This window comes from Varroa jacobsoni, unplaced genomic scaffold (assembly GCF_002532875.2).
Source record: "Varroa jacobsoni isolate VJ856 unplaced genomic scaffold, vjacob_1.0 contig01400, whole genome shotgun sequence".
Taxonomy (NCBI): Eukaryota; Metazoa; Arthropoda; class Arachnida; order Mesostigmata; family Varroidae; genus Varroa; species Varroa jacobsoni.
The window spans coordinates 21,499-85,706 of NW_019214634.1; the positions used below are offsets into that span (position 1 = coordinate 21,499).

The following is a 64,208-nucleotide window of genomic DNA, read 5'->3' on the forward strand; positions in this document are numbered from 1 at the left end:
TGTAGGTACGGTTGGGACGGTTCGGAGCCGGGGACGCACATGCACACTTACATATACATCTGCACACATCATGCACTACCAGTGCTATAGACAAAAAACATATGTGCGTGTATGGAATGCGAAACCGCAACCATCGTAATAGTATCAACAAGGCACACTGGTGTTTGTTAAAATGTGCGGCACACCTAAATACACAGCAATGTGCCTTGTTTTATCTATTTATCGTTAACCTTCTAGCACTGTTGCCTCGTACGCAAATTCATAGGTTTGTGACACTCAGCTACAGTGTCTACTAATAGCCAGTGAGTCTAGTATTTGCGCCATCATATTTGGGGGGTGCCGTCTGTAAACATTTATGAACAAAGTGTCTCTGAAAGGTGTACCATCTTAGTGTCTTTTTTTTGGTAATTTTCATATATGCGATTTTTTTCTTGATACAGTCTATATATAAACATGCCGAGCCTATGTTGAATCCGAAATGTAAAAACACTGTTTCCTTGGTTGTCTGCTTCTTACCAATCTGACTCTTATCGCTACTGCTATTCCGAATCACTCCTTTATCACAGAAAAAGTAATGCGAATCCGAAAACTGGTGTTCGGCCGAAATTTTTTTTGTTATTTTAATCTCTATGCTAGAAGACTATGGTGGTCAAATCTAATTTACCTGTTTTTTTTTTTTATCGAGTTCCGATCATGTCCTATCGATTCATTAGTCTGAAAAAAAGAGCCTCGCAGTCAAAACAAAGTTATTTTTTTCGTATCCAAAAAACTGCATTTCTAGAATAGCTTTATGATGTCAACGAAGTCGAGTTACTTATTTCCTATTCACATTTGTCATATTCTGTTTTGTTGCCCCATATTTACAATTTCTTTGTGATCATATCAAACACCCACATCTCTGCATTATCTGTTCAAGCAAATCACATGTAGACGATCTAAAAGGCGGCAGCGAGGGCGAAGACAACACGAACTGAGCTTCTCTGAGGGGTCCGACGCTATTTTGACATCATTATCGGCTGTTACAGTCTGCTCTCCCTTCACAAAACCACACTTGTTCTCGCCGAATGTCACTTCAGATGCAGTATAATAGCGGGACCCATGGAAAGATTTTTTTCTCTAGAAAGATCGTTCTTTTCTCTGCCTTCAACGGATATTTTTTACCTAGACCCGTTGAATGGTTGTATAGCCCGTGATGTGTTTTGTGCAAGATCGTCCCCATTATCGAGGTCCAAAGTAATCGCTTATTGTGGGACTTACAGAGGTTGAGGCCTAAAAAAACTTACCGGGTCTATGAACGTTTTCATGTTGTTCTTCGGACACCTTATAGAGCTAGATCATGCGCATCAATTCTGTTTGTTACCCAAGTTGATCGTATATTTATGTATGCATATGAGCAGCTTGTTACACATATGTGTGTATGTATTTTGCACGTACTATTGAACCGTACGAGGTGAATTTGCGTGGGAGGCGTTTCAAATTCGTCGTATTTTTTCATTATCTTACTCGGTCAGTGGATGCTCCTTTGATATGGACAAACAACAACAACAACAATAATGGTAACAAAGCAACAACGACCGTTGAGAGCGTCCGTATTTTGTCGGATATGCCCGGACATGCAAGTGAAAATCCATCGCTGCCTTTGATGCTAGTTCAGTAATAACAGTGGCCTCATATTACTTGCCTATGCACACTTTGTGTTTCTCTGTCAGTGATCTTTGGTATCGTTATTTGTTTTGTGAACGTCTCGGTTCAACAGCCGTCGCCTTGACTCATTATATCGTTGTTTGCTGGCAACATGTTTACTAAAGGAAGACGGCAGCTTCGGGCGTTAGCATAGCACCAAGTGGTGCCGGCGGCAGTATATCCATACCACCCACATGTCCTTGTTGGCTTTTGTATGATAGTAGTAACAAGCAACAAGACTATATAGGCGGTATAACTATCGTTCTACTAACAGCAGCTGAGAAAGTTATAATAGCGCGAACACTGAAAATTGCCAAAAATCGGTTACTGTCAACTGCGTTACTGATTGCTGTCCGATACTACTATACTACGAAAATATTTTTTTTAAGAAAGTGGTTTTTTCATTGAAAAAAATGCGGGAGGCGAAAAACTAGCCTTAATATTTTTGACAAACGCAGATCCACCTGATTGTGAGGGACTGGTAATGGATCAAGCAGTTCTATTTGAGTAATTTTTCCCATCATCATTTGTGATTACTAGTCATATCCGCGCGCTGAATAGTAAATCTACATTTCCAGTGAGTTAGGTAGGTATCTGCTTTTTGTGTCGATGCCACCACTGGTCGATTATTAACCTGCATCTATGCCAGCTTACGCATATTTGATTTACAAGCGTTGGTGCATTTCAACGAGTTACGGAACGTGTACAGGCATAGGAGATCTATCGACGTTTATTTAGTGGCGGTGTATCCTCGGCGTAAATTTGTGACCAACTTACAACAACACTGCACATTGCGCGTTGCTGAAGATAACACTACTCCCCGGGGTAACCGATAGGAGTGTGCTGTTTATCAATTTTGAAAATGCATTTCAATAAGTCTACTATGTGGTGGTGATATATTTCAGGCCATCTCGACGAATGGAGCGCAATTTACAACAGTATACCGGATCGTCAGAAGTCTAGATAGAGATGTTTACGAGTATTTCATTTGTTTGCTTTCATTGAATCAGTATCATTAATCCGCTTCGCTAAACTTTATTATCACAACGATAAATGACGGCCGTCGTCCGCCTGTCAGCAACCAGTGGTAAACAAACTAGCTAAATCATCAGAAAGAGCTGTTTAAGATTTTTACTCAGACTCGATGGGTTCTCATATTAGGGCTTGTTATAACAAGTAGGTAAGGTCTGAAAATCATATATTCATACCTATCTACTTATATATTCTTTTTTGGGTGTCATTCTTATGGCCGTGGTGGCCGGGTACTTAGTGTTATTACGTATTCTCTTCGCAAGCGTGACCTACTTATTCGGAATATGATCACAATTCCGCATGAGAGATGTTCGAGAGATGCTCTGGTTACAATACTCATCAGACATCCTTTTGCTACATGATCATTTCGTGGTTGGCGATGTCTATCTTCAATAGATATCACGCAATAATAGATATGCATCTATGGGCTCATTTACCAATCGATGTGGTAGACGTCTGACACCGTTTCCGCTTTCATCTTTTTTTTTATGGAATTAAGAGATACAATGCGAAATTGTGAAAAATCTAAACCAAACGCAATTTTCTACATTTACAGTAGATCTTCGATATAATAACGAGACCCTTTATATTTATAAAGTGAACTTAAATTGATTCGTGTTTGCGTATAGGTAACGCAAGGGGCAGAAATTATTACAAATAATTCAATAGCCCGCATTCACTACATGGAAGTGATGTATGTTCTGTCCTTTGATTTTTAATTGGTCTGTTTTCAAACTAAATTTTACTTCACGATCATTTTTATATAAAAGTGGCCTATGTGCGGAAAGAAGCCTTATTTTTGCGCTCTAGATGATTTCCTGATTATTGGCAACTGACGGCTTTCAGAGGAGCTTGCCTTATGATACTCTCGGTGGTGTAAGAGTAGCACGGCTACTTTTTGTTAAAAAAAAAGTGCAGATCCAGGTTCGAATCCTGGCCGAGAACTACAAGGAGATACCCTTATCGAAAGCAGCTTTTGCCAAGAAGGAAATAATCAAATGCAGAATTATCAGGTGGATTTTGTAAACCGCACCGTAGGGCTTCGCAATGGCTGAATAGAATAATTTGCGATAATTTTTTTTAAAGACGCAATATATAGCTATACGAAAATGCCATAACAGCTTTCCCTTAAATTACCTTTCGGTTGGTAATTTGATCAAATTCTGAGGTATACATTTTTCGATTCCTTATATATTACTGAACTATTATAAAAACTTGTTCGAGCGATTCGTTGTAAGTTTGATTGGGCCGTTTATTTTTATGAAATTTTTATGGCAAGCATCATTGAAGTCCTGTTTTCGGATAATTGAAGTAGGTTTAGAGACTTTTAGAGGTTTCATCCTCAACACGAAAAAGGATCCCATGATTATTCTACACTCGAACGTGGTGTGTCTTGATTTCCACATCATTTGAACAGCAACATTCAGAAATAGGATTTTTGTTCTGATAAGCATACACGTTATATCTTTAAAGGTCAAATATGCGCCCTATAAAAAGACCTGTGATTTTTGGGTGGGATTCAAACGTTTTTTTTACGAGTCTCAAACGAGTTTTATTTAAATGTTTCTGTAATAGCTGAATACTTCTTCAATGGAAAAAAACTTTCGCTGCTGTTAAAACGAATATGTTTGTCGATATTAATAAAATTATCAAGTATACTATGAATATGCAACGCTGCTTTCTATTTTCTAGTTTAGGTGGCTTTATAAAATATAGCATCTACATAGAGTATTACGGTAAGTAGAATAAGTCATAATAATAATAATAATAACAGGAAAGAATAGCAGGAAGAGTTTCCACACTTCCAGTCAATATATAACCAAGTTTTGACCATCCTGAAGCTATCTTTGATGCGATATGGCTTAATAGCTAGCTAATTAGATTATAGTAAAACCGTTATTAAGTAATTATCATCCAACTTATGATCATGGATAGTGTAAGTTTGTAAATATGACAAAATAGGTGACCAATAAATGCGAACTATGTGAGTACAATATAACACAAATAGTACAAAATGAGCAAAATACGCTCCATTACAAGGGCTCAGTAGTTTTAAGCCTACTTCGATCCAAAAATTTCCATAATGCATGTTCATCTCTCGGAAGCTTGTTGCTGCACAATAAAAAGCTGTTATGTTGAAAGACACCTGATTCTAAACAACTCACCTTCGTTTTTCTCAGCTGACGCTATGTAACAATTCTTCAAAATCGGCCTCAACCAAGGCTTGAACAAGCATCAGGAGGTTCTTGCTAAGGTCACAGAAATGACTCAATAAGCCATTCTTCATACTCCGAGGTATTTCATATAGAAATCATATAGAGCAAAATATGAATTATCAGTTAAGACATCTTGATAACCTCTAACGACTAGTCATCTTAAGGCTTTCTGCGCCCCTGAGCATTTTTTTGTTTACTTTGAATCCTCGAATTTTTAAAAAAATTTAGCCGGTATATAAGTCTATTTAAGTGACACTTTAACGAGTTTATACCTGTTAAAATCGCTTGACGCATCAAAAAATAAATAATTTAGAAATTATTAGTGAGCGACGTAGATCGGAACAGAATCTATAATAGCGATGGATGATGGTTAGGTCAGATAAATACAACTACCAGGAATGACACTTCAAAGGTTCATTGAAATATATTTTTGCTTGGGTAGAAGCATAGTACCAACTCGAAAGAAAAGGTACACTTTTAGATGCCTCGTCCTGTGCATGATCCCTATTAGCTAGCAAACGTTGTTCGACGATAATTTACGATTTAAAAAAATACGGCTCATTTTTATATATACAGGCATGTACGTTATCTAATTTAGCTAAATGGCGTAACGAATGCAGAATACGTCGCTGTTAATTGAAGTGATCAAAACTATTGACGTCGGAGAGCTATAGCGATTTCGTGCGTTTGTTATTTGTGTTTTAAAAATGAATTGTGCCATTGACAGGTCGAACGAATCTTCAAAGCGAGCTTAACTACAGGGATACGATAAGAGTGCTTGGGTAGCTGTAGCAGAGCACTAATGAACATATAACGACCTTTTATAGATTTCAAGGAAATCTATATAATATAACTCTTTTCTCGTGTATGTTACAAAAGATTTCGCGTCGTACACTAATGGTGGTATTTTGTTTATGTCTCATATTTACTTATTTACGTCGTCACTTTGGTAGAATAAATTTTGGAGTCCACTAGCTGTTATAAATTCTTCGGTTTGCTTTGAAGATGCGTAATATCTATTCAGTTCACAAGCGCTAAAATCAGTATTTTAGTGCGGTTTTTTTTTGTTTCTGCAGGTAAAATTTTGTAAAGGTGAAAAAGACATTAGTTTGTAAAGTCTTACATGTAATATTAATGGCGAATACATAAAGGGGTAGATCATTTTCTATGACATGTGTTTCTCTTTTGATTTGCAATATAGCTTTATCTATAATAATATGACAATATGCACACAGAATGTGTATACCTACATTCGTGTGCTACCTGTTGCTTTCGGTTGCCATTAACATTAATATCGTTCCTTTACTTCTCTGTAAAGGATACGCATCACTTCTATCAAGCTCGCCACTGTGCACCTATATATATATATATATATATATATATATATATAGAACTGTTTTCGTATCTCTCCTGCGTCGGTTGTACTAGCTGCTGCCGTGCAGATCTGACGGGCCAGTTTCAACAAGCTTTTTTATACTCCTGGACGGACTAATCATTATGAGATAGAAGTTCAGAAGCGAGCCAACGACGACAGCGACAAAACAATAACGAAGTAATGAAACGCCATTATAGCACTACCGCCGCCATCGCCACCGAACGCAACAGCAGCCCCGCGTTCAAGCGAGGGAAAGAATTGCGCGATGCTGCTGCATTTTTTCTACTGTTGTTATTCCCACTTTGCGTAACTCTGTCCGTGGTCTATTAGTAATAGTTTTGGCTTCGCTATCGCACCCGTCAGCAGCCAGGGAAACCACAGGCCGTCTAACAAACTAGCTCGGTTGTCTTCCCATCTTCAATTTACGCAAAGCAAAGTGGCAGCAGCAGCCCAATGGTAATAACGACGTGACCACGTTCCCAAACCACGAAGACAGTCCCTTCAGTATCAGGAGAAACGTCGCACAACATGAGCAAAACCGACCGGCATTCGGTGCAGCAACGATTACGACGCCATCGTCTCAAATTCTGAATATCTGCTGTTGCTGCTGCACGTCGACCGACCAACCGGCTAACAAGAGACTGGAACTAGCGAACGCGCATTTGGGAGGGCCTGCAAGGTGACCTTGAAACCATAGAGCAAAATACTGCCAGTTGTCTCTGTGTGTGTGCGTTTATATGCAAATATAACAGGTACCCAGTACTAAAGGCCGATCCAACTGACGGACGGACTAGCAACAATCAAAGGGCCGTAGCAGTCGAGGAACATTATATAAATACGCTTACACACACATGCATTTATAGATACGTATACACATAGAAAAGAACCTGGGATATATACACACAAAATGTGAAGACAAGAAAAAACTGTGAAGAAAAGAGTAGCTGTCCTGTAAACCCGCATACGGCTGAGACACCGACAAACAGATAGAGAGGTTTTTCACAGAGTAAAAGCGAAGCAACGGCAGCAGAGAGGCAGCTACCGCACGAAAGTTGAAAACACAGATATTACTGCAGGTGGATCACCCTGAACCGACGAAGGTACAGGAGGGCGGATATATTGTACGAATGATACACATACATTCTGTAGCCAGTAGTAACAAAAGACTGTTAACTGCAGCAGGAGCCATACTATTCACCAAATGGATAGGCAACACAGTTGTCATTAAATCATTGAGTTTGGCTTAATACTGGTCGCTTCTTCTAATTTCTTTAGCCCGAGTCTTTGCTTCTCCTGAATTCTTGTAATAATGCGCGCTTGTTATTACTGAGGTAATGATAACAAGCTGCGCGTTAATTACATTGTTGGCATTATGACTGGAAACGTTCGAGGTAAAAATATGTCGAATCAAGAACAATGCCAGGAGCACATGTTATTGCTGACACTTCACATGAGTGCACTTTCTTCATTGATTAATTTGATTTTACTTCACATTCGGTCAGCGCAATTAGTTGGCCAACCAGAAAGATGAACTAAAACTTAGGTGATCTTAAGCAAGTTATAATAACCTATTTATTATGCAGAATTTCGACACCTACACACTTCCATAGATTGCCATTTTATAGCTAACTAGACGTAGTATTATTTTAGCATTTTTATATTAGTAGACCTACAAGAAGGCCTTATATATGTAAATACGAATATATATTATATACGCCTTATATATGGAAATAACGATAATAATAGTAACGTTTTTGGTGTGGGGTTCCTATGTTTTCAATGGAACCTGGATAGCAAAAAAGTATCCGGCTATTTGTGATACTGCCACAATAAATTATGGTCATAGTTGATTCCTTGCTACAGGAAGTCGTTTATTCAGAAGCACAGTTTTCATGTATGTTTAGGCGCATCAAAAATATGATTTCCAGAATGATATACAGCTTTTTAGTTTAGAAAGCAAATAATATTTTTTTTTTGACTTCTGAAGCTCACTTTAAAATCTCATTTTATCTGACCAGGATATTTACAATGACCCAACAAATTGTACAAATGACCTAACATGCCTGATAACAAATGAGATGACCTTCTTCTGGTGGGATAACATATATAGTGGCATATTTTACACCAGGTGTATGAAAGTATTAAGCGAAACCACACAATTCATTAAATGTTAAATGCAAATGTGGCATTAATTGTACCTGTTGTATTCACAAATGAATTCAAAATAATATAATTGGCAAATATTTTTTCGCAATTTTAATCTTACATAATTTGAATAAAATAATGTAAAGACTTAATACGAAAAAGACCCCCGCTACCAGTGTCTCGTATAAACGTATCATTGCGATGGTTTTAGTCAAATAAAAATGTGGACGAGGAACATAGCCAATAGAAAGAGAATAGGCAGATCCCTGTCAATTATATATACATATATACTTTGTCAGAAAATACTTAATTTGTATACAGTAGTACCTAATTAACATTTACCAATTTTCAATCAATAATTATCTATGAAGAGCCAAGTTGTAAAATGCGCAGAAGTAGCGCGCTGGATTCACAATCATTAGGCCTGGAACGTAGTTTTCAACTCTGACTCAGTATTTTTTTCAAGTTACTTGAGTTATTTATGTTAATTTTTTGTGCATTCGATTTAGACTAATGCTGGCATCATAATTTCCCTTACTCGTAGCATCTTCAAAAATGGGTCCGATTGTGCCACCCGTATTCCTGAACATCCCAGAAGAATTGTTGCTGAGAGGTTTCAGCCTTCACAAAGGAAACTAGACGAATAGGTGTTGCCGAGTATTGAAGTACGTCTCAAAATCCTGAATCGCTTCTAAACCAAGTAATGCGAACAAAAAACCTTAACAGAAGCTTTAGCGCACAGATCTTCGGCAACGGAAGCCGTTTTGGGTATTTTTTTCTAATCCTTTAACCAATGGGTAAAGGACATTTTACTAGTAGTATGTTGGTATTACAGTTTAATGAAGTAAAGAATATTACCAAGACGAATATATTTACTATTTAGAAAACGATAATACTATGTTGGTTCACATATTTACTCGCTGTCATATGTAACGAAGTTTTATGCAAACTTCATACTCCACTTCCGCTTAGTTCTATCAGTTCCTGTTAGAGTTCTTGCATCTTGTCTAAAACTTTCTCCTGTAACGCCTCGTCATTCTCTTCTGTTAGTGCCGGACTTGCACGCGCTAGGTATGAGTAGAAGCCGAATTTCCTGAACAGTTTAATAATAAGAAAAAAGCATATTCTCACACTGTCTCCAACACAGCCACATATTGCGTTTTCGTCTTTCTTTCCGAGAACTAGTGAAAGAGGGCATATTTATACGTATATACCCATGTTCCCCAAAAGACTTTTTGTGTGCCCTTTTATTTTAAGTGTTAAGACTTATATACATTTCAAGACACAGACGTATTATTCTTAATATACTTTCGTATGTATGAAGAAAAGATGTTCTCATCTAAAAACACTTTTGAATGATGAATAGGTCTGAATAGAAAATGGTCTGTTAATTTGTGCTAACGCTATGAACAATTTTTCTATAGGAGTAAGGAAAAATAACCTTATGCCTATTTGCTACACAGAAATTTCCATAACGACATTCAAGCAGAAAACACAATTCAAGTACGAAGCATTCAGCTACCCGTAAGAAGGATGAATGAACGAGCATCTATTTGCACTAAGACTACATCGCTTTTGGTCGCATATGTATGGATTACAAAAATACAATTCGTGGTATCTACTAAGACTAATGTCTGTAACCATCGCGGAATTATTCATACATTTAAGTGTGAAATCTTCAATTCTTATTTGTAGTTGAGTTGTCACCTGCCCATTGATGTACGCAGGTGTTGTAGATTAAGAAATACTTGACAGGTGAAGCAAACAGATTCCGATAATACTGCTCGTATAAAAACATTGAGAATGAAAAAGCTTACAGTTGATAAACTTCAGATAACTAAGAACTGTATTGGGCTTTACCATATGTGCTAAGGTAATCACACACTATGTCAATGCGTCAGTCTGCGTTGTCTCTGTACGTCTCGGAAGAACATCTACCACATTTACTTTTTGTACGCTATTTTCATTTTGGTAATGTTATCCGTATATATTTACATTACATATATTTGGCAAAATGGTGCACCAGTTTATATCAGGTGATTAACGTAAGACCGGTTGCTTGAGAAAACGAGCCTGTTTCGGAAGGAGCACTTATGGGCGTCATACAGTTCAGTTTTGAACCCGTTAGGTTACCATGGAGCGAGAACTTAACGAGTCTCCACCTGACAACACGACTCGCTCACTTGTAGTATCAAGAAGGCGCATGCAAAAATGAAATGCGAACATTTGAAATCAGATTTTGAATGGCTCAAGACGAAATTTAATCTGTAATCGAAGTAAAAGGAAATTCATCAAATAAACGCAACCGGAAAAAATGATACCTTTAGGATGTGTCTTTTTTAAATACCTGGATTTTGTCAAACGTAGAACTCTTCGTAGCCTTAGAAACCATTCATAACGGAAAGTCCCAATTAGGACGGCTTATTCAGTAAACATGAACAAAGGTTTTATTTGAACATATTGAACTTTTGTGGTGGTACCTCAACTATAAAACGCACAGACGCCACAAAATACTGTTTGAAAAACAATTGTATGTATGCCTCCCGTCGAGTCACGAGAATGAAAGCATACTCTTAGCCTTTACGCCCTATTCGTTTTCATTATTTTTCAGAGTTCCATAAAGATCTCGCCCCTTGCATTTACGCACAAATATGGTGCACGTCTTTTGTATTAAAAAAACGTATTTAATAATTCGTTTCAATATGTTGGAAATGAAACTCCTTCTAACATAGCCCATGCCGCCAGGCCACCTTTAACGTCTTTCGTAGAGATTCCTTGTCGTCTAAGTACTTGAACGCAGCGCTGTGAATCGTTTCCTCGTCGGCAAATAATTACAGTGCCATCGCTAAATTCACTGTTAATTTTGTCTTTATCAAAGTTATCGAAGGGCACGTTTATTGAGTCCGGTATATGGCAGAGGTCAAATTCGGTTTTGGGCCTTATGTCCACAACCCTAGTGGCTGCGTCACTTAGTAGTCTGTTTCGAAATTCCTGAAAATGGAATTTTGCATTCATCAGTAAACTTATAATTATATTCTGTGTCTCTAATTACAATATACTTTGTGAATCAGACATAATCGTTGCTAATAAAAATAAATTCATAAGTTCGCCATGCCCCAGCGGATAACACTTGTTTGATTCTAAGTCAAACAATAAAATGTATGTAGAAGTTGGTTTTCAAATCTAGTTCGAGGAGATAGTATCGCGTTATAATTGTCACACTTACTTCGGGCGTATAGCGATCGTCGTTTGGTAACAATTTAAGTGAGGAAGTTTTATCAGAGGCTGTCACACCACAGAAAGTTTCGTAGTTGACAAGTTCTTTGATCGTAGGGTGATCACCACATACTGCGCAGTTTAGGTCCCTCGACCGAAGCCGAATATTGCGAAAAGACCCAGCCAAACCGTCCAACAGAAGAAGCTTTCCGGAGGCTACTCCTAATAGAACAAAAATTGTGATTAAAACATCCAATAAAAAAATATTTATTGAAATCATTATTCCGCTGTCAACAATCAGAAAAGGACTTCACAGGCCTCCGAAGATGATTGTACATTAATAAGGAGCTGATATATTAAAAAAATATATGCAACAAGTGAAAAGTTATATTAATTTTGTCATTATTGAGAAACCCAGTTTGGCAGAATTTCTTATAGATCCATACTTCGCGTTTTTTGACAATTTTTGGCAGAATATACTTGAAGTGGTTGGCGCCTTATGCTAAAGAGTGGATTTACTTAGAAAAAAAATGCACCGCTGGAATATACAAACTTGTTGAATCTGTATTACAACTGTATAATCTTAATCTAATCGGCCGAGGTAATTCAATTGGACGTTGAATCACTTATCAAATTTAAAAGCAAGCTCCCTACACTTTGTGTTTGGTCTTTTCAGTGCTAGCATAATTAAAGGGGCAATTCAGAATATTTTTTAATGCAAACAACTACCCTAATCTATTTACAATTACTTGTACAGCGCAAACATCCACTATGAAAGCAAACCTTCACGCTCGTTGAGAATTATCTTGATCACTTCCAATGCTTGCGCTGAGCCAATAATTCCAGTAATGGGACCTAGCACGCCTCCGTCGGCACAGTTAGTAACTGTTTCTGGTGGGGGTGGCCGTGGAAACACACAACGGTAGCATGGGCCCCCGTTATAGTGGTACACAGTTAGCTGGCCATCCCATCGCAAAGCCGACCCTGATACTAAAGGCTTGTTCTGAAGGACGCAGAGGTCGTTGAGTAGATATCGTGTGGAAACATTGTCAGTTGCATCGACGATAATGTCGAAACTATTGAAAAATAAATTAGAATTTATAATGAATATTTAAACGTTGCTAGTTTTATTTATACACTGTGGATTATAATATATCACAATGATACCTTTATTGAAAGCCAAGTAAAGCAAAAGAGTAAACGACCACAATCTTTAATATGACTAGTCGTAATGTCGATATTACTAGGCTCATGTAGGGTACGAATACAGAACGTAGTAAAACACTATATTATATATAATATGCGCCTCAGGCGCCAGGCATGAATAGACATATGCAGAGATGTGCTCAAAATTGTCCTTTTGACTTTTAGATTTACGGACATTATCAGGCATCGAATGATCGCCGCCTTTCAATTTTTTGCATTTATATACTTTTTTTTTGTTTTGAAATTAGAGCGATACCTCTGGTACAATTCGAGGTCTCATGAAAGCTTTTTGCGGGCGTTACTTTATTTCAGCAGAAGGTTAATCCTAAGTCATAAGCTGTTTCAAGTTTTCAATATTATTTTTGAGCTTCGTATATTTAGTACTGTGCAGCCGTCTACATATCGAAAGCGAGAACAAACTATATAGCACATATCGGTTATAAACGTTTTTGTAATTACATCAGTAACCGAAAGATATGAGGCACGTCATTATTATGTTGGCTTTTACAGTCTCGTACTCTCCATTTGAGAAATTACATAGTCATTTACATTAGTCTAAAATTGTATTATATTTAATGGCCCCGCTGATAAAGCTGTTGGTTTAATGATTCAACTCTACCCCCCAACAATTGTAACAACCCGTTGATTAAACGAGTGTTAGCAGACGAAGCTATGTCCAGCATTTATCCTCAATAATTACTCTTGCGCTGCGATCTGAAATAGAGAGAGAGTCGCCTACTTGTATTGATAGGGTTACTCTATATAATGAACCCAAGGCAGTACTTGAACTAGGCAGTTCATCATTACTGACTTCTCCATTAACATTACTAACATGTAATACAGGAAATACATAGGACCTGATTCTACAATAGATAAACGTGTGCAGGCTATGTAGGAAGTTATACGAAACGAAAAATGAATTATAGTTGTTTTTGTATTGTAACTGGTCCTAGGTTTCGATGCAGTCAAAATTAGTGATCTTTATTTGTTTATGTATATACTACCAGACAGACGACGTCATTCATATCTATAGGGGAAAGAGCATTTCAATAAATTACACAAACATTAATCAAATATAATCTATACATATACATTATCGTATTGTTTTTTCGTTGATGAATGATGAATACAGTGTAACACTTTTGCTTGTTTTCATAACGTAACGTACTTTTTAGCGATATCCATAGCATTGCATCTGTTAAGGGCAGTTTCGAATGCGAGGTACTTGACACTCGAGTTGAGAGATTTTAGTGACTCAATCAGAGAGTTCGTCTTACTTTTTCCTACCGAAGTTTCTTTGTGTCCAATCTGTCGATGAAGGTTCGATAAATCCACGGTATCATATTCAACGATGCCTGCAAGCAATAAATAACAATACACTTGCGTTGGTGAACCGATATATGAATACGAGTCAGATACGACTGTATGGATTATCAGATTAAGGTTTTTTGAAAATCGAAACAGTTAATTGCTTAAAATTACATGCCTGCAGAAAATAAATCGCATCTAAACATATGCTTTAGACTTTACTTTTTTCAACCTTTTGTTTTGTAATTCACATTTCACACAATATATTTATAAAATTGAGATAAGTTGACAGCGTGTACATTTACAGAGGTTTAAATATCAAAGCGTTAAAGAAAAGCAAACATGGGTTTTTAGAGAGACTTCTTGTCAGAACACTAACCGATGCATCCAATACCCGATGAGGCCAGATACATCGCTGCGGGGCAACCTAAACCTCCCGCGCCAACAAGCAGCACTCGGGTGTCAGCTAGGCGACGCATGCCTTTTGGACCTATTTGTGGTAGTAGAAGCTGACGACTATATCGCGATATTGACTCATCGGAGAGCGCCTGGGAAGCTCGCAACCGTTCCTATTTTGGATAATATTAAAAACAATAAATTATAGTCAAAATCACACCGTACTATAGTTTTTTTTTATACAACAGGTTTAATATTGATTTTGACTTGTGCATGATATTAATGGTGATGTTAGACACTTCCGACTTCCACAAAGCTGTACCTAACGCTGAATTAATAACATTATGCATTTTTTCTTCACACAGTCTGAGTCACCAATTTCAAGTATATCAAACAACCAATAAAAGTAGCAATTGGGTATGGTACGAGATGATCCACCTGGTCGTTTATGCCTGAGGCAACAGCTTATTTATTTTAGAGTGATCTTGGAAAATTCCAATCGGTTAGAAAAAATTGGCACAATTATTAGATACTGGTTTATAGAAGTATTTACTGCGTTGGATACATAGATACACCTAAATGCTTACCATCTAAGGACCGCCCTACATTGGAATGTGAACCCATAAAATTCGATATACACACACGCACACGCAGTCGACTCGTCATACACGCCCTGTAGGTGTATGTACACAAGCCATAGACACACACCAAAATAAAAAGGATAACTAAGAACTAAATTCGATACCTTTCGGATTCACTCGTTTTATTGCCTAAAAAAATTAAGTTATTTACACGACAAATTTCACATAATAGTCATACGCGTCTATATGACATACAATGGCAACCTAGAAGAGATTTTTCTTTACGCTCTATTTTGACATACCATGATTCTGACATACGGTTGTTTTTTGAGCACCTTTTTGTGAGTAATCTGAACTTTGTTCAACCAGATTCGCTACGGATGCGCGCATACGTGGAACTCATACCAGCATGCCTTCATTTCACTTGTGGCCCATGCGAATGACCCATATGGGCTATGCTCCGCTAGAGTTCGTTGGTGTCCTGCACGTGTTGCTACGACTGATGACGCTGATTTTTGCCTACAGTCACTTGGCGCTGATCACTGGCCAGGCAGTGAAACGGCTTTCGGTCAATCCATCAGAGTTTCGTGGACGACAATTGCATCCGTAGTGAGTTACAATTTTTCTCAAGTTTATCGACTTATGTAATAACTATTATACGTGTGCATCTTGTGGTTATGTTTTTATCAGAACTGCTTTAAGTTTTCGCTAAAATTAATGCTAAATAAACAATAGATTCGAACCCGTGGCAATATTTATCAATAATGTTAATTACAAATTCGTTTGCCACGCCAATTGTTGACTGAAATTTTATCGCTGCTGCTGTAACTAAGGATAAGTAATTAAAGCATTAATATTGTTCGGTGCATGGAAAAGATATAGCCGAAAGAATCGGTGCGTTTTTTAATTTTATTGAACCTAACAGGATTCGTACACTGTGTACGTCCCCCATTTATTCGCATATTCCAGTTATTTTGAAATAAGAAAAAAGAAGCAATAATTATTCTGCGTTCAAGCGCGCATAACTCTATGTTACGATATTATTGAAGCTCAAGCAGGAGAGATACTAACGCTCATTCTGGAAAAGTTCCGTTGTCTGGTGTTAAAATAGTTAGCAGAAATGATCGACCGCAATACTGGCAACAAACGAATTGCCAGAAAGTTAAATGAATGTTCTATTTGTAAGTGAATTTGGACAGTGCTTGCATAGTGAATATCTTCTTAAAGCTCATGACATCTTGTGCGGTTTACTAAATATCCATTTTATACTATTTCGCCTTATCTTGGCCTTACACTCATACAGATCAGAAAAAATCACAGGTCTTTGTTGATTAAAAAACAGTAGGATCGGCAAACTTTCGCACAAAATTGGCGCATGATAGGTAAGACGCTACGTAGTTTTTCAAGCAAGTAACGATTTGGTTTTGGAAGGGTTCCCTGAAAAGCCATTGACGTTTTTCATACGTGTTTGCGAACCTGTCACTCATTTAAAAATAGTTACCTCTGTCCTGTTTTACTGACATACATGTTGGATATAAAGGCGCGTGGACATCTTCGAACGACAGACACGGCCAAGAGCACAAGTTAGTCTCGCGCACGTTTCGTAATGTATCCGTAGAGGGCGCCATGTATCGCTAAGATTCTGTTTTATTTGGTGACCGCGCCGGACGGGTGAGAGCTTAAATCGTATTCGTCTGTTTATGGAGGGGGTTGATCCGACCTCTCCACTACGCTCTCTCAAGTCTGGCTAAAATTGTCAGAAACGCTGGTGAGGGCCTGACCGAAGAGAAATGACGGAAAGGTAAACACGAGCAACCTTCGTTATGTATTGATAGTCGCTACCTGCAGGACTGCCATTGAACTCTGGCTGATCGGGACCGGGTATAGAGGTCCCGTTAAGTGGTGCGGCTACAGAAGAAATAGCTGCGATGATATCAATGACGATATAATAAAAGAAAATAATTTGTTTACTGTTAACTGCAGCGTGCATTAACTTATGTGGACATCGTTTGGTTATGTTAGTGAACCGAAAAGTGATTCCGAACGGTGAGGAGTTCAGAAGCGACAACTGACGTGCAGTTCCTACAATAAAGGATTGTTTACAGCAAGCGATCTTTGGTGTGCGCTATGTCTTTGAGCACAGTACATCCAATGCGACGAATCCAATGCCATGGGAATCGCCGAACTAACCTGGAAGCTTCGTATTGAAGGCAAGGCGGCTTTTGCCGTTCTGAGGAGCCGGGACGGACTTGAACTTTCGTACGAATCGCACGGTCAGTCACACTCCATATTGAAAGTTCGAATCGTTTTTGCTTATCTGTACACCTACAATAGGCAATAATCGCATACGGTCGCTGTAAACAAACTAGCTGTAGTATATAGGTATAGTTACTTTGCATGCCATAAGTTACCTAGGGCTGGCATACGATGGTGGGACCAAAAATTATTGTCAAGATCTTTCCCACCCTCGCCAAATCGAACACTTACGACACGTTAAAAAAATCTGAAAAGAACAGCTGTGTTTCAATTCCAGCGAAACCATACAAACAGCTTTCCAGTCCGATAGTGTTAGCGATTGCAAGGGGAACAAGTTAGAGAACACAGCTGCTAGATACTATTCCATGGATGCATGACTATACAACGACGGCGTGGCTTCCATTGGCTATACTAAATTCAGTCACTGAAAAAGTGGTAAGTACCAATTGATCAAGCGAGTGCCGTAGCCTTTACTGCGCGTCGCTATAACGATGACGACCACACGATTACTACTAGAATGATACGATTCGAGTACTTCTCCAGTTAGCAAAAGTAAGTTTCTGCATACATATGTAGCTTGCTACAACGGTCCGTTCAACGGTCGCATATTGGGATTGCTGCGGATACGCTGTCCTCACTTAGCACACTTTTACTACGGATGAATAAGGCAAACCGATGACAATAATCATCCGTAGGAAATTAGTGAACTTCGAAATACCCGTAGCGATACTCAAATATATAAAAAAAAAAAAAAAAAAGATGCTATGAACCAAGGCTGTCGGTTCTTCTTTACTCTGCCAATGCGGTTCCGTGAATTTTTTCTGTTGTGGACATGGTGCGGTATATGTTAGAACAATACAGCGCAGTGTAATGAATGTTTTCTTATTCAGTGAACGAGTTTTTAATGCTAAATTTGCATAGATACAGTCCTGCCTTCCTATGATTGCTCGTAGCTTTTAAAGCGAAGGCTCTTTGTAAGTAGAGCGAATGTTCAATGTTCAATGACTTGCTGCTTTCTGCAGTTACATACGTGAGGTCTACAAACTGCAGAGATTGAACTCAAGTGTTCTTCAAATAAATAGCCAGCAAGTACACGAATGATGTTCATATTTTATTTTCGTATGGTGCAATCAGCAAAGTTCGGTCCATATTCGCCGAGGTTCAATTAACACGTACAATTTTCTATTTAAACCGCGTAGCGTCCTGAGGATCAGTCCGTGAAAGGATAGCAGACGAAATGTGGCGCGATGTCCTCTTTTGTCATAACTGCAAATAAATCGTGGGATCGTGCTTTTGTTCGCAGTGCCTGATCGAGGCGCTTCTGCACAACGGACGGTGGCAGGTAGCTAGCACTTGAAGTAGATCCCATGAAAAGCCGTTACGCATCATAGGTCGAGACCCAGTATTGACCTACTATAGGTTAATTAGACCTATTATTAAAGTCAAGGGTGAGCATACCAGATACCCTACGTCACGCCTTGTGCGGACGTGTATCAGACAATGGGCTACAAATTTGTATGTCCTTTTTTACAAATTGTCAGCGAAGAAAGCGACTATTACATGACGATGTTTCTAACAGGTCTGACTGAGGAATAGGACAATTGAACGCTTTTTTAAAAATCATTCAAAAGTAATGTTAACGAATATTCAAATTCTGAACGGCATCACGTGATTCCTACTAGGTTAGCAGCGCAATACACTCATATCAAGTATATGCTCGCCGTGTATCTGTCTAAAACGTATGTAAGTAGAAATATGAACGTGGCTTCTCGCGGAAAACCACCCTGTTGTCGTATATCCGTTATAAAAGTTCCCAGAAACTCTGTTCTGAATATTACTTAATAATCGGCTGATATCGGTTGAATGACGTAACGAAACACTATTATGATATAGTTAGCTAGAACTGCAAGTCAGTCTATCCGGTGGCTTTCCGGCACATCTCTATAGCGTTGCGTCAACCGGAAGCTTCGTCGTGGCAAGACAGGGGTAATGTGTACAGAATTCGATGATACGAGTCGAAAAGCGATGGCATTGCATTGGACGAGATGTCGGCAATAATTTAAATCAGTATCAAGACAAGCTTTCGCAATGCGCAGTTCCGGTTACTTTCGCAGGTTTCATGGGAAATGACCTCTGTGCCGTGTATAGGGGTTGTGGCTAGTATTACTATGCAAATTATATTGAAGTCAACGATACGCGTCAATATATACGAAACAGTAATTTTGTCCGTACCATATCGAAGTTCACCTTGGATATAAAGTTACGAAGCTACTAAAATCATCGATGTGGTTTTAGTTTATTTGTGGCTTTTCGTTGCGCAGATGCTGACGATCCAATTCGACTGGCCATTAATAACCATTCGATTATGGTATCTTATTATATTCAATTATTATGGTTCAATTATCGGTAGGCATTTTTCAGCTGTCGAGAATAATTACGTTAAGCCCTTCTTTTAGTACGACCGATTTGCGGTATACTACCCTAGTTAACGATGGCAATAAACCAGGAAGCCCAAAATCCGTCATTCAGAAAACTTATCTTGTGTCGACTAAGTGACCATTGATTTGTTTCTGTAACTCGCTCATCTTAAAGCAACGGTAACTTCCCGAGTTCCTTTAGCCAGCAACATCGAGTTGTTTATATTTTGAATATATACAATTTCTATCCGTTTTATGTGGCATTCGGATCTTCCTTTTCTATAAGTTGCTTCAACGACGTTCGTTAAAACAGGAAATAAGTGCTTAAAGTTGTTATTAGTTAAAAAATATTTCAGCTAAAATCATTTTTATTCAGATCTAGTAACCGTGTTGAGATACACTAACTGACAGCTAAGCTCGTTGGGATAAAGAACGTGTACTGTATGGGAAAAACGACCTCATCTATTAATCGCGCAAAAATTTGCCGTAAGGCACCCTTGGGCTCACAAGTGCTCATGCATATTATGGTTTACTTCGTCGTTCTTTTACATGGCCAAAACGAGAATGTCGTCTAGAGTGCGCTTGTGTACTATATCTCCTTCATTTCTATGTTGATGATCGTAAATATCGCCTCAAATAACATAGGAAACAGCATATGGATGCGATGGAAACAACTCGATGATTTCGGTTGATTCAAGGGTTTGTTGTTGGCATGTACATCCTCTCTTACGTCGGCCTAAATCAGTAACGTTAAGTGGTGCCATTGGTGTGGTGTCAATAATAAATAAAAAAGTAGTAACAACTGTCTATCTTAAGAAGGCTGGCAGTTATCTTTTCAAGAAGGATCATCATCAACGTCATTATTTTTTGAGGTGACTGAGCCAATTTTGCTGTTAGCTTTAAAGATTTGCGCTTTGGTTTTTTATTTTGACATCTTGTATTACTATAGCTAACGCAAGTGCTTCACTCAGTACGGGGTTCTGCCAGTGGCTGTTCAGGAAGAAATGAGGTGTCGCATTCGAGATAGAGGACAGTTTTATGAATAGTTGTCTAAGTTATTTTCAAATTAATACCTCTGAGCCACGTGCTCAGCGATAATAACATTTCTGAAATCGCAAAGCACCTAAATTTTTTGCAAGGATTACATTTTTCGATATGTAATCGTTGCTATTATTCGTATATGTGATTTTTTTATAACACAAATGTCATTTCGTTGCGCAAGCCGCAAAACTGTATCCAGAATAGATTTTGGCCACAAACGTATCGTATTGGGGTCATCGCAATAAAGTCAAAGGAGCAGCTCAATAGCATAAGAGAAGAAATACAGAAGCTAATAATCGACGGGGAAGTCATGGGGGGGGGGGGGGGAAGCGTATACAAAATAAACAACGGGCGCCCGAAGAAATTAGAAGAACGAAAGCAAGAGAGAGATCTGCCTGCTCCACCGCGGCTGTCGCCTTCACACAGATTTCTTTGATAATAACAATAACCATTCTATCTTGAATTTAGCACGATATCAGTACGCACCGACGCAGAACGACGTCTGCAACTGACGTCGTCGATTTTTCTATTAGACAACGTATTCTTTATAATAAACTGTAAAGCTGTATCTAAAAATAGAATCCTCTTGTTCAGTATACAGTCGTCCATGTTCTCTGTCGTATGAAAATTCATCGTAAACCTAATTCGAAACAAAGCTGTTAAGTTAGGTGTTTGTCTTGTTCGTAAAATTAAATTAGTATATTGCGAAAGGGCTAAAGGAACGGTCCTTTTTTGCCTTACATTATCCTCTCTAGTTCTATGCTACAATTGAAGGGATTTGTTTTTCGTTGTTTCAGTCACAATTCCGCCCCATTACTCACACGCGTGTATTTTGCTCGAACGTAAATTATAGATCTAGATTTCTATTTATATTAAATTTATAATAAAACACAGAAAATAAAAACAAGAAGCCAGAAATAGGATAAGTGAACCAGGACGAATGGCGTATCCGTCGTATCTGTCAGGTTTCGTGTGCAATCGGTAACATTTGTACATCGTCAGACGAAAAGCCTTGTTTGGATGTAGCGAAATAAATCATCTACGCACTATTTCCATGCCATGATTCATTCTATTTGAAACTTCCTGCTCCAAACACTGATGTAATCATTTGTTGTCATAATAAACTATTCATTATGAGGAGAATATTTAATCTGTGCTTTACGTGCCTCGGTAAAACAAGTCACTAACTGAGTTTCAAACTGATAGTTTTTTTTTTATTATTTAAACCATTGGATGTGATCATAAAATGTGTAAAATATTAGAAATCTACCTTTAATCCTTGCGCATTGCTAGTTGAATGAGATCTGCGTGTTTTTTAATACGTCTTTTTGATTTTATAGAAAGTGAAACGATATAAGCACTCTTCAAATTTGCTAACACGAAATTCTCTGCAAGGCTCTATGCAAACGAACTTTAGCAAGGACAAAGAAAACAATGGGTTTATGGGTCTGTTCTTTGAATTTATATGGTTCTGTTCGGATCGATTCGAATCCTTGCCGATTCTGAAATGTAGCAGTCAGTACCCAGCTCCCTTCGAGGTAATCTGCGCCATTTCCGGAAAAACAATATTCTCTTTTATTTTTTACCTCGTCTTGAGCATCTGACTGATCTATCTGATATCTGAACTTGTAAGGTTAAATCAACAAAAAAATATAGTGCACTGTGGGTTACCATTTGTTCCCACTTAAATGTACATGCACTTTCATGATATGCAACTTTTGATAGTATTTTTTTACAGGAGGGAGTTATTTGAGGTAACATTTGTTTGTCCTCGGTTGTGCTACGAGTCACGTTAGCTATGCACAAGGATTCATCTGCAATCAAAGTTCTGTGAAATAGGTAACCTTTGGTCAAACAAAACGCACTGACAATCATTTCTTCATCGCGTAACAATGCGCAAAACATCAGTGTTATGGTATTGTTGCTGAAAGAAATTGACACTAGCCAGCTGTAAGCTTTTTCATGATTTTCTGTTAAAATAAAAAACGGTAACTTGAATGGGAGAGATTTGCCTCGTGCACACGCGGTCAGCTGCTTCGTTTAGGATTATTGTTAGGGCTTGTTTGCTTGTGAACAATAATGGCCTATTTTTTTCAACAGATGGACTGCAGTAGCCTGTATTGTCGTAACACCTGCATAGGTTCGGTACGGTAGACCGGGAACATCATTGTCGTCGACGATTAGTGTAAATAATAGAAGCCGTGCGATTTCTATTGTGATTAATGAATGACCACAGTGGTTAGTGACCGCTTGACGATCGTGTCGTTGATCGTTGTAATCTTCTGTCTTTTGAACACAATCGAAACTCCCGATCACTATATTAAAGTATCTTTGTTTTATCTACTGGATATTTTCTACTATCATCAATGCTTCGCGACGAGGAGACTTCTATATATTATAGCACGCATACCAGGTGATTAAATTTATTACTTAATAAATGTTTTTGGCATAGTCGTATTGCGACTATCTTGAATACTTGCGCCAACTTAGACTGGAGTATTAAGTGGAAAACTGCTCAAGTTTTTGACGTTGCTTCGCTCCGTTATTTAACTGACGAGCTACTTTTGGCTCTTTTCACATTTCTACTCTGATTTGTCGGTCGCCATTACTGGGTTATTGGGTCGTCGTTATTTGATGCGCATTTACGTAAAGGGCATTTGATATCAGCGGAACATTAGATTGGACGTTAATGTGTAAAGATTAGCTGACTTGGCGACCTTGTATTTTGGTTTACAAATTATCGATTCGTCGTCGGCAACGTTACAATGGGTGGCTGACGTATTATGTTGAAATTGAAGCTCTCCTTGATTTGCTGGTGCCTTTGAGTTATTATTATTATTATTGTGATTTTCGCCATCTTTGCTTGCAGGAATGCAGTAATCTTCTAGTTTTTACTAAAAATAATGCGAGTTCGAGGAATGGCATACCATGGACTTAACACTTCACGCTTATTACCTGCTTTAGAAAAAATATTCGAATGGTACGTTTTTCACGCAGGATTTTAGTTTTATCAAATATCTATAACTTTGCTCCATTGACACATGTTTTGAATACATGCATAGCCAAATCGAAACAAAGTTAGTGGCCTACGCTTTTATGCGGCTTCTGAAAACCCGAAGAAGAATCCATGAGATAAACCAGAATATTTCAAATAGATTTTAGCTTTAAAGGGCTCGAAAATATCATCAAAATTGTTTAAAAGCTACGCTTGGTATATAGATTTACGCCCACTTTATATCAACTATTAACTAGGTCGTCCATGTTAAACTCCAAGGCTCGGCCTATTCTTGCACCGTTTGGACTTGTCGGTTGTTTCGCGCCCCTGCATTTTTGAAACTTCCGGCAAGGCTGTCAGCTCAGCAGTTAAGTTCATAAAAACATTTTGAAGATGACTAGTTTAGGTAGCAAATTGAAGCTATAATCGCGGTGAATGCTAATTATACTAAGTAGACATAACCGTAAAAAATTACACTTCTAGCACACATAAAAAATCTTGATGAAGTATTTGCAACTCCCAGTTCGGGTACGGTGCAAATATATCGTAGCTGTTCAGACTTCCCAAGTAAGCCGATCATTGCGTAAGACGGATGACTCCAGTATTTTGATTGCATGTAACATTGGGTACTAGACCTATCTGAGCTCGGAAAGCGTCTGGATGTACTCTATTATAATAATCACTTCCACTAGGGACGCCACACGGCGGCGGCGGCGACGACGACGAAAAAATATAAATATTTTGGTTTGTGGTTCTATAATTTAACGTAATTGCTAAACTAACAATTATATGGCGATTAAAAGGAATATACCCTCTCCCCTCCCCTCCCCTCTCCCCCGAGTATACAAACAAATGTATGAACAGAGAGTCGTTGGCAAATTAAAAAGATTTCATATATTGCCGAAGGTAGCTCTGCACTCGAACTAAATATCTGCTTCCTTTACTTTCTAATGGTGGCGCATGTAGCGACACCGCCGCCAAGGCAGCCTATTTAAACTGCTGTTCATCGTAACATGCATGAGCACCTAGGCCATGATATTTAATTCCAGCATCTAGCTTCGTCTTGTTCCGTTCGTGGATAGACAGTGCAGCGATGATTGTTGATGCATCCAGTGATGATTTTCAATTACCTTTGTAATCAGACGTGTATTCGTGATGGAATCACAAAAAGATAGTATGGAAGGACTCTAATAGCCAGACTCTCGATACAAGCAAAGCGATCGCGGAGAAAAATTGATGGATGTCTCGAAATATTGAGGTGTGTAAATGAGACACAGCACATAGCACAGAAGATGAAGGACGAAGTGCTCCTGTCATTGAATAAAAGAGCGGACAAGAACGGAAAACAATATGCAACGCAGCAAGGAGATCGAAGCCTTGTAAGCGAAGCGCAAAAATTTTGTTTGCAACGGTTTCTCAACCTCGTCGGTGGGTGGCAAAGTGCTCCAACGTCGTATCGAAACACATTGTCGTAAATGAACCACAAAGCCTTGGTTAAATTGGGCACAGAAATAGGCACGTTTCAAATGGGCTAACCAGCTCCAAAGTTGAACAGTTGAAGACTGGCAAAGGGTCTGCTTTTCGGATGAATCGCATTTTGAAATTGTTAGTGGTTACATTCAACAACTTCAAGCAGGCGTCCCGACAAGTCCTGTGTAACTGAGCAGGTCAAGTATCCAAGTGGAGTAATGGCGTCGGCCGTCATTTTCCATCCATGGTGTAGAAGCCCACTGTTCTGTCAATAGGATTATGAAAAAGCGACAATATAGTTATATGACTGAGAAGCTCCATTCACAGCAGTGGCTCCCGGATAACGCTTACGTATTTTATGTATGGCAAGTCACTATGTCATACGGCAAAAACGTGTCGAAATTCTGCCACGATTTAGAGCTTGGCTTGACTTGAATTTGATTGAAAACGTGTGGCCTTATGGGACGAATCAGGCTGGGAGGTTACATCAAAGAAAATATTGCTCAACATACGCACCCAGGAGCCAGCTGATAGTGCGAAAGTGTATTCGGACCATGCCGAACTGAGTTACAACAGCAACTGCAATCAGGGAATGGGGTCCAGGTAGTAGCCTCAGTAGATTCCTCGCCTTCCGCAACAGTTTGGCGAACAAACATTCAACTTGAGTGCCGAGCCACCTCCGACTAAATTGGAGTGAAACTTGCAGGTAACCTTCATTGAGTATGTGTTCTGAAACACAACAAACAGCTTAGGCTTAACAACCACGAAAAATACAATAATAGAACAACACTCCAAAGTTTACATCATGTAGTATCCGTTCAGCAGTACATTCAATGATACGCTAAATGCGAGTACACTGACGAAGTCTCTAAAAAAAAAATTTGCAACTTGACAAGCTTTGTTTTGCACGTGTGCTAATAATTACCAGAGATTGTCGCTATAAGGCCACTGCATTAGAACATCCACACTTGTGCCCGTATTGAAAATTTTTTAAAATTCCGCGGCAGGTTTTTGTTCTTGGGGAATTACTTAGACAATGTAATAATCCAAGGAAAACTATATGAACTGGAAAATCTCTAGCTGTTTCATTCCTGTTATATACAAGCGTAAAGGTATTAGGAATTCTAATTTAAAAAATTCAAGAGTTACTTTGATTTTTTCTAATGTAGTCTTGATGATAGTGATGATTCTAAACGTGGTCGATTTGCTCTGATTGCTACTCTTTGCGTGGGAATGCGTAGTCATCGAAACATTTTATTTAAAACGGCTAAGGCAATTCCTACTGTTATTATTTCATCTGCTTCTCTCAGTGCAACGACAACAACTATCATTATTGCACACTGCCACAAATTAAAATTCTTTACATATGGCCTCTGCTAAACCCCAAGGGGCTATATAAAGACATCGACCTAATTCCCAAGACGCAAAAACGAATTTTATTTGTAAGTTGATTATTAACGTGACGTAATAGGTTAGCAGATGATATTCAGCACCCATTTTTGAAAATCGTCTGCTACACTCCATTTTGTTAGCTGTTTGAATTTAGTTAGTAACTAACTGTAACTAGCGCATTCAAGTTCTACTTAAACTAAGACTGGTAACTAAACTATCTCAAAAACCGACCACCACTATATCAGCCGATGCACTACATTAGCCGTCAACTAGGACACAAACTGAATGCTATTGCTATTAACTTAATGTGAAAATAGATTGGAAAAAACATCACCAAAATTCATACTTCTCCTTACGTTTATCGTAATAAAAACATAATATTTTCACATGTGCTAAAAGCGTCTGATTGCAACTTGTATACCGTTCGCTGTTGTTGTTTGTAAAATTCGTGAATAACTTTTTATTAGTAATCGTGGCTATAAGTCCGTCAAAATATAGTTTATATACGGATACTATCTCCGCTTTAGCTATGACAAGCGCGATATCGACAAAAATTATTATATATTGTATGTATTACAATTGGCCTATGGACGATTGATGCAGCGAATGTAACGGTATAACAATAGGCCTGGCCAATAGAAGCGCATACGGCCGAACAATGAGTTTCACTATAGTATTTGCAACAAAAAACGGTCAGGATTATAACTATATAAAACGGTCCTGGTGACGCTGATGGCTGGAGGGAGGATGCAAAGGTTAATTCTGCTTAAATTGCTGGTGCTCGATACTTCAGTTCATTTACTGTTGTTACTTCATTTCGTTGGCCCTGACAGAACACACTTTGGACCGAGTAAACCTCCTTGGTCCTCTTGAAGTTATGGCCTTTAAGAGGTTATGTATACTAACGTGAAGTGCCTATTGATATTTGTTGACTAACAAATGCATTTTGCTATGCTAATTCCAGCTTTTCCTTTAAGGAACGCAGATCACGTTTTAACGTAATTCAATTTACGTCAATTACAGTATTATAGAGAAATAATGGTGCGGTGATGTCTCCGTCTTGTTCACCAAGGGTAAGACTTATATCAAAAACCGTGTTGCTTATGGGGCAAATTTTAGGGTTCAAACAGAGGAACCCATGACAGATCTAAAATCCATGAAATTGTTTTTCTTTTGTCAATGCAAATATCGCACTACTTCTGCAAACAATAGACAACCAATCACGATACGTTAAATACAGCAACAGACACATTCAAGCCGATTGTTCCGTTCGGTTCTGCGTTACGTGTCAGTCATTTTTTTGTGGGCTCTGGGTGGGCTTTAACGATCGCCGACAACTGATAAGTTTAGCAACGAACAAACAGAAGATAGTATATCTCGCTACTGTTACTTCTGTAATATGTACTCACGGCAATGATGGACATAGGTCAGCTAGTTGTAAATTGTTCACTGCTGCATCAAGCAGAACGTGTATGTCAAGCGGGCAACAAATTCTAAGTACCGTGCTGACATGGATTTGAGCTGCACCGGTAGAAGCTTATTAGAAAGGCACTGATTTAATACGACATCATCGGCGATGCGGAATCGGAAGCAAAATACAAATATTGATAATTTAAAGTCCGATGCGAAACTCGAACATCGACACTGGTCATAGAACCATCATAGATTTACAGTCAATTTTAAACAATTCAAACATCATTCTCCAGCTTCCAACACGCAACACTGCTATATGTCAGGGTATCATAGAAACCTACGTGAAATTTGTAACGCTGGTGGCCGCTTATTAGGATGATCGTGGGTCCTTTTGGGTCAGATACTCTTTTTGTCTGTCAAGGCCTGTTCTTTATGGAAGACTTCAACTAACTTGCCTTATCGTCGTCGTTTTAGTCGATGCTGATCTGGCTGCAGTCGCGAGGCTGACAAGCAACGCTGCCGCAGGAAATTACTTGTTATATGTTCTATATTCTCCAGAGGATCTTTAACTATTGCAAGTGAAGACTTACACTGTTGTTATTAGTCAAAGCGACAGAGCCGAACGTTCATAGAAACAATGGTGAAACAATTTGGACGTGATGGTGAAATGCTATCTTAGCCGCATCACACTGGGCGTCTCCACGAGAGGGGAAGTAAGGGCCGCTCTAGTCGGTCGGCCGGCTGCCGATTCTGTTATCGATATCCTAAGTAATTAGGAGTACGGCGTAATTCGGATATGTGCTGTTTACCGATGAACAGATAATATGAGTCGTGCGAGAAGTTTACAATAGAAAGGAATATTGTCTAAAACACACGGAAGAATATAAGGCAGCCGATAGGATGGGCAAACAATATGAACCAAACATCAATAGACTTTATATGTGAGATACGATCATCTCGCGCTTCATTATTAGCGATTACTGCTACGATTTTCACCGTCGTGCATAACTGAGCAAAGTATGACTGACTTGATACTCGTACATTTCAATTTTCTATCAAGACCACTCACTCTTCTCAAAGCAAAGGAAATTGTGTTTTCCATGTTACACTTGAAGACATTGCATAAAAGTATACAGGGTCACCTTTCTACTGATTTTCGCCTCTGTATTATATATTTTCTTATTAAAATACAAGTAAATAACTATGCAGGTTCAACAATGGTATGACAGCAATATAATCAGTCGCCGCACCTCTGCTTCATGCTAATTTTTCCCTCCGAGACACCGGAAAGACAAAAACCTTCTCCCAGATAACTACATGTCTTCCTCATGCTGCTCTTAAAGGGCATAGGCATTGAATCGTAAATACTATCCACGATACAACTTTCCAGCTCACGTTTCGAAGGATTTTCACTTTTTTTTTGATGAACTCGCGGTCTAGCAAAAGCCTTGACTTTTCAAGCCATCTTTGACACTGCTTCAACGTTAACGCTGCTTTGCCGCGCTTCGTGCTGTTATTCAAGGAGTCCAGTCCAAGGAGAAAAGCCCTGTTCGAGTGATAGTGCCTATATCATGAGCTTCTCCAACACAATGAAACTCACGTGTAGCATGAAATTGTACTGATTATGTTGTTTACCATGAAATAAAACTATTAACAATCATACGTAGACAGTTAGCGTAACCGACTACTACAGAGGCGGGTGTGCGTTGTAGAACGGGCGTACAGACAATCGCATCGTTGACACTGGCGGAATCGACAAGCAAAGGTCGCTGCCTAACATTTTGTTTGTCACGTCCACCGCTTATTGAGAAACAAAGAAAAGGAATGGAAGTACAATGAGGAGTTTCATATAGTCCTGAACTACTGATTTGTCCAGATTAAGAGAGTGTCTGAAACGCCTGCAGCGATGACGTTAGGGAATGGCATGCTACGCTGTATAATCCTAGTTCAAAGTCAATGGCGATGGCAGCGATCAAACGAATGACGTATTTTGAATTACCATTACCTGATCGCTACTTCGTTAAGAAACGCGAACAACAGCGTAAATAACATCGCAATATTTCGCTAGACGAGAACCGCGCACTGCGGAGCCACCAGTGACTGGAGTAAGAAAGGCATTTTTTTTTTGTGCAGATGAACGCGGACGAGGAAGATCTATCCAAATGAAGAATCCAGTCTACTGCGAATTTGGCCATCATTAAGCAAGCACTTGGGTCTAATCTTACTCGGATCCGTACAGATAGACAACGACAAACGTATAACCTTGCTGAGATTTATTGAACACCGTTTGAATACTACGACTATTTATTATCTTTAAATTCGTCCTCCATGTGTAATTTGCCAAAATCTCATAAAACTAGGACACAAAAACGGGTTCTTACTGTATTCAAAATATTTTTGTTGAACGTACATTTGGTACCAACTACTGATCATATGCGACAGTTCGTGTCTTAAAACGTGTGCACTTTATATGCATTTTTGAATCTGGGCATGAAGCTAAAGCCCAGCTTGGTGCAAAGAATGGGTATCGGGTATTTTGTAGTTAATGGCTGGTGCATGTGTACCTGGATCAGATTAGGCTTACCCCATATAGCAGTTCTCTCAGTTTCTACCCTGTGAACTATCCAGGCGAGATATTTTAAAGATAGGAACAAGGCGTTAAAAGTGTAAGGTAAGATTCGCAAAGGTAAACTACCTGCAATTAGAGTTCATACTAAAAAAGAATTACTTCAAGTGGGAATTAGATATTGCCTACATGGAGATAGAAAACTAAGCGATGTTTTGCCCAGATAGCTAGCTAACTTATGAAAACTTTAAAATGGCGCTGGTGGCAGAGCGAGGTACAGTTTACCTGCTATCTTGCAAACTATCCTCTATCATGAACTTCACAGAGGAGGAGTAGTATGTAGATAATGAAACACCTACAAGGAAAACGTTAACAAGATTATTAGAAAAATCCCAACTATGATGTCTTCAAGATACAGGGAACTGCGCCCTCGATTTCAACTGAGTAAGTGTACAGACTCCCTAGCTATTTAATTCAATATATTAATATATAGCAAGTAGAATAATTCGATACTGTAAATACTATCCGCATGGTAAAGCTGTGCGCTGATACCATCCGACATATATATGTACAGAGAGAGAGCAAGGATGCGTACTACATTAATTAATTGTAAATACTGTTGGTATTGTTATATTTAGTTAGTTATCGTTTGGCTATTTGAGCAATTCCCTCGTCCCAGCAAGACACAATTTGTGGGACGATTTTGGCATTATTTTACCCAACAGCACTAGCCCAACGCCTGCTATTACGCAAGACAAAAACCAACAAGCAAAAAGAAGCCCACTCAACGTCATAATCTCGTTAACAAGTCGTTTTGTAGCCGCCTGATGCGGTCGTCGCTAAGTTAACGCATCGACTGTTTAGTAAAAAATAGTCTTTGTCCCATTTGAGCGATCCAAAAAAACATCGTTCATTGAAAGAAGCCCAATGCACGGAAACCGTAATGAGAAGTCTTCTGGCGTCTCGGGAATATGAAAAAAGGACGGATTCGATAACAATCGAGAGCCAGATAGAGACTTGCCCGCTTGAAAATTAAGGGGGATCATGGTAGTGAGGCGAATAGAAGTGAGGTCAGATAGGACGTCAAGTAACCTCTACCTAATGACAAAAATCTGAGAAGGGGTGCGGAAGTGACAGAAAGCAGAAGTAATGAGATCTTTTGCTCCAATCTCTAAGTCGTCTAAGTACTTCTTAGCGTCGAGCTAAGGATAACAGTTGTTTGATTTTGGATACTGCTGACCCCGCGGAACGATGATGGTGAAAAGCGAAATAGCTGCTGCTGATGCGTCTAGAAAAGAAACGCCTGAATGCTCTATTTTACTCCAGCAATATACATAGAGATATATCGGCGCGAAGGTCATAAGCGCGCAGTCTGGCGAAGTATACGAACCAAAGATGCACAGTGGCACTACGAGATGGGTAGATGAAGAGGGGGCATCGTTCAAGCAACTATAAGTACCGTTTTAGGTTTCCTTCGCTCTTGATGCCGCAAGGTGAACGTTGATAACGAGGTCTATGACTTTTTTTTATTAAGCTAACGAAACGGAACACTTCGACGGAGTACTGACAATAAGGAGGCTTAAGTGGAAGATCACAGAATTTGAAAGGAAGGCGCTTATCAAAAGCTTGGTCATTTTACAATTATTTTCGTGATTTTAATATGGGCCATTCCTTGTATATCTTGAAAGCTACTATATGTATAAAACATTAAAAAAATATATATATAAATATATTGAATAGATGACTTAACCGTTTTGTATGGCCGTGTTAATGACCGATTGAAACATGCTAATCTAATATACCATCTCAAAATGCGTGACTTGAAAAATAGAATTTTTCCATACCTCTAAGTCTGAATAAAGCATTATCAGATTAAAAACCTCATTCCTGATCGGCATCGCACCCTAGAATAATTGTATACCTGCTTTAGAAATCAATTATCAGATCGTTTTTGCATCCGAATTGTATCGTTTCTAATTTTCTACGTCTGTAAGACTCTGTCTTTTACGGGAGCAGCAGAGCAACGCTAATAGAAATATGAACTAAGTTAGCTTCAATCCTAATGATCATAACCGCGACGCGTCACTTAAAACGGTGCTATGCTACAATCATGTAAAAGTAACGGAAGAAGAGAGCTATGGCGTACACTTTTTATTATTTTCCACCTACACTTATTTTCAAGCGTATGATATTTGTGTGTCCTCGCTGTCGGAGAGCCCTTGCGAATTGCAATGGGTACGAAGTTCTCTAAGGTCATAGCTAACAGGCGTGTCATAAAATTACAGACAATTAATTAATCAAGTGAACGGTGATTACTAACCACTAGTTCTACGTAGATATCGAATTGTTCTTCGTGAGCTTGCGCTTGTTAGGCGCATGGCGGAAACTCAAGGAAGAGTTAGGTAAAATAGTGCCAAATTGGCGCTGAATGCTCAGAACAACCAGAAATGGGTCAGGGTCATTGTCTTACAGAGACGAGGCCGACCCAAACTGCTTTACGTCAGCAGGCGCTATGGGTATGGAGAGTTGATAGGACCGAAGGGTGGGGCATAGGCTGAACCCGGAGGTGCAGATGGAGCCGCCAAGAGAAGAGGCAAAACAAGCAATTCATTTGGGGAACGACTATTACCATAATTAGCAAAGGTTGATACAACCGAGGCTGATATAGAGAAAAATCGGTTCGTTTAATAATTTTTCGACCGTAAAGGAGTGTGGTAGAGGCTGTAGGAACTGGGCCGTAAAAAAGAATAGTTAACAGTATAATGTTACGCATGATACTGAATAGGCTTTATAACATACACCATTGATATGTTTGATACTTGAAGTCATTTATTTATTAATATGGTTATCTAAGGCAAACCCAAAACGTTAGATAACACGGATGCAGCTATTTTTTTTTTATCACAGATGTCCATGTCCCTCTGGAGCGTCTACTATCAGCGACCGCTTGCAAGTGTCCAACGTCGCTGTCCTCGGGCGGCCCGAGAGGCGCATTAGGCTTTGTGACCCAGGGGCATCCGTATAAATGTTGCTGCTGCTGCCGCATCCACAAAGCGACGGCCACCGTCACAACGGACACCAATTCAAGTCAAGACCGTTCGACACTGCTGTCACGCATCGTCCCTGACACGGCAAGTGTCACAGTCAATCATCAATGCCGAGAAAATTTCCCGAGCAAGGTTTGTATGGCCTGGCTGTCACGCAGATGTGTTGTATTTACACTCGTATACACCCTATATGTTTCGTTTGAAATATGCTTATTGATCAAATGTATCGATGTTGTTGTCCATTCCTAAAGCGAGCAGATTAACATCAGATAGCTACTCTGATCAGGTATTTTGTCACAATTTTTATTAATATCTGCATCAATCGCTGTTCGTCGCTAGGCGACCCCAGTAGCCCCCTTCAATTAGCACCGTCATGTGTCGTAATTTACAGACCCGCAAACTGTCGCTCCGGTATTACGAACTCCACCCTACGAACATATATATTTATATATATGATTGTTACCGGAATTAAGCAGTACTATTCGTAGGGAAGCATTAAAATTTGTGTTACTATATTTGTGTGTTTTTAGCCATCGAGCTGCGAAATCAGCAAGTTGAGTGTTATCTAATTACTAACGAATTTTCGTTTACTGCAATAAAGCGTAACTAACACAATTTCGCATGGCTTCATTTGTTTTTCGTGTCACGTTACGTATATATAATATGTTAAAAGGTCGGTCCAGCTGCTCGAATCTACTTCGCGATACAGAATAGTAGCTCCCTACTTCGACTACGAAGTTTACAGTTGGTGTTTGAGACCGTTGGAGCACGAGATCGTTTTGTTACGTCCGTATGGCGAGCGATCGAGACCCTCGTCGATCGGCCTCGCAAATTGCTCGTCTTCATCAACCCCTTTGGCGGCCGAAAACGGGCACGGACCATTTATAACGAAAAGGTACGTCATTGCGGTGTTCACGCCGATAATATGCATACTGGGGATTTGTTTCTTCGGCGACGTACTAACTAGACATGTTTAGAACGATGTAACTGTCTAAAATTTTGTTTCTAAAAAGCTAATGTTTACCATAGTAAAAAAGTGCTTCTAAACATTATTTTAGCGTACTTTGTAAAGATGGGTCAATATATTCTTATGGCTTAATAAGATGTGAGCGTCCTAGAACGTTCATGATTGAAGCTTTTGTTCTTTCTTCTTCTAGGTTAAGTTCCGCTAGTACAAGTCTTTGTGGATAACTTACACAAAACGAAACCGTACCTTGAAGCATTTCGTTAAAAAGACACGACTATTATTGAAATTTTAACAATTTCCAGATAGATTCCAGAGACCTTTGTTCGTCCAAAGAGTGTAAAAACGATTGTAAAATGCGCTCTTAAATTATTCTGGCCGCAGCTTTAAAAAATCACTAAAGAATCGAAAGCTGGCACAACAATGACGGGCATTGAATATATAATTAGCATATAACAAGATCGTCAGTATATCATCGTTGAAGTACTTAGGCTCTTCGATTTTTTCAATAGAGCCCGATCAGTTTTAGCACCAGTTCGACAACGGCTGGCCTATAACATGTTCCTATCATGCTATTAGTAGTTTTTACAATATCGCTACTTAGAATAAATACATATCATCGTAGACTAGATTAACGAACAAGTTATTTTAAGGTTAGAATTGAACCGCTTTACCTCCTGTTCATTACATGAACCATCCGCCCTTGTATTATTCATGTACTGCCCTTTATTGATTCATTCGCCGTCAGGAGATCTAAAGAGCAACCGAGATGGATCGATCGTGATAATAATTTGCTAACGTTACCAAAGAGAGCACTGCTAGAACGACACTACGATGTTGCACGCTAGGGGCGGTATATCCCTTCGTCAATCATCAGACGCTGTCGTCTCCGCCGCTGGCGCAGTAGTTATGCCATGAATCATCATAAGTGGGTCGTGTACCCGTACTGATGGCTTTGGTAATATGTACTGAGATCGGTGAACGCGACGGCGGTCCAGCCTTTCGAAAAACGAAAAGTATCTAACGGCTAAGCTGCTTACGTAGGGAAATATAGAAACCGTTTTCATTCCCATAAAGGATGGAATACATAGTGAGAGTGGTTCTTTTCAACGCCGTTTCTGTTTTCTCTGTCCGATAGATGGTGACTGAAGATGAATGCAAAGCTAACTAATAAATATTTTATGCAAGCCTTAAGAAGAAACGGACTTTCTGCGTGAATATCTAATGTTGGTGCTATTGGTTATTCTATTCTGTGTTTCAGGCTGCACCCGTTTTCCAGATATGTGGTATCCATTGCGTAATAGTTATCACAACGCATTCTGGTCACTCTAGAGAATACGTAACAGACAAAGATCTCAGTGTTTACGATGGGTAAGACCCTTTAACCCGACAAATTATTACTATTTAGAGGAAAAAACAAATCAAACACGACTGTAGATACACCGGCAGTTGTTGAGCGTGGTTACTATTTAGGCCGATGTATGTAAGGATATTGAATGATTTGATTCCGTGGAACGGTGCGGTTACGTACGCACCTTTCTTCCTGTATGATTTCGATGTTTTTATTATTTATCATACATAGTAATTCTTCTGGTATTTACGCAATTTTCCTTTATAACACCAAACGATTCAGCCAAGTAACCAAACATCTATCGGACCACATCGCTTCACACGTGAGTGGAAGTACTACATTTATTTGCATAATTCTAAAGCTAAAGCGACTGATTTCCTTTGACTCATCATATGTAGCTGTTGGAAATATACTAAAACATTGTAAAAATCGTACTACTTTTGAAACATCTTTCGGTAGAAGCAAACGGCAGAAATATGGCATGGATTTCTACGTTTTAGGTAAATTTCTACACATTTTGATACTATTCTTCATCATGTAGCTATGCTATGAACTTTACGTTATATGAAGTGATAGCTTCTGTGATTTTCTTTTTAGTTGTTTGTAACTGATATAAATAGCCAACATATACTACCTTGTGATAATTGAAGATCTACTACACGTTTGTGTGATTGTTTACCTTTCAGTTAATACAATCATAACCTTATTTATGATCTACGTCTATATTACACTCCACTAGGTTTGTAACGGCCTCAGCTCGCTGTTCAAATAGAATGCAGACCTAATGTTCCTCAATGTTTGTGAGGATAATGTTAACATGGCTCACTGATGTGGTGGGGGCCTTGCTTCTGCAGGCCTGGTATTCAGTCGAATGAGGACAAGAATTAGTAGCTATAATTATTTTTCAAAGTTCTGTACATGCTAATGAAAGGGGCAGGTCCCTTCGGCCAACACAGGATTTGGTGGACATACAAAGCTTAGTATCATGAATCCATATTACTTCGCCCACTACCACTAAGTTGTCCGTGTAGAAGCATAAATATTAAGCGCATTATTTGCAGTGAAGCTATAAAACGTGCTCAAGTACTACTTAAAACATTGTATCAACCTTTTGTTACATTAAAGTAATGTCTTACCCTGCTACTAAGTCCTCGTTCTGGTTTATTAGAGCAGATTTTACAGAATCGTCTCTAAAGGGCCACTGATTCACCTTAGTACGGAACGTTTCAGAAGGCCAATAAAAGGTTTCATTGGTAGTATAATATATAAAGCTTTTTCCGTCGTCACGTGGAAGTAAATGACAATACATTATTTGGCTATGCAGTTTTTTTCTTTTATAATATGTAAACATTATTGAAAAGCAATGATGCGCTCTAAAGTAAACTCTATAACGATGTACCACAACCATAATCTGAGATATAAATACGCAAATCGATATGATAACGTTCGCATGATGACGCTTGAAACTCTGTTCTATTGGACGTACTGTGACTACGGACGTGGAGAATGCTTGGATGAAACTGGTTGTGGTCGTTGCATCGGAAGTTGTAAGGGTTTGTTTGAATCTGTTGAAGGCTTTCTTCAATTGTATATAGTAACGTATTTTGTTGCCTATATTGGTATTATTTGGTTTCAGCGTGGTCTGTGTTGGTGGAGATGGGATGGCAAACGAATTAATTAATGGTTTAATGCAGAAAACTTTGCGGAGTGCAGATGCAGCTGCAACTGCTGCGACCCACCAATTGCTGCAGGATGAGAAGCACCTCGATGCATCAGCAGCTGGAAACGGCGAGACTTCAGCAGGGGGCAGTGGCGGAGTCAATGTGCAGGCGAGCGGATTTGAACTGCCTGGCCGACCATCCCTTCCGGTGGGCGTCATTCCTGCAGGAAGCACAGACGCCCTCGTATGCACAACGACCGGGGCACATTGTGCTTTGAACAGTGCTCTTCACATTGCAATCGGTGAGTAGGCGTAGTAGGAGAGTCAGCTCCTTATGCGTATTGTGTGCGTCTGCCAGTCCGGACACTTTTTACCAAGTTAGCAGATTTTGAGAAAATATTTTCGTCCAATATGAGATTCTGATTAAACTTTACTATTGCTATAACAAACGATCATTTGCCATACGAAAAGCCTGATCATTCATCTGACAAATGTCTGTTTTGACGACTGGTTTGTCTCACTCCACTATTCGATTGTCGAGCATACCCTTACGTGTCATACGGCGCACTGTTTTGCATACAGAGCATGCTTGATATAAGGCAGTATGTGATTTAGCGTCGTTGCGGAAGGTATTTAGGTGAAATTAATATTACCTATTCATGAGCTAGATCATGGTGAAGAGCAAAAATTACGAGAGCTGAAAGACACACATTCAACGGACGCTCTTATTTAATGCAATTGTCGTTTCCTTTAACAGATTTTTAGTTGAGACCTAAACCGCTAACAGGTATTTCTCGAACGCGTCCCATACAGTTGATATAACTCAAGGCTGTTAAGCTGTCTAAAAGAAAACCTTACCCTCCGTGAAGCCTTAAACTGTTTACAACCCAGTTTTTTAATTAATGGCATTTTCGTATCGGTTGTTCGTGTCGCCCAAAGGCGTGTGGTCTTCTGTTCAATGTAATGTCGACTCGCCCAAGCTTATGCAGCTTTCCACTCCTTCGTAACGGTTTTGTCTTTACGGAAGAAGCACAACGACCTGGAGCTTCCACATATCAGACGTGACCACGCCTAGTTCTGGCCGAAATTGAAATAATATATCATTTGGTTTAGTTAGGTTCGTTCTAAGCGTTTGAATAACAACGACTGAAATGTACACTGTAACAAAATATGATAATAACATGATTGGCCTTTAGAAAGTATCTATCTGGCTTCCATGACACAATAATTTATACTTCTAGTGAAGTTTCTGTGTGCAGTTTCGATTAAATCCAATTTCAAAATGAGACACCTGCATCGACAGACGTGCGCTTTTACACCATTTCACAATTAGAACTGCGCTTTGTTGGTGGTGTTCTACATTAATGTACAGAAATATCTCTCGGATCCTTCAGAATTCGCTTGAAAACAAGCAACAGCTTAGACTACCGCTCTGGGGCAGAAATAACACGTCGCGATTCAGACTTTAGGTGCGAAGACATTGGCATTGGCTAATCTTCGCCTAGTTTTAAAAGTAGTTCAGCCTCGTCCTAAAAATCTGTTGTTTTCTTTCAGAAAAAAAAACTGCTTTCCTTCTAGCAGCGCGGGTTGCGTATAAACAGCTAACCAATTTTCGTCCCAATTAAGTCTACTTTAATATTATTATCTAGGTTCTATAGGAGTTATACTACTTGTTAGTTTTCGTACCGTTAATGGTAAACCAGTGAGTAAGTCATTCCGAACGTAAACATCCGCGTTCTGTCTTCAAGGGTAGGAGACACAGACTGATGTGACAAACTGCGAAGTTCCCATGACGGCAGAAGGCTTTGAACTATAATCCATTATTAGAACTCACTGCTTATATTGATATTTTTTAAATTATACGTTTACAGTGAAACGAGATATTAGAACTTTACATATTGCAGCAATGACAATAAATCATACCTCGATACCAAAGCAGTGTTTTAAACCTGGCCTCAATTTCGACATAGGTTGCGATAGTTACCTACCAACACATTGACGCATCTATGTGAAAATAACGCACATGCTCATATATAATAAAGTGTGCCTTCTACTGGAAGCCAGTTCGCGCTTAGCGGTAAATGAAGCAGGATACACAATATATTTCAAAGATAAAAAGGAATGGTAACTGGGTAAGAAAAAAAGTTTTTAAAAAGCCCACTATTTTTATTATGCTTCATATCTTATTGCACTGGCATTTAGAATAGCGTTATATTCTGCTATTGTCCGCATGCGGAGCTTGACAAAGGGACTATTATTTAATGGTATACGTGCCAGTGGGTGTATCTTACTAAACGTCTGCGATGCATGGACCAACTTATACAGTTAATTATCAATGAACATTAGAACAAATAGATGTCTTTGATGTTTAATATGAAGTGAACTTGCTACCAGCTTCACAATAGCATTGCTTCCATTATTTTGCCCTTTTTACCTAATGCTAATGGTATCACGGCTCTCTCGCATATTGCAAATATTGGAGCATGACGTCGATCGTGACGCACATAATGATGACCAACCGACCATTGTCAATTGGCAGGCGTGTCTTGCCGCACGTTCCTCAAATGAATTCCTGGCTCCCGATGCAACGCTTTTTGCCAATTTATCGAATAAATTGACTCACTTGAGTGAATAAACCCCGTCACCTTATTGACCCTATCAGGCTCACAGTAGGTCGAACGCAATACGAAAACAACATCCCCAAAGGCTGGCTTTACCGTTTTGGTAAGCTTGCCTGTATCTGCATATTATAACTAAGCCAGGCGGGGAGGGTAGCGTTGAAAGTAATTTGGTGGTAAGGAAAAATGGTCTCCATATTCATTATCGCGTTACTACTACACCCGTCTGTTGTAACATACGTTTCTCAGAATAAAGTTAAATACGACTCTTACAGATCATCACTTGTTAAATTAATGACGATCTTCTTCTAACGTAAGCGCCAAACGTTGCTGAATCGTCATGAAGTAAGCTCGTGATATATATATGTTAAGTTACGATAGAAAATACAAACAGTGGCTATGATAAACGCGCGCACCCAAGTACGCGTCCCTGCAACTGAATTAGGGTTTGTATCAGCCTGACCTTGCAAGGATGAAGAATTTTCGACCCTTTGGCGTCCTTGGACCATGATTTATTTTCCTATTTACTGTCAAGAATCCTCATCGCGTAGTACCCGTAATCATACGTACGATAGTTACCAATAGGAAGACTACGGCACACACGAAAGAAAAATGCTGAAATGAAATTTTCGTTGCAGTAAAAATACGTATATGACTAAATTCACTGGCCCACCGTAACGTAAACAGGTCATATGTAAGGTTTGATAATATCTCCTGTGTGTTTCGTCATTTCTTCCGTTCGCAAAGGGTCTTTTCTGCAAAAGATATTTTTCTGGGCGTGTCTTTTTTTAAATATTTATTACCGCTGTTCGTGAACTGGCTTTTGTAAAGTCGTTGTGTGTTCACGACAGGCGTGTTTCTCATTACTTTGTCGAGGGTCCGCAGTGCAAATCTATTTCGCTCAAGATTTCAACATCTAGTTCTATGATTGACGTGCAATTTCAACGAGGTAGTGTTTTCTCCAAGACGGGAAAATGGATGCTTACGTTAATTATGTGTGTGCAAAAAAATACAGTGATATGTAGGCACAGGTTCCTATGAAACCGTCACTGGCTCTTATTCTGTGTGGCCGATAAAGCTGTGTCAATGTCAAGATGACTGCTATATTATATCTATATTTTAGCTTATTGGCACGTTTGCCAATAACTGGCCTACCAGCCTTTCGTATCCAGGCCATAGTGCGCCACGTCGGTGGACATCGGATGATGTTGCCGTTACGCTCGTCACTGTGAATTACACAGAATAAGGCAGTTTTGCTAGAAGCATTTACGTTATTCTTATACATACATATATACATGTACGTATAAGAGAACGGATGGACAAGCGGCAGAATATACTTGAACGCTTAGAGCAGGACAACCTGTTTTTCATCCATACCCTGCCCACGCCTTCGACGCTATACAGTATTAGATCTAAGCAAACTATCTAATTCAGTTCCGCGGCTCAACTTTGCTTATCGATGTTGGTTTCTTTAATTTATTTCAATGAGTAACGCTAGCAGTTCGCCTTAGGCACAGACACTGATTTAGATACATTTGCGTATACTATGGCATAAAAGCTGCCGTTCAAGGTAAGCGTGTTGAGTGTAACGTTTTTTTTGCAGTTAGTAAATAAGCTGTATTTGTCAAAATGAACATTAATCAAATAGGTCGACAAAGCAACCCAGACCCACCTTAAAAACCTATAGTGCCGGTGAGTCGATGAATAAAAGAAGTACGATTAAATATTTACGATAAAGTGGAGCGAGGAGGCATGCACAGTTCTGCTGCAGATGGTTTTCACAAAATGGTAATATTGCACGATTTAGATACTATTTGCTGTCTGACGGGAAATCATACTCGGAAATTTGGCAAAAATAGGCCATTATGAAATAACCAGTGTCCATTTGTCTGTCTGTCTGTCTGTCCGTCCGCATAGAAGAGATGCAGAGTTCGGACACCCTCAAAAAAGCTGCCAAAACAGCCAGTCTCCCTCTTCGAGGAAATTCGATTGTGCAGTAGCTAATAGTTTGCATCACTATCAGAGCATGGTGTATACTGAGGTCTTTTAGCAGCGCTACCATGAATGAAGTCGGCAGCATGCGGTCAACCCTCGTCGTAGCGCTTTTTTCTTCCAGTTCACAAACCGCGATTGATGATATACACTCTTTCCGCTATACGTGCACACAGAATGAGCGACAACTAAGTCTGTACCTGTTGATTACCTGGTCCTTACGAAGCTACGTGTGTGTATTCATTTTTTATTGGGGATAGTCTTTCAACTACCTGACGTGATCATCTATATGTACAAAATTTGACAAATCTTATGTATATTGTCACGTACATGTTGTGAGCTACCTGAATCGGATATGGGGCAGATGCAAGAGACTAAGAAAAAATATACAGAAAATAATAAATGCATCATCAGACCGTATGATGACATTACATTGGCTTTTTTTGCCCACTCACGTGAAATGCGGATCTCGTAAAAGAACCTTTAAAGGTGCGACCTATCAAAGCAATAAAATTATGACCATTTTCATGTCTTAACCAAGCTCTCGTTGGTGTCTACTTTTTTAGGACAATAGTGTTAACAACACAAGATGAACCATTGGACATAATAATGTCGTGCTTTCATGGCTCAAAGCTTCCCGAATCTGAGTTCGAGTCCAGTTGATGTATTATAGAAGGTTTTTCAAACAAAGCTTCTGTCTCGTCGTTGCGGTAGTTCGAGTAACAGGAACACTAGAGTCTATTGGTATTGAGAGGTGGTGAAACACTAGATGTCAAACGCTTTGTGGAAAATAAGTTGAAAGGTATGGTAGTTCTAGCCCCGCGACAGCGCAGTGGACAACATAAATGCTCAAAAAACTTCGGGATACGTGGTAATTTAGCTTAGAATCTGGTCGTAAGCGCACGTTGTTTCGTGCTGAGAACAGCCAGCCACTTGATGTAATGTCTAATGGCCCAATACGAAAAATGATGATAGTACTATTCAGACCACGAAAGTGATGCCACAAAAAGGACAGAGATTAATGTAGTATTCAATTAATTTAGGTCCTTATGAACTGAAAATACCCGTGAATTGCATCTGTGGTGTGGATAACTGTATCTATAAATTGGAGCAAGTGAAACAGCCCAGGGCTCATACCGTGGCAGTAATAAACCCGACACGCTACAAATAACCAAATACGTCATCTTAACCTAAATAAATAACATCGTGGCTTTGTACCTGCACTATTATATGACTTTAATCAGACTTGAAAGGGTAAACAATTTGTAATAGGCATAGGTAAGTAAATAATTTATTTTACCATTTTCGTCATCATCGTCATAGAAGATTCTTTTATCTGTGAGCGCACCTTGAAACACCTCTATGAACTATGAAACTTCTCTTGTGGGACCGTTCGCAACAGATTTCTGCTAAAATAGCAAATGTATAAAAGACAGACAAATTTTGATTCGTAACTGATATTGACTTATTGGCTGTGTGGCGGTTATTTTTCCATGGACAACTCCCTTGTGTTTCGGGTTTACTTTTACTGACAAAGGCTAAAGCAAATGCATATGTTTAATTTGCATAGTCAAAGCAGTAATACTTGACTGTAATGATAAATTCTATAAACAAACTGTTATGCGATTATGGCTCTTCGAAAAAAGACTTGGCGCAAAAATTCTATTTATTGCTAGTAAACGAAATTCGGCACATCGTTTTCAGGTTCTCGAATACGCATCGATTTAGGGAGCATTCACAGCCAAGGCCGGCTGATTCGATTTTTTGCCGGTTTTCTGTCCTATGGATTTTTTGGTGACAATGTTCAGAGTGCCGAGAAGTATCGATGGATGGGACCTCTTCGTTATAGTTGGACAGGCTGGCAGACTCTGCTTAAGAATCGCGCATACGGGGGCAAAGTAGACGTACAACTTCTTGAAAATGACGTTTCCGGAAACAAGCTTCCTTTCTGTCTCAAAGGGTATATTCACCTTTCTTAAAGCTGCTTGACTAATTACCCTGTCCAAATAGGGCTTTTCGACATATAGTGTAGTTTGTACATGCAGAATATAAAGACATCGCAGGTTTCCTAACGATTTTCTTATATGCTTTATGAGCTTGAATTAATATTATTCGCTTCAGTGTCGCGCTTTGATCGGGCCAATCGAATTTCAGATACAGGTTTTATGAATTGTAAATTTAAATCGATTTAAAATAACAATAATCTAAGAAATTTCAAAATCAATATGAGCAAGGTGCTTGCTGACAGCTACCTTAACAGCATTTCTGATTCATGCTTCCCAATAAATATTCACATCTACTTTTCTTGTGCGTTGTTTTACTATTTGGTACACTCATCTTAGCTGTGAGCGTTGTCGGCTAACCCCATTGTGCCCCCCGGCAGAGCGGCCTCAGCTCTCCGATACGTTTCGTGGGAAGCTGCAATCACTAAGCTGTTCACTATTAGCAAATCGTTGCTCGAAATCGCGAGCTGGTTTTGCCCCTAGAGCCCACCTGGGAGACGGTCTTATGAATATCTGTGTTGTGAAAGAATGTTCCAGAGTGGATTTTGTCCGCTTTCTTACAGCTATCGGCAATAGCCAACGACAAGATCCTGTGAGTATCCACCCGTACTCAAATTAAATCTACTTTTATTAGAAGCGCTATATTAAATATATTGGAAAATAGGAACTCCTATTTGACAGTAACGCTTGTTTACAAAGACATCTTGCTTATACGGCATAATCAATGATAGCCAATTATGAATTAGTTAGTACATAAAAGAATGACATTCTCATGGAAATTGTCGATATTATCTAATTGAATTTTATTTCAGTTCGACTTTTCATTTGTGCGCTCATATCGCGCGCTGTCTTTCGAGTTCACACCTGACAACACCAAAAAAGATAAATCGTTGTGGCATTGCGATGGCGAGGTACTTCCTAATTGTACGCAAATCGCCGTGAAGTAAGTTTAGTGCCCTGCGTAACCTAATCTACTTCTGTTTAAAAAGGTCTCTCAGATTTTTCCTGATGTACAAGTCCGTCGAATCAAATGAAGTGAGGCTGAGGTCAGCCGCAAATCCGATCTAGCCGTGTTGCGATTCTTACTTCACACTCTAACTCAAATAAAAGTGCTAATACCTGTTTAAAAAAAAAAATGTAAAAAAACAAGGATAATAATACAGTGAAAAAAACAATATAAAAGAAGGATATAATAACTTGCGACTATATATATATATATATATATATATTTCTGTTTTTTGCAACGCCATGAACCATTTCAGATGTCACAATCAAGCACTTACCTTGTTCGCATCTGGCGTATCGAACGGTGAGCTTGAACAAAGCATAGCGTCTGGTCCATCTTCATTATATTCGTCGAGCCCCGCTTCATCTAAACTGTGTCTGGCCAGCAATTCTCACAACGCTGAATGTTCGCTTGACCCAGGTTGCTGTTTTGGTAGCATATCCAACCCACAATGTCCGAACCCAAAGCCCTTATTACTGCCGCCTGCCAAGCTCACCTCCGACGCTTCTCCCCTTTGCGCCGCTACGGTTCTTTGTGGTGTCTAGGGGCGCAGCTCTCGATAAGAGTTTTCTATATGAAAAAAAAAATGCAGGGGAAAGTGCTAGAAGATGCGGCTATTTCAAAAGAGGCAATGCTATTTAGCTACAAAGATCTATTAACTACTTAAAAAAAGAAGACAGAAAAAAATACCACATTCAACATACATACATACAAACAGCACTTTAGAGCGTTTGACGATTCTTCTTTCTCCGCGTGCAACAAACTCTAAGACTTCCGTCACCTTGAGGTGGCTATTGATATGTGGGTTCTCTGGTATATATGACCTCAATCACGAATATTGATAAAAACCAAAAGGAAAAAAAATATAAAACAATCGAACACACTGTAGACTACTGTATTCATATTTGCAATTTTGCGAGGTTAGACTAATTAAATAGCTTTAGATAATTATCTAAATATCGTAGACATTTGCTCACATTCAGAAAACTGACCTAAATAAAAGGCAATTCGCAGAACGCGGGCTTCGCCGCGTGATATTGTTGCATATTAGTGGTAAGTATAGCATCGCTTCAACCCGTCGTTTTCTCATAGAGCGTTCATCATTTATCCGCACTATCTCTTAGATGTGCTGTTTAAAACCAACTGATCTGAATAATCGTGGCAGTAATAAAAAAAAAAAAAGATACTGAGAACGACGAAAATCTGTCTACATAGAGTCAGTACATACATCAATCACCCACTATGTAGAATGCAAGCAAAAATCATATGCTAAAAAATACCATGTGTCATAGTAATGTGAATATACGCTGCCACGCGCGCGAAGTAACTTTACGATTATATATATATATATATATTTTTTTTTATGTTGAAATATCCATTCATTACGCCATTTACCGCTGCTACCGTAGCTACTGCTTCCGTATCACTGTTTTTACCTTATTGCGACATAAAAGGATTCTGAGAATTAAAGGCGAAACGAGCTATTTATTTACATGACAATATATATATATATAAGGCTTATTATTGTAATTGTTATTAATATGAGGCAGGCGAACTTCGTTTGCTAACAGCGAGCGAAATCGTCTCATATATTGCAGTTGCTTTATGCAATCACATTGGCCGTGTCGTCAGCGAGGCTTGAGTCAGCAGTATAAGCCACCGCATCGACGCCTACACACGATATCTATGTAGCTATATATATGGAAAAAGTGTATTAGAAGGCTGGTTCCCTGTAGCACATTTAGCTGGGGTGGACTGCTTCAATTGAGATGTTTGTCTCTTTTTTAGTCTATATGTAACGTAAGGTAACGGTGCTATTCAGAATAACTACAAGTTGATGTAGGATTAACAATGTCCTATAGAGCAAGTTACAAATCGAGGCAGTTGGTCATGTGAACACTGTATAATTTTGGCGTAATTAAGATTATATACTAGTGTTGTCCCTTATATGGAAGTAATATTATTAATTGTGTTAAACGTAGAAAAATGTTTAGGATTATATCCTCTATGTGTTTTCTGATAGCTGTGTTACAAAAAACTTGCTTCTGCATTATCACACACAGACAAGCAGACTGATTGGGGCATCCATTGCAACCAGAACGGGAACAAAAAAAAATAGAAATACGTTTATGTACATTTCTCTTGAGAAGGAAAATAGCTATAGGTGTTGAGTCTGTCTAGGAGATATGCAGCCATGATTCTTTAATCGATGCATAATATAAATCGAGGAAATAATAATAAATGCCTCCTGCGGCAGGCCACTGAGAAGACTGCTCAAGTACATATGTCAGGTGAAATGACAAATGGCAAAAAAAATAGTATTCTATTATAGTGATTAATGAGAAAGTGCATGAGAAGCAAAATACAAAATAAAGCAAATAAGTATTTTAGCAATAACAATATTATGCGTGTTTTGAAACAGACCGATTTGCGCACATGTTACAGGAACAAAAATCTTTGAATTTATAAAAAAACGAAAAATTTTGAACTAATGTTATTTATGTGCCTATGTATTAACTCTTGTAAAATTAAATTACCAGAATAAGCTCTACATTTTTATTTGATATCAGTGTGAACCTTTGGAATCGACAGCTTGACGATAAGAAAATGTGATGCTATTTAGACACGACATTGACCGAACCCGTATTTTCACCATAAGTCAGTGATAACCTCGAGGAAATATTGATAGCATGAAATCTATCTACTTGAAGTATTTCTCCCTCTCACAGATGATCCCCAAAGCATACTTTATCATATGAATGAACTTAAATAGCTTTCCAGTTCATTAGCGCAACTTCCACCTGATCTTTTCTAATTGAGATTTATTAACTACGAATCTATTCAGCACGGAACCACAGTAATTCATTTAGGAAGTTAGAAAAATAAACAAAGCAACAAGAAGTAAGAAGAAAGTTGTTTTTTTTTACGAAATGGATCAATACTATTAACGAACCCTTCTATTTGTTAATCAACATATATAGTTAATAAATATAAGTACAAATAGTTAGAGCACGGGTTTATCTATGAGTCGAGGACGCAGCGATTATAACTTTGTGCTATATTTCGTTACAAGATATTGAATATCCGATGTGCCTTTTAGGTAAAAATCAACCACCCGATTTAAGTGAGACATCCTTATACCAATTGGTCGGTTAGATAAGGAAGCTGAATAGGAGCTCTATCGGCGCTTTGCGAAGACCGACTGGCCTCGAAAAGCTCGTCCAGATAAGCCCGAAGATTTTCTTGCAGTGTTTTTACGTTTTCCATATTCTTCGCACTAATGTGAACCTGCAATAACAAACAAAACTCAATTAGCAATTTATGCTACGACTAATATGCTATTTAACAATGATATTTTTCAGCTAGCACATTAAATTTTGACAAAAATTTATTTCAAGCAACTAATAAGAAACAATCCAAAAGCACTACCTTTATTAAGGCTGAACTTACAACCTCTTGGGAGTAAGTACTCTGAATATTCTAATGACGATATGCTTTCCACATGCAGCCCCAGCAATTAGAAGCAAATATCTACATACGCTAGTATTATATCAACATTGCATGTCAACATTGTTTTAAATTATATATAGAAAATATAAACGAACTATATACCCTAAAACAGGATCTAGCGCCGAAACTGGTAGTTCGTATATAGCACAAATATATATTCGGGAAAAAGGGTCGATTTTAGTCTTTCGTCTTATTATACTGTCAGTACCAATCGGTCGTAGATGTACATTATACAAATTTGTCTTTCTCATAAGCCTGTACCGTTTCCTTAAAATCAATCCTTCTCTTTGGCCGTACTTCATCTGGAAGGTTTTCAAAGGCCTCTTGACTGGCCATATTTTCGGTAAACTCTTCTGCTTTTATCATCGCTGCATCGGTATCCATCTTGTTAAGTACCAATAAAGCTGGCTTATATACTAGGTCTGCTCTATAAAGTTCCAGTTCCTAGAAACAATTTATAGTTATGTTAATAATCAGTGATGAAACTAATTATAATACATAGTTGTGAAGCAAAAATTTAAGTGAATTTAGTGCGAGCTATTTTATAATCGTGATCAAGCATTCCATATATAATTCCTGTAGATTTCGATAGGCATCACTGAAGATCGATGAAGGGAATATCGATACTCAAGTAGCGTACAGTTACTATCAGCCTAGTAACAAACCGACACAAAGGGTATATTGCGCTAATATGCGGATACGCTTTGCTAGTGGAGTCTAACCATTACAATATCAAGGAACCATGAATGGAAGGATATTCTAATTAACGAAGTACAACTAAAACGAGTCGTTAAACGTAAATCACATTGCTGGATTAGGGCTTTCCACCTTCTTTGACTGACTGGTTGACTACCGTTCAACGAATCGATCACTGAAATCATTATTATCTCATGTGGGCTATAGTCAATAAATTCTGTAAGCTGGTCGACTATCTAAATGACCCCCATAAACAATTGTACTTTTGTTTTTATTTGAAGTAAAAATACCTTATTAAGCGACATGACAGTTTCAAAAGCGTTGCGATAAGGTGATCTCTCGTTTAACTGAAAGCCGTGAACGTCGACCACAAACAGCAGCAAACTGGTACGTTCCACGTGACGCAAAAAGTTATACCCAAGGCCCGCATTTTGATGGGCGCCTTCGATAAGGCCTGGTAGGTCAGCTAAAGTAATTTGTCGGAAGTCTTCATATTCCATTGTGCCAATATTCGGACGAAGAGTCGTAACTGCAAAAGACATTAAAAACGTTTAATTTCAATACGACCTTATATTTAAATCTATTAGACTTTTAAAATACTATACTGCTGAACATACACTAAAATAGCAGATTAAACTTGAAAAATATGTAATAAACGTTCAATTTAAAGGAGAAGATAGCGCTTTAGCGATAGAATTAGTCGAAAGGATTTTGCAACAGTTAAACCATTTAGGGTCCAAAACCGATCGGTTTTTAAGTGACATTCGTTGTGAAGATGTGTTGAAAGTCGATAGAATTATTGAACGCGTCTGCACTAAGTAAATGCACAATAGCATTCAAGTAGGAAAAGTTGAGTAGATTAATACTAATACGAGAGGCATCGAAGAGAGACCTCATTTATGCCTTATAATAAATCTGAGAGAGCTCTTTCTGGCTAAAATCGAGCTCGGATCCTGAAATGGACATCGGCTAAAGGTGATCTTCAAAGTTTTATTGTAACTTATATAGATAGAACGAAATGTATAGTGAACTCTGACAGAAATTGCATCATCTAACTTTTGTCCTAATCCGAAAAAAATAGACGTAACTAACTCTGCGTATACCATGAAAGCTTACAAGCAACAGGAGAATCGCCTAACATATTCCATATGTCTAGGAAGTGACGCATGGATCGCTCTGTATAGACCGGCTGTAAAAAGTATGACCACTTGACTACAACGCAAGAACGCATCAAGATATTTTAACTTTAGAAAATGTAATTGTAGTTGTTTCCGTGCGCTAAAGAGATTAAGAAGTGACACAACGATACACGCATCGATTTGCTTAAGAAGAAATAAATAACAAATCTGATATGGTAAGCATAAGCCATTAAGATATCCCCAAGCAGTTAGTATCTATACACTTGCAACAGTCGAAAATAATACCTCTGAAATATACTAAAAACGAATCATTATTTAGATTTCAGTTTTTAATGCATTAAGAATGTAAAATTATATTTTTATGAGAAGTGGAATTCTTGCGTTGGAACTTTTTTTTCGGAATGATTTAACACTTACAAGGGTAGTTGGCCACTTTTGGCCTGGCGCGCGAGAGACCACGCAGAAGCGTAGACTTGCCAGCATTAGGAAATCCGACAAATCCTATATCGGCAATGAGCTTCAGGTAAAGACCGATGATTGCTTCTTGTCCTCTTCTGCCATTATATCCGTTGCGTAAAGAACCTCCAAGACCTCCTTTGGCAATCAGAAACTTCTCGCCCGGGTCAACCAGGTCGACTGACAAAAACAAGTTGTTTCAAGAAAAAAACAACCGAGTTTCCAAGTTATAAGGCGGTTAAAAGTTAAAGTTAGCTTGAAAAGTGCAGAAATGTTCAATGTACACATTTCACATGAGGTACCTATCGAGTAATGATAATATTTTATTGAACAAGCCTAAATACGCTTGTCTCTAAACAGCCAGCTCGCTCACCGAGTTGTCTATTTGCACTGTCAACAACAGAGACCCCCGGTGGCACTTCAATAATGGCATCTTCACCCGCTTTCCCTAACAAAACATGGGGCCGGCTATTTTCGCCTACGCCCGCTTTTACCCGGCGATCAGGATACTGCTGAAGCACTCTGTGAAGCGTAATATTTTCAATAGTTTTCACGTATACGCTTCCTCCGTTGCCGCCGACTCCTGGAAAAATAAACTTGATGGTTGATGGGCGCTTAGCATTTTTGCACATATGAGCATGAGGGGAACTTAATATACCTACCTCCGTATGCAAAATTACAAAGTATCATATATATTATATTTATAACCAAACAATACCTTGGAACGACCTGCTCCATTAAGTGACGATATGTACGCTGATAGTTAGGCCTAAAGGCGTGTAAATAGGCATACGCTATTAGGTTTTAAGAGGCTAGTTATAGAATTGGTTAGATCTGAAGCTAAGTGGTTAATCAACATGGAAAAGCCGATCTGTGGCTTCTTTAGTCCAATCCATTCGGAAATTTCTCGCTTGGAACCTAAAATTTCCAGCCCAGAATCATTAGAAACACTTAACAAGTGAATCGCCCTGCGGTGCAAAAATAGCCGAACCAAATAGAGATGAGAACACATAACATATCATTAATTCTAACCTAAACTAAATGTATCCACGTATGAATATATCCAAATTACCTTAAGCAGTCTTACTATGGTTATAATCAACGTAACTGGCGACGATAGCTCATATGCGAAATTTTGAATATAAATAGCAGAATGTGCAAGACCGCTAAAGAAACTTTTGTTTTCATTGCATAACTATGCGAACATAGAGATATGATGAAATAGTATAATGTTATAGATCGTTAGCTTTAAGCTACAATGAAGCTCCCTGACCTCTGTGATATAGACACTTACCGTTAATTTTGGGATACCCTGATCCACCTGCACCAGCAAACACCTTCAATCGCACGCGTTCAATGAATGAGGTCTCTCTGAAGGCTTTGTTTACATACGCTTTTTTCTTCGAAGCAGCTTTTGGAACTTCTGACGGTAATACGACCGGTAAGCCCTGCTGAATGTTCTTAGAACAGAAATAAGACTACACGTTACATACCGTTTGTGTACGTACGTACTGAACAGCTTGGAAGCCTCAAGGAAGAGCCACCGAATTAGTAGGATTGCCAAAAAGATAGATTAAGATACGAAATCGAAACCTTTTCAAGAACGAGTAGGCCTATATTAAGCACAAGCAGTTGAAGTAACTATTTTTACATGACATACATGTCAGCTGCAGGCTTGATTTCAAAATTTTGCGATCATTTCCAGCTGATCAAACATAGAAGCATTTAGCAACGATGATGTTAGTTTATTTATAATCATATAACTATTATGTATGTATTGGGTCAGTTGTTAATTCAAAACATTTATAATATGTTTGCAAGCGAACATAATTAATCTTTGAAACAATAATTGGGCACGCCCTAGCTGGGTTGTGTCTTGTAAACACTGTAAAAAAAACAAACTGAAACTAATCGTTAAACTTCGCGTCATGTAGTGTCCAGTATTAAGACTACCTAATATTATTTATATACATTTAAGGTTCCAATGAATGATGAGAAAATATTCTCTAAAATCCAAACATACAATTCTGAAATTGTCTAAAACACAGCTCGTGTTATATACGTATATATGTGTTCAGCAAACGAAAAGTATCCAACCACATACTATACGTATATATATGCATACAGACCTTGGCGCGAAGAGTTAGTGTTCGCCACACCATTTTAATAATAGACTTTTAGCTGATTCTCACGGTGTCATCCTGCTTAAAGCAAACTACAGTTATAATTACGCCTGTTTTGCACATGTGCTTTTGATAAGTTAGGTATAGTCGGAGGAAAAACAAGCTTCTGCCTTCACATGCATCTGACGCGCGGATATAGAGAAGAAGTGTATTCGAAAGTCTACGTCGATCACCGGGAGGCCTTTACGGTTCGTAGGGAAGTAGTCGTAGTGTAGTTCTTTTTGAAGATCTATTGGACCTCTTTTACATGTTTCTAGACTTATTTACAATTTATTACGTTTCGATGCAGTAAAGAGAGTATTTTAAGCAGATCAACATTTTTTCAAGCTTCTTTCAATGGTTAGTAGCGATTTTGTATTGAATCTATTGTAAGACAGCATACGTATTTATCAAATATCTGAAGGTTAATCAGTGTCGTTAAACTCGTACAAAAATAATAACAGTAATCATGTAAGAGTAAACATAGATGATGTTTAATTTATACTCTAAACTATATTTGGGTTATAAAAACGTTATCGCAGCCGACAGGATTCGAACCTGTGCGGGGAGACCCCAATGGATTTCGAGTCCATCGCCTTAACCGCTCGGCCACGACTGCACCGATAATATAGTGGGCTTGGCCCATTAACGCACCGACTGACACGGTTCCGCCCTTTCTTGTGAACCTTTTGTAGGCTTCCGGCTTTCATTGAAGATAGAAGAATAGACATATGTATTCCTGCAAGAACGTCTTAAACTTGAGTTTGCTTGATATTTTTCACTACAGCTTTTCTATAAGATCAGCTTGGATATGTTAAACAACCGTTATTCGTTGCGATAAAAATAAAAAAAAAATAGTAAAAATTGTCTTGGCCGGGTATATAGTAATTTCACCAATAGGTAAGCGTAAACGTAAACGCTTGAGTGGTCACCACACTACCGGGTTTTTTCTTCGTTGCTGCCAAGTAACTGAATGCAGATAACAAAAAAGAGACTTGAGCTACGCAGTTCTATCCGCTGAAACAATTACGTCCATAAGTAGCAACGGATCATTGGAACATTTTTAGGAGTAGTATTTTTTTATATATAATAAAAATATAAAACTTTTAACTAACCTGTAACAAAACTAAAATAAGTTTTGTATTTCTTTGATGCGATCACTGTTTAAATTTAAGCATTTAGAAATGGACCGTGATATAAATGAGGTTTCTTCAAGTATTTAACATGTAGCTACTTAATGCGCGACAGCTTACTGTGTTAATTTTACCAATTCAGATTTTTAAAACTATTAGGCTCGTTTTAGAGATCGTCATCGTGATCATAAACCATCGCAAATCCTGTTTATATTTGAGTTGACTTCCCAGGACAACTTTGCAACAGGAACGTATCAGTTATCAAGTGAAGCAGACGTCAAGGCCTTTTCGCATCATTTAGTTTTTCACGAGAGAACGTGTTTAATAATCTAATAGTCCATGTGTTTTCAGGACAGTAATGGCGTCACAGACTATATTTTCCATTTAACTGTTACAGTGGAAAACAGTAAGCGCTATTAAATGGACAAAATCCCCAAACGCCAACCTCGGTCACAGCCAAGTGCTCAAAGTCTTCCCTAGGGGGTTGTCAACAAACTATGATTAAGCTCCTTGGTTGAAATATCGCCTTTCTTGCACCGCGACCATCTCGCTTAAAAGAAGACAAATATCTTCAACGGCTCGTTTTCAAGATGACCTCTTACTGAACTAACCAGAAAGCAGCTGCACATCTCAGCAAACTTTCAAAATTGAATAGTATAATCAAAGCAGTCTCTTCAATAGTAGCCTTTCAGTAAAACACGAAAAAAAAAAGACCGTCGTAAAAAGTCAACGCTAGAAAAAGTTAGATTAACGCATGGACGGTTGTTCATCACCAGCCCTTGACAACTATGGTTTAGTGAAATTACTTACTTCGTACTTAGTAGATATATCGTTTTTAATCATCAAAACTTAAGAAAAAAATATAACATCATTAGAAAAAAAAATGTGTGCGAATACGAGTGAGATACGGTTTTTATAGTGTATATATATTCTAATATTTATTTATTTTAACATAATCACAACGTTATAATAGTAGTCGTAGCACCTCTCTTACATATGAATGCAAATATACAAAATTTGGCATTTAATTATGAATTAATTGTTCAGGTTTGGTAGCTTCAGAACCGTCATTCTGTTTTTACGAGATTTATTTTCTGTGGATTCGTGTACAAACAGTGTTTTCGCCAGAGTTCTCTCGCTGAAGATCGACGCTCGTAGACAATTCAGCGCCTTTCGATGACTCCACAGTTCCGAATGTCCGCCCCGTGTGTTATTTATTGTTATAATTATTTGTGTTAAGCGGCCACTCATTATTTGTTATTGACAAAAAGAAAGTTGACGACATTGGCTGTGAGTTTTGTTAGATTCTCAGTTATCTCTGTTGTATCGTGATGATTTCGAATTGTTCGGTTTGTTCGAAGAGCCACCGAACCGACGCCCAGTTTCTTTTGCGGGCGTCTCCGTTGTACGGGAATTCTTCTTATTGTTATTTAAAGACGACGACGACGACGATGGTGATGATCCTATAATTTATTCGCAATTCAAACAAGCGCTATGAACTACATACATAATTCTATGGCAATTTTTACTACTTGGATTTCAATGCATAATACCTTGAATCTGACTAGACGCTTCTCTGGAGTCGCCATGGAAATCTGCCACTTGGCCAAAATAGATTGTGGTCAATAGTAAACGCATATTAAAAAGCTGTGTAAGGCGTACGGAGGACTCGATGTTACCAAGTATAATAGCGTTAGTTAATTTAGCTCATAGATCATTCTGTCTCATAGTTTAGCGGCGAAGCTAGGCTGAACACGTGGTATAATTGTGATAATATACTGTGGACACTCTGAGGAAACTATTCATTATCAACAAGAGATGGCCTTTAGCCGTAATATATATGTATATTGTAAAATCGTTCCTGATTGGTAAAGGTCTTAATAATAAGCGGACTAGTACGTTACCTCCTCGTTTGGGTTTCTTAGTCGTAGTGGTTGTAGTTCGGGCATTTGCTGTCGGACGAGCCTTCGTTGTTCGTGGGCCAATCGTCGATGGCGGGCCGGCACCAGTCGTTGGCTTAACGAAAGGTGGCAAAGTGGGCTTAGGTCTTTGTAAAGGTGCAGGCGTTATCTGAAAAGGAAATGAGCACGGTAATATTTAGCGTGATTGAAAGCAATCACACTGCAGACAATGGTGGGAATATATAGCAAATAACAGTTGTAACAAGAGGAAAAGTGTTAAAGGCATCCCAGGAGACCGAGGAGGATCCTCTAATCTTTACATAACATCCGATTTGTTAACGTATGCAATCGTCTATTATACTGAATAAATACCGATAGCATACAAGAGATTTGTATCGATTGCTTGCAAAGGATGTATAATGACAATCCCATCTGGCGATACAAAAAAAAAAGGCTTAACATATCGTTGCCGAACACTACAAGACGACTGTGATTTCTGGCTGGCCATTTATCTTCGTCGTGTTTATTTTTTTCGCCCATTATTATAATCAACAAAAAGCTTCAACAAAGAATCATATACTAACTACATGATTTTATCAAACGAAAGCCCTTCCCAATATATATTGCTCTTCTACTATGTATTAGTTAGCTACGATAGCTGCAGTTGTATTTGTAAATGTGTATGAACGAATAGTTTAAGTTTTAGATCTGTGTGTCAATGCGGGTAAACGTGAGTCAATATGTTCTCTATGTATCTCTGCCTATCCGCGCTCGCAGCCTTCACCTGCTAATTATAATTATAGTGGTAGTTCCCAGTAACTACAGACGTTTATTAACGTCGTCAACGACGCTTTGGGCCGTAGTATAGCTCTGGGAACAGATTGTGACGTAAATCTCGGGGGAAGAGAGAGACTCTACCGTCCCGTTTCAATTAAAGCGAACAGTAGCCAAGTAGCAAGGTATAATAGAAAGAATCGTAGAGAGGGGTAGCAGTTGTAGTAAGAAAAGACAGTGACATAATGGCATCAGTATTACGGCTTATAGTAGAGCCTGCTAAGAATGATCTTGTCATGTACGGCTAAATTAAAGTCATTGAACGATAATCGTTCTTTATGGTGACTAGGAAGGTAAACAATGTTTTTTTTTGCGCTTATTAACTGATTATTCAGGAGAGTAACGTTATGAACAATGTGCAGCAATGCAGGATATCGGCGGGGCTTGCGAGGTGGTTTTCGTGTGACGAAAACGAAGGATTGCACACAACAATTGGTGGCAATTGTGTATGCCGATTCTTCAGACGGCCCGCAGTCGACGCCCACGGGAGGCGTTCCGCTTTTGTTGACTAGGCAGTGTGTATTTTCAGAGCGCGCTCGAACTGCATGAACCAAGGTAGGGCCTCAATGATCATAATGCTATTACATTTACTTGCGGACGTATAGAGGCACATCAGCCGCATAGTACTGCAATCCAATGATCGGAAATGTCATTTCAGCCGCCCACACCTCTGGGTAAACCGGTGCATCCACCCTGGCAGCAATGAACGCGCGCTTTTTGAAACTCGCTATTCTGTCATTCATAAACACACAATAACCTATTTTACTTCAGTTGAAAGATCACCGTTACCTGTGGCAATAAATTGAACCGCGTCACGAAAAAAACACTTAGTAGATTCGCTCTATAAGTGAACTATGTTTATAGGTAAACGAGCTCAAGTAACGCAATCTGATTAGAACAGATGCCAACATGTCGAATGTGAACGGTGTGTCTCGAAAATTTCATTGAATTTGGTCGATCTCAGCTCTAGCTACCAAGAGGCTGCTCCTGTTACTATAGTGGAAATCCTAGATAAAAAAAAAAAAGCGGTATTCTAGACGAAAAAACGTGGACAAGTGTAATTCATTATAATTGTTGCTTGCTCGTTTTTGCTTAACGCTGCACAATTTTGGGAATGAACCGTGTAGGTGAGTCCTTCTACGAAAAGGCCACATTACCGTTCAACACAATCAGTTAATTCAAGAAGTCTAGACAACGCACAAGTGAATATATCTGTGATCATATGGGTAAAATAAAAACTGCGCCAGCTGTACTGATGCCTGTCTCTTCAGGGTCAACTTCAACTATTGTCATTCATCAAAGCATCAACCTGAAGAAAAAAGTTTCCGTTTAGGAACAGTCTCTGCCAGTAGTGTTGCAGTGATTCGTCGAATCACCCTATTTTCATTCGTTATAACGGGCTGAGGTTACAAACGGTAACTATTTGCTCATTAACATAGGCATTGTAAAGCGATGGCTAGGTTTATATATGGTATTTGCCGACAAATTCGGCGCAAGAATGGGTGCTCGTTTTTTCAGATGGATAATGTTATATTATGGATGGACTACACCTACTATTACAGTGTGAACAAGAGGTACGGACAACAGTTATTATAATAGTAATAATAACAAGTAGAACAATTATATTACACAAACGCTATTCGAAATGACCTTGATAGATTGGCGTAAAATAGTCGCACGTACAAGGCGTCGTTATTATAAGCCGCACCAAAAATGATGGGTTTCTCGTCGTACGTACGTACGTACGTACGTACGTACGTACCTTGTTGCGAGTGTTGCGTGGCTTCAGAAAGATCGATGTGGGGTTGTCGGGCTTCTTTTTGGGGGCATCTTCGTTATCGTCCTCATCCGCAACGGCAACGGTGGCGGCTCCTTTAGCCGCCTGTTTCGTCTTCGTATCCTTAGCGACGGTGTCCTTCTTGGCAGACGAGTCCTTGACAGGGGTGTCTTTTACAGGGGTCTCGTTATCATAGTCGTAGTCGTCGTCGTAGTCGGATTCGACTTTCTGCGCCGCCGCTAATCCAACCACCAGGGCGCCTACGAGAATCACTGCGATGATCCGCTGAAAATATTGAAATTGTCATTGTCGTCATCAGTGTCGAAACAGCTTTCTCGAAATTAGATTCTCTACCAGAGAAATGATCTGATAGACACAATTGTTGTAAGACGTTAACGGTGCACGGCTTATCCCGCTGCCGCTGTGTATATATATATGGGATGTTGCTGCTGCTGTTGTACTAATGTATGACATCTAGCTGACCTTGGACAACTTCAACTCGCCATAACAGTGACACAATTCGAGGTATCGAACGAAGATGGCACTACTTAGAACCACTTTGAATCCCAAATTTGTTTACACACACTGCTACAGTTGATCTTGCCGCTGTTCGTCTGAACGGTTCTTTGACGGGTGGTTGATCAAAGTAAAATTCATGCGGAACAATCAAGCCAGGGAGAGGGAGTAGTTAACTTAACGAAACGCTATTATAGCTACGTCAGTATCGTATAAGAACTCTTTGAGAGGTAAATCACTGGTAAAATGCTGCTTGACTGGGTTCACTCGTAGACGACGATATGGCAAGCCTCAAAGCGGCCACTCACCATAGCGGTGCGACTGATGCGGCAGCCGGAACGGAATGGCGCGCATCGTCGATGAGGAACGCGGCCGCCTCGGGTGAAGGGGGCTAGCGCGACCAACAAGTCGAGAGGGAGTTCTGCCACCAACAACGCCAGTCTGCGTTTGCTGCTGCTGCTGCTGCTGCTGCCGCCGCTGCCGCCGGTGACGACGTATCGGCTTGCAACGACCAGCGCCCAACCGGCTGCCGCTAGCCCCCAGGATGCTGCTGCTGCTGCAGGTAATCGCTATTCGGCTAGAGACGTTTATGGTGAGCGCATCCGGCCTCCTGCTAAAGATTAGCTCGATGTCCTGTTTTAGGAAGTAGCGACATTATATTGCTTTACCGAGGCATCGCCGCAGCAAAAACGGTTTGCATTTGATCACTAGAAAAAGAGCGAAGAAAACGAAGCTTCTTCCTACATCTTACGATCCGCCCCGGCTTTTTTCTTCTCTGTCGGTGGAGGAATCCCTGTTGTCACCTGTAGCAACCACAGAGACACTATTTGTTCGGCTCGGCTGTACATCGAAAAGTTTGATATCGTTTCATGTCTGCTAGAAAATCTTCAGATCAAAGTTGCCGTCGAGGGCCAAATTTTCAACCTGACCGGTTCTTCTGCAAAACTGATAGCTGTAATAGTTGTTATACGGAAAACTGCATCCGGCAGAGATATCCGAGATATCTATCTGTACGTATATCAAGCGGACATGAGGTTTGTTTGTGTCTGCTAATATAACGGGCGGTAATATAGCGACTCATGATAAATAGGCCCTAACCTAAAATCAACTGTTTGTTATTGGTGGTCATTTATCGACAGAAACCCAGTTACGAGTGAACTGCTTAAAACGAGCTGAGCTTTCAAAGGCCATTACCAGAATTCTAGCCTTGAGTGCTGCGGACAAGACCGTGTACGTCAAAGAACAGCGTTTGTATATAGCGCCAATATTGTGGAATATAATATCAACGATGATCGTCCATGACTATCTAATTAATAAGCGCAAAAAAGCACAGCTTTGGAAAGCCTTCTACCAAAAATATAGGTGAACTTTGAATGCTAATGATTTGGCACCCTGACAAACAACTATGCAGGAAACAGCACATCTTACGAGGCTTGAAGACTAACTATTTTTTTTTATATACATCTTCAGAAACGCGAATTTGATCATATTCAAAGTTATTTTAACTACCATTTAATCGCTTTGTATACATCAATCGAGCGGTCACGAAGCAAATCTTTTCGTGTTCTAGTGAAACATTCGAATATGGCGGTATAGAGGTTTTCAAAATAGGACGACTAGTATACTGTAGGGAAATGAACTATTTCGTATAACAGCATGTGCCTAGAACTATTGCTATTGTGACAATGGTCCATGTTCCATTCGGCATGGTAGCAGTGAATAGAAACTTGATGGGTCGTGACGGCAACGCGTCCATCATAGAATGTGATTAGCCGAAAACAGCGAAAATTATAACGGAACGAAGTAGAACGGAACGAAGGGATACAACCTGCGAAGCCTCGCAAGCATTCGCAAGTCGTACCTATTCGTGTGTTTTGTTTTTTTTGTATGCGTGTGTCTTCTTTGTTAACACAATTCTCCTGTAGATAAAATTCAGGCTATCAGAGTTACCGACTTTAATTATTTAGTGATTAACTTAGTGGACCATTACCTCGGTCTCATCATTATGTGCCAAATAATTACCATACACGTATTTTGATCGCGTACGCGCGAAGCCATTGCTACGGACATGGCCAGCAGGCTCTGTAAAGGAGGTGGCTGCGGTTCATGTAGACCGATTTAATGCTAGTAACTATACGTACAAAAGTCGTTCGCTTATCACGCCCCAGTTCAAGGTAATTTATACCATCTTTTGTTGTTGGCATTGTTACCCGCGGCTGGGTAAAGCCCAAGTTCTTCTGCTTTTTTTTGTCGCGCAAAACATTGATGGACCAGCGAATTGTATAACAGTAGCGTGGCGTTGGCGGCCATTTCTTAGCAAACGTGCAAATTGTCGCGTCCATTCAACGGATCCAGGCGATGATTGCTATTGGATCTGATCTTTGTAGTATCTGGTCGTCTTATTCGTCACCTATCTAGCTTGACATAATCTGTTCTTCTGTGAACCTTTCTTTTAACTAGCAGAAACGGCATTGGTAGTCCATAGTTTGGCCCTTTTTAATGACTGCATGTACCTTGAAAATCAGTTATTAATAGGACGATGTCATTCGTTCAACATAGCTAGCTTACGGCGAAACGATCGTTTTTTTTGTTTAGAAGACGAGATGAAAGAAGAGAGAAGTGAACGGGACGTAGACAAGCCTGTTGATTTAGCATCGGTTGACCTATATGGCCTGAATCGAGTTAATTTTTTTTGAATAAGCTTTTTATGCCCATTGAGTGGTATTGGCGTGCTAGACATAGGTATGATGCATAGGAGAAATTTGTTAAGCTCACTCACAATGAACGATGTTGATTCAAATCTATTCCCAACAGCAGAGGTTAAGTGTCGGTCCATAGACGTCATGTTTTTTTTTGTCTTCCTATGGAGCTTTCGGTTTGTATGCTCATGTTAATGTTCACTCAAACCGAGGTACTGAAAATAAGTTCACAGCGTAACCAACGAATTGACGTAAAAGAATTGCCTTAAATAGTAGCCTGACGTATTTTTGAAGGGATAAACGCTTACTGATTTCTTATAAAGATTTCAATAACGTATTCGATTCTTCACTTGAATTTCCTTTATAAATTAAAAGTCTGAGAAAAGTTAACAAATTTAGCCATATGTTCTCACAGATTGCTTGTAATGATTAACGATATGGCGAAATACCGTCCCCTGATCATCAAGGCCTTCTTTTAGAGGCTAGGTGCATCGACTTCCTTGAGGTTTACCTTTCTGCCGACCTTAATGCTAACTTTGAAAAAAATCATGCCGTTTATGACAGTCTTGAAAATCTGAGGAAATTTCTACCACCTATATACATACAATCATACAGTAATCAAAATGTCACTCGGTCTTTAGAGTTTTGTATAGGTTTTATTGATGTCGTGTGTATTCACAAAGATGGTCGTTCGAATTGGAGGAAACAGCGTTTGTCTTTGTTTTTAAAAAAAAAAAACCCTGTCACTTTCAGGCATCGACCTCAGGACGTACCCATAGAATAATGCATAAAGAAGCTCAAATGGGTTATTGAATTAACACAAAAGAAAACTATCGTATCCCAGTCCTCCTGTTTCGAGACTGCTGCCTTATGAAATAAATAGAGAAAACTTCCATATATATAGAGCATCGTTATTGGGCCAGCCTACCATGACAGTTAAACGTACCACTAGGTGCTCGAAGTTCTTACTCATTATTGTTAGTCGTGGGTTCAGGGCGAGTAAGTTACATCAGTAAACATGGAGATGTGTACACAACTTGGGAACGACGCAGGTCTTCTATGCATGTCATCCTTTGAAATGGTACACTTCGGTAAATCCTGAACTATCTTCTACAGCTTCGGCTCTCTGAAAAATTTCCTGAATCCAAATATCGTACTGAACAAATCAACTAATAAGCATCAGCTTCTCGGATTCGAATGTACCTGCAGGCTATACAGTCTATATCTCCATATGATTTCTTATGAATTTCTCGTCATCACGCCATCATTACAATTCGGGTTTGATTTTGTCTGTGTACGTTTTTCGCTCTGAAAACGATGACTAATTCATCGTTGTACGATGCGCACTTTCGTAGGTAGTACAATAATCTGCCGAGAGGCTTATGTATCGTATACTTATCATGGACTTCCTGCAGACACTTTGTAATTTTCGACCAAGCATACTTTGACGTATCATTGGTTGGCATGCGGTAGTGTTTTCAGTTCGGTTCGATAGCTATGTCGAACCAGATTCGTCTGTGCTCTAAAGCTCAATAGACCACTGCTTCCATCGCTAATGTCTGTATACGCGTAGCATCGGTTATGCCCACTTTCCGAGCACGAAGACTATATCCCAACGTGCTGATAGTGGCGGGTGATTTGTGATGACGCGGCAGGCGCCAGTCTGACGAAATTCTTTAGTCGTTCGACGATGTCGGCCACAACGACCTGTCTAACGGAATACGGCGGCGCCAGCGGCTGAAACCAGGTAGCCATTTAGTTAGCCTTTTCTTTTTTCTTCTTCTTTTTTTTTTTTTTTTTTTTTTTTTTAATCATTTCCGTTCGCGACTCGAATTTGCTATTAGGCGCGCAGCAACAAACCTCCTGAGTGGTCCCGGGTGGGATTAAATTTAGTATCGGAGTTCTAAAACCAAGACTGCTTAATTTTCCCAACTCGGGCAATTATACTGCTCACTTGTATGTCGGCTTTAACTAAGACGCTTAGAGAAAAAATCGCTGAGCAAAGCAGCTAGACGTTACTGCCGCGCTAACTTTGT

At 39.1% G+C, this 64,208-nt stretch overlaps 4 protein-coding genes, 1 long non-coding RNA gene and 1 other non-coding gene across 10 annotated transcripts; 1 reads left to right on the plus strand and 5 right to left on the minus strand.

Moving 5' to 3' along the window:
• Positions 1–10,270: 10,270 nt before the first annotated feature.
• Positions 10,271–28,752, minus strand: Uba4 (Ubiquitin-like activating enzyme 4). The gene is made up of 6 exons (XM_086973132.1): positions 28,733–28,752; positions 14,561–14,750; positions 14,042–14,228; positions 12,451–12,743; positions 11,678–11,889; positions 10,271–11,442 (listed from the first exon to the last, which is right to left on the minus strand). Exons 2-6 carry the CDS (start codon positions 14,658–14,660, stop codon positions 11,149–11,151), a joined length of 1,086 nt encoding a protein of 361 aa, XP_086829258.1. The 5' UTR covers positions 14,661–14,750; positions 28,733–28,752; the 3' UTR covers positions 10,271–11,148.
• Cerk (Ceramide kinase) lies at positions 15,461–47,751 on the plus strand. 2 transcript variants are annotated; one of them, XM_086973131.1, is made up of 10 exons: positions 15,461–15,767; positions 16,656–17,431; positions 33,616–33,887; positions 34,429–34,650; positions 35,981–36,090; positions 37,707–38,032; positions 44,045–44,300; positions 44,683–44,935; positions 45,156–45,286; positions 45,606–47,751. In XM_086973131.1, the coding sequence occupies exons 2-10, from the start codon at positions 17,329–17,331 to the stop codon at positions 45,892–45,894; spliced, it is 1,962 nt and encodes a 653-aa protein (XP_086829257.1). In that variant the 5' UTR covers positions 15,461–15,767; positions 16,656–17,328; the 3' UTR covers positions 45,895–47,751. The 2 variants fall into 2 exon arrangements, with proteins under 2 accessions (XP_086829257.1, XP_086829256.1); XM_086973130.1 differs by having other exon boundaries at positions 16,699–17,431.
• Positions 24,714–28,726, minus strand: LOC147751908 (uncharacterized). 2 transcript variants are annotated; one of them, XR_015315574.1, is made up of 3 exons: positions 28,598–28,726; positions 25,854–26,066; positions 24,714–25,597 (listed from the first exon to the last, which is right to left on the minus strand). It is a non-coding gene; the product is annotated as an uncharacterized LOC147751908 (long non-coding RNA). The 2 variants fall into 2 exon arrangements; XR_015315575.1 differs by having other exon boundaries at positions 24,714–25,602.
• Positions 45,786–53,447, minus strand: LOC111272011 (GTP-binding protein 10). 3 transcript variants are annotated; one of them, XM_022853141.2, is made up of 8 exons: positions 53,280–53,447; positions 52,445–52,598; positions 51,524–51,733; positions 51,112–51,330; positions 49,846–50,084; positions 49,121–49,303; positions 48,491–48,637; positions 45,786–45,919 (listed from the first exon to the last, which is right to left on the minus strand). In XM_022853141.2, the coding sequence occupies exons 1-8, from the start codon at positions 53,310–53,312 to the stop codon at positions 45,872–45,874; spliced, it is 1,233 nt and encodes a 410-aa protein (XP_022708876.1). In that variant the 5' UTR covers positions 53,313–53,447; the 3' UTR covers positions 45,786–45,871. The 3 variants fall into 3 exon arrangements, with proteins under 3 accessions (XP_022708876.1, XP_022708875.1, XP_022708874.1); XM_022853140.2 differs by having other exon boundaries at positions 52,445–52,601; XM_022853139.2 differs by having other exon boundaries at positions 52,445–52,610.
• Positions 53,448–53,849: 402 nt separating this feature from the next.
• Positions 53,850–53,931, minus strand: TRNAS-CGA (transfer RNA serine (anticodon CGA)). The gene has a single exon. It is a non-coding gene; the product is annotated as a tRNA-Ser (tRNA).
• Positions 53,932–55,350: 1,419 nt separating this feature from the next.
• On the minus strand, positions 55,351–60,037 carry LOC111272014 (uncharacterized). The gene is made up of 4 exons (XM_022853147.2): positions 59,782–60,037; positions 58,943–59,242; positions 56,350–56,515; positions 55,351–55,908 (listed from the first exon to the last, which is right to left on the minus strand). The coding sequence occupies exons 1-4, from the start codon at positions 59,782–59,784 to the stop codon at positions 55,754–55,756; spliced, it is 624 nt and encodes a 207-aa protein (XP_022708882.1). The 5' UTR covers positions 59,785–60,037; the 3' UTR covers positions 55,351–55,753.
• Positions 60,038–64,208: the final 4,171 nt, after the last annotated feature.

Excerpts from the sequence above, each read along its gene's own strand:
- Uba4 (XM_086973132.1), bottom strand. The coding sequence starts at position 14,660 with ATGCGTCGCCTAGCTGACACCCGAGTGCTGCTTGTTGGCGCGGGAGGT. Across the intron at positions 14,229-14,560 it reads ATCGGGTATTGGATGCATCG|GCATCGTTGAATATGATACC; the intron begins GTTAGTGTTCTG and ends TATTGCTTGCAG. Across the intron at positions 12,744-14,041 it reads GCTATGGATATCGCTAAAAA|TTTCGACATTATCGTCGATG; the intron begins GTACGTTACGTT and ends ATTTTTCAATAG.
- Cerk (XM_086973131.1), top strand. The coding sequence starts at position 17,329 with ATGGGAATCGCCGAACTAACCTGGAAGCTTCGTATTGAAGGCAAGGCG. Across the intron at positions 33,888-34,428 it reads GAGAAAATTTCCCGAGCAAG|GTCGGTCCAGCTGCTCGAAT; the intron begins GTTTGTATGGCC and ends ATATGTTAAAAG. Across the intron at positions 44,301-44,682 it reads CTTCCTTTCTGTCTCAAAGG|CTGTGAGCGTTGTCGGCTAA; the intron begins GTATATTCACCT and ends CACTCATCTTAG.
- LOC111272011 (XM_022853139.2), bottom strand. The coding sequence starts at position 53,312 with ATGGTGTGGCGAACACTAACTCTTCGCGCCAAG. Across the intron at positions 52,611-53,279 it reads CACTAACTCTTCGCGCCAAG|AACATTCAGCAGGGCTTACC; the intron begins GTCTGTATGCAT and ends TTCTGTTCTAAG. Across the intron at positions 45,920-48,490 it reads CTTATCTAACCGACCAATTG|AAAACTCTTATCGAGAGCTG; the intron begins GTATAAGGATGT and ends TTTTTCATATAG.
- LOC111272014 (XM_022853147.2), bottom strand. Across the intron at positions 56,516-58,942 it reads CACGCAACACTCGCAACAAG|ATAACGCCTGCACCTTTACA; the intron begins GTACGTACGTAC and ends TTTCCTTTTCAG. Across the intron at positions 55,909-56,349 it reads TAAGAAACCCAAACGAGGAG|GATCATCACCATCGTCGTCG; the intron begins GTAACGTACTAG and ends AATAAATTATAG.